Source organism: Grampus griseus (assembly GCF_964374135.1).
Source record: "Grampus griseus genome assembly, chromosome: 10".
Lineage (NCBI taxonomy): Eukaryota > Metazoa > Chordata > Mammalia > Artiodactyla > Delphinidae > Grampus > Grampus griseus.
Genome location: NC_139004.1, coordinates 939,098 through 1,010,632, shown reverse-complemented (window position 1 = coordinate 1,010,632; position 71,535 = coordinate 939,098).

Sequence of the window (71,535 nt, the reverse complement as noted above, 5' to 3'; positions counted from 1 at the left end):
GGGCGGCCACGGGGCCCTCGGCCGGGACCGCCGGCACCTGGCTCCGTCCCGCCTGCCTCCCGGGTCCTCGCGTGCCTCTGCACCTGGGAGCGCGTCCCGGTGGCCCCCGCAGGCTTCCCGCCTCGCCCCCGTGAGAGCCGGGAGGGGAAGCAGGGGAGCCGCAGGGCCACCCCCGAGGCTGGAACTCCGGGCTCCGGGGCGCACGTCCCCGGCCAACCCGAGCACCGCGGTGGGCTCCGGCCCCGGCCAGCCCTGCACGCGCCCCGAGCGCCCCCTGCCGTCTGCGGCCTCCTGTGTGCGACCCGACGCCCCACCTCCGGCCGGTCCAGCCCCTCCGAGCGGCGCCCGGGAGGGGGCTCTTGAGGAAGGGGACCCGGGGGAGGCCTCGCCGCCGGAGGGCCCCGCCTGGCTCCTGGCTTTCGCACCCTGCAACCTAGCCAGCTCCCCGGAGGGAAGAGTCCGGTCGGGAGGCCCCTTGGAGGCACCGGCTCGGACACCCAGGCACGGGCCTGGGCGCTTTTGTTCCCGGGACCCTAGGTGACCTAGGAGGCTTGCAGTCACCGGCCACATTCCTTCCTAGCGGCCCCTTTAATTGATGTGCATGTTACAGAAAAAGCAGGGCCTCCTCCTCAAGTAAATTACATTCTGGGAGATGCCAAGGACTGTATTTACTGGCAGCCAGGTTTGCCAATAAAAGCTGCAAATTAAGACGCTGGTTTCCAGGAAAAAGTACTTCTGTTTTTTAACCGCTCCTTAGTCTTAATTATGAAAAACGGAACCTCCAAAGAACCGGTTTGGAGAACGGGGCGGGGGAGGCGGGGCTGGCGGCTGCGGATCGGTCCTCATCCCCACCACGCGCGTCTCCATTCCAAGCGCCGCACGACGCGCGACGCACCGGACTGACCTCCGCGGAGCATCGTCGGCAGCACCGCGAGCCGCTGGCGCGGGAGCAGGGTGTGCTCGGGTCAGCGCTATTTAGTTTGGAAACGAAGATATAAGAAAAGATAAACTATGGCGAATAGGGAGGCAAATTTCCTCAGAATAAGTAGGAATAAATGTATGAAAGGGAAGGAGCCACGTGCATAGCGTTCACTGTGGTCGCTCCCATATTTTTTAAGGCCAATAGTGGAGTTGGGTTAAACTCTAAATTAAGGGCGAGAGACAAACAAACCCGGAGCTTACTTTTCCCGAGGTCCCCTTTGGTTGGGGTCACAGAGAACATCTCTCCATGCCCCAGAGCTGGCCTCTTCACACAGACCCGTGCTCGGGGCAGCGCGCGGACCCTGGTGAAGGTGAGCTTGTTGGTGGGACAGCTCTCGGGTCTTCACCGCAGGCCCTCAGACGGCAGTGGCTTCACTGGTCGTCCTGCCCAGCGTTGAGAGTAATCCTTTCATTTAACCCTGGCGTGGACGCTGTCATGTGCATCTTACACAGGAGGAAGCTGGGCTTAGAGAGAGTGAGGGACTTGCCCGAGGTCACACACCATCCCTCACGATTTTACTCTGCTGTGTCCTTGTCCCTAAGATGCCCTTTATGATAAGGTACATCGTTTATGTGCCAAGAGAAGAAAACGTTAAACTACTAAACCTTGTCAGTGGTAAGTCTGATCTCAATGTCAGATGTTCAAATGTGTATTTCAGATCATGGTACGGGGACTAATCCACTTAATCGACAAATGGATAGCGGTTTCCTTGTTCAGCATTATCCCAGCAGCGGGATGCGTCGCCCTGGGCGGGAGGTAAACACTGGTGACTGCGGGGAGGATGTCCGTCCTCCTCAGTGCCCGAGTCTGCTGTGTGTGCAAATACACTTGTGCTGGGCTGGCGGGGCCACGCACGTGCTCTAGAGACGCTGTACTAGAGGCCCTGCTGGCGCGTTTGCCCCTGAGTGTGAGCCGGGCTCCTCTCCCGGATTTCCCTTCCATCCCGTTGCCCCCAGGACGATTCTCCTGGAAACAAGCGAAGGAAGGATGACCTGAGCTTTAACGCCCGCCCACCTTCATGGCCTGTCCTTATAGGCTCAGGGAGACCAGCCAGGCAGGGCCTTGCAGGCCAGGAGAGCTCAGGACCCTGCTGGAACCATCGGCACTTAGCTCTGCCCTCACGAGACTAGGGAGGGGGGAGGGGGGAGGGGGAGGGGGGAGGGGAGGGGGAGGGGGGAGGGGAGGGGAGGGGGAGAGACAGGGCAGCGGATGTCAGGTTTCAAGCCTGACTGACCTCCAGGAGCCCGTGGGGTGGGGTGCACTGCCTGGCTGTCATGCCACAGAGACGGACACTGAGGCTCAGACCACCCACTGCTGAAAGTGGACGATACCCAACCCCCACCCAGCGCGTCACCCTGGCTCGTAAGCCTCAGTCCCACCCGCCCCGGTGTCCAAGGCAAGGAGGCCGTTGGTCGAATCAGGTTGGGGTGGGGAAGGCGAGAGGTGGGTGGGAGCGAGGATGAACAGAGGGGCAGGGCTTTTCCCTTTGCGGGAAAGAGTCCTTCCTCTGCCCACCTGGGACTCGGTCTGGGCCTGGAAGATTGACCCAAAGGCCAGTAGTGCGGTAGGAAGAGCCAGGGGCGGAGCCAGAGGAGGCACCACCACTTCAGCCAGGCCTGTGGGGCGGGGGCGGACCCTTTCCAGAGCAGGGGCTCTGCTCTCCCGGGGAGCAGGGCAGTGAGGTGTGCTGGACCCCACCCAGGGGCCCCCCAGGCCAGGAATTCCTCTATCTTCCCAGAAAGAGCCTGGAGTCCTGGCCCTGGCGGGTGCGTCCCCTCTGCTGGCAGCCACAGTAGGCGGTGGGCACCTTGGGCCAGACTCCCCGGGGACCCCGGCCCCCGCCGGCCCGCTGTGGCGACAGCCTGGGACTGTCCCTGCTTCTCTTCAGGAGCAGCCAGCGTGGGCGTCTGGCCCCCCTGCCTGTCCCCGCTGCGTGCGGAGGAAGGTCCTTTCAGAGGCCGGGCTGTGCTGTCCACACAGGCACACGCGAAATCCCGCACCGGGGCCTGTGTTTAGTCTGTCTTGCTGACGTCCTTCCTGAACAGATGGGAAGAGGAAACGCTTCTCTCGGCCATTTTTGCTTCGCTGTACCCGACTCATCCATCATTTTCTCACCTACCTTCCCGGACGACCCAGTCTGCACCGAGGGCCTCGCAGCGGCAGCGGCCGCGTCCCAGGAGAGGCTGCCACTGCCCACCCACCGGCCTGGGCCTCTCCTGCGCCCTTTCTCACAAAGGTTTACATTATTGGCCATCCCTGTGATGAAACAGGCTCCAGATTAGATAAGGTTAAATTACACTTTTATAAGGTGCCAGTATCGTCTTAGGAGACATTCTCTTTTTATTGGAGTGTGCGCTTGTAATAGTAGTTTGTTTTTATACTTATCTCTGCTCTAAAGCAGACAGTATATGTACGCACCGTGACTCATTAGAGAGAGGACCGCTCGCTGCCCAAAGCGGGGACATCAGTTACTCGCCAAGAAAGAGCCAGTCGCTCACAGTTGCTGCCTCCTGGGAGCCGCCCGGTTAGCCAGGAGGAGCTGCCCTGCTTTGCGCGGTAATTCCGCGTGGTACCTGCTGCCTTCCTAAGAAGCACCCCGTAGTAGTTTTCATGGTTTGCCGTTATGAGTCCTTGCTATCGAAGATGATTTGGTTGGTGTATTTGTTTTCGTAAGGAACCCGTCCAAAGGCAGGCAGACATGTCACCGGGAAAACGTTTTGGCAGGAGCCTGGCAGGGGTTTTACATAATAGGAAAACAAACGGGCCCACCCTCCTCGCATCAAGGCGAATACAGCCGCACATTTTCTCTAGTACCAGTCACGGTGTCCACTGTCTGCGGGAAGTGGGTTCGTTTTCTAGAAAGCATCACTGTTCCTTCTGGACTGGGCTCAGACCCACCCAGGTTGTGATGCCTGGTCCACGTTAGCTTGTCTTTGGATATTTTAAGAGAGGGCTAGTGCGTTGCAATCACACTTCCTTTTACTTTTAAATGAATTTCGAAAAATCTGTGTTTCATATTTCTCCTTAGTTTGGCAGAGTTTGAATTTTCCTCAATTATGCACTAAATGAAGTGATCAAGTTTTCCTCACTCTCTTTTTCCTCCTCTCACTGTTGGTATGTCAGCTTTCCTGATGATATCGCTGTACCTTTGCTGATTTCAGGGAGGTTCAGTTATCAGATGGTGTTGACAGCCCGTTGTGGATCTCATGAAAGAGCTGTGTTACTCGCCGCCAAACATTTTCTAAGTAGGTAACCAGAAAGCATCCCCTAGCAGGTCAGAGTCATGTTAAATACAGGTCAAGTGCTGGATTCGAAGTTCTTGGTCATGTCCCTTGAAAAACAAATTTCTCTGATGTGTCTGGATCTGGTTTTCCAATATCTGCATAACTTTCAGTTTTATCCACCAGACAAACAACTATTGCAAGTGTCTACATTAGGCGGAGAAAGACGAGGGTGGGTGCGCGATTTGTTCTTCGTCTTTCAGGAAAAGTTTGAATTGTGAACAGTTCACTCGAATATATGTCTTGGTAGATCCAATTCATCCTCCTCCACTGTGCCCCACTTCTGGCCATTTTATATTGTATTTAAAATTGAAGATTAGCTGGGGTGGGGGAATGGCAGGAGAGAATGGAGGTGAGCTCAGAAAAGAAATCAAACCGGGGACCAACATTTTGAAGAAGAGGTTGATGGGTCTTTCGTGGATATCACCTTCTGTTAAAAAGCAGAATGACTGTGGTTATGTGACTCAGTCTGTGCCCGAGACGCGGGGTGGGCCCTCTGTGCGCTGGCTGGACTTTTTTTCTTTTCGGGAGGGCGTAGGGTATTTTTGTTCAAGGATGCCTCCTCTTTTTTCTTTTTTAAAAGATACATGAACTCTAACACTTCAGTGCAACTTGCTTCTATAGCATCCATTTTCCTCTGTGCCCTGGGGAGGGTCAGGGATCTGGGGGGCAGTGGTGATGGAAGGGCTCCCCCTTGCGCCTTCCTACGGCAGGTCCGGTCTGAGGCAGCAAGATCAGAGCCCTGGCAGCTGACATCCTGGAACTGAGTGTCTGGGGAGCTGAGTGCAGCAAGAACCCAGGCTCTTGTCGGGAGACTCTGGGGGGGACGAGGGCTCCCCACCCAGTCACCTCAGAGCAAATACTTACGCCCGGCAGAAGGCGGTGTTTGTACCAAAGTCGGGAACCTTCTGGGGCCTTCCTGCCGGGGGAAAGGTCGTGCCACCTGCTGCGGGGCAGGGGCCTTCAGCCCACCAGGCGGACGGGGTCCACCTAGAGCAGGCACTGGGCAGGGGTCACCCCCAGGCGCTGTGTCTGCGGGGCCCGCACCCTCCCCTGCATCAAGTGTGGTGTTCTCTGCGAATAGTTTCCATCTCTATGGAGTTAAACGTCTGCCTGGTCCAACTTCTGCCCGCGTTCGGTGTGCACCATGGAAGCCTCCAAAATAAGACACATGATGAAGTGCAGGCCTGTGGAAAGAAGGAGCTTCTCCCAATTACTTCAGTGGAACGAACGGCTGAGCCCTGCAAGCAACATCTGACAGAGGAGTGAACCTTCCCCTCTTCAAGTTGAGGCATCGGCCGCAGAGGGGAGCCCAGGGGACCCTGTTGGCAGGACCACCAGATCACCGGCCACGTGCCTCGAGCCCCAGCAGCTCCAGGCGGGCAGGCAGGTGGCCAGCACCAGTGCTGAGCTGTGCCTCGGTTTACTTTGTTTTTAAAGGAGAGAATAGTATGTCTCTTTTAACTTAAAAGAGAGTTTTATAAAATGATCTCAATGGAGAACCTTTGGAATGCCTTTGAGAAAGTCAACTGTAAATATAGGACACGAAAGAACGGTGATTATAAATAGGAAATGAAAGAGCGGGTTGCGTCTCTGAGCTTCCAGTTAAGGCCACTGGACTTTCAGGTTTCAGCTCCACCCAGCACACGCTGACGGGAGTTGTGTGTTCAAGTGTGATTCTGCAAATGAAGAGCCCGACCGGCCGCCTCTCAGAGAGGACTGTCACAGCAGAGGGGTCTGCACGTCAGTGCTGGTGATGGAGTATGTATGAGCCATCTCACTGAGCTCTAGAGGAAACAGAGAGAGCTACGAAATCTAGGGGAAAAGCCCTTTATATATTGCAGTAGATATTCAAGTGTAAGTATCCATGAATGACACAGTCCACTGCAGTGTGAGTTGGGTTTAAACACAAGTGAGGTTTTTAACCATGCAAACTCTGAAGCAAAACCTTCGGGAGGAAACTAGATGCCCGTGGATGAGAACATCAACCTAACAGGGTTACGACACATCATAGTTAGAAGCGCCGTGCAGATATGAAATGGCGAAGCCACGGATGGTTCCTCCGGACAAGGAATGTCAAAGAAAATGCAAAATGGAAATGGTGGTTAGGGTAGCGGGTGATGCTTCCTTCCATCTAAACCTTTCTTTGATGTCTGACGATACAGGCTTTAAATTATGAAGTGGGAAAATGGAATCTAGAAAAGCACTGTTTGCGATTTCAGATCAATATAATCACATCAAGAGGAGCTTCTCCGGAAGCTGCTGGCGGCCGGGCCCGGAAATTCCCCGGGAGCAAGTATGGGGCAGGCAGAGGGCCTCCCCGGGGGGTGTGGGAAGAGGGGGAAGTGGGTGTCGTGAGAGGTGTAAATGGCCCGAAGTAATTTGGTGAGAGGAAGAGATAAACAAGGGGCCCAACGCCCTGGGAAGGCGGGAAGGAGCCTCAGCTGCTCGCAGCACCATGGGCATTGAGTTTCAGTAAAGCCCTTTATCTCCCTCTGCTCCGATGTTATCTCACCTTTAAAGCGCTAAATCGTTTATAAAACGTTTGCTGATTCCTGAAATGAAGGGGCTGCAAGTTAACGCGAAGACAAGTGGGGGCAGCGGAGAAAAGCTTGGGGGTATTGATTTCCCGCTGGTTCTGCCTGAATCTAATCTCTGAGCTTGTGGGGGGCCTGTGAGAAAGGGGGTGCTGAGGGGAGGACTGACCGCTCCTGGGCTGGGGTGTGTGTGTGTGTGTGTGTGTGTGTGTGTGTGTGTGTGTGTGTGTGTGTCCCTGCCTGGGAGGCTCCAGGGCAAAGGGCTCTGGCTTCCCAGGGAGAGCAGGGTTTGGGGGGGTGGGGGGGACGGACGCCTGGCTCCGGGCAGGCGGGCTGTTGAGCCTCCCCCAGAGCTGTTTCCCGGGAAGAAGAACCCAGGTTCTTGTGTGATGTCAGCCTAAGACAGAAGAGAGGTTCTGAGGACAGCAGAGGCTGAGGACCTGGAAGTTTGCCGCAAGACAGCCAGTACAGTTCTGCTGCCCTTCCAGCATTCAGGGAAGAGAGGTCATTAAGAAGTCCAGGACCAGCTTGTTTTAGACACACCCAGTGCAATAACTGATGCTAGAGCTGGAGTTAAGAATTAAAGGTAGGGTCCATATTTTGTGTTTATTTTTTTGCAAATTTAGTTGTTACGGGTTTTTGTGTATTGATGCCAAGTGTTGTCTCGTAGCTCCATAAACTCAGTTTGGAAGCTGGGAACCCAAGGGTCTTAACCCCTTCCTGGCTGCAGAGGGACGCATTCCCGGCGGGGCTTCCGACGTTCCTGACGCGGCCGCGGGGCCGGGTGGAGCTCTGGCGCCATCGCGCGGCAGGCGGGGAGACTGCAGGCAGGACTCACCGCCCGGCTGAGTTTGGGTTTAAGGCTGAATATTTGTGGGTCAAGGGCCTCCCGAAGGGTTGCGGAAGCCAGTAGTCCCCTCGTTAGGGAGAATCAGCCACTGAATTTCAAGTCACACTGGGGTCTGTTTTGGTGGGTCTGTTTCCGTAGGGTGGGCAGAAAAGCCGTAAGTGAGCTGGAATCCCCTTGCTTTCTACTTTGCTCCTTCCACCTGCAAATCCAAGAGTACCTGCGAGAGGCAGCCGCGGCCGGACAGGTTCGAAGTGTGCGCCGTGCCGCGCAGCGCTGCCTCCTGCTCTTCTGCTCCCCTTCTCCTGGACCGGCTTTGAGAACACGACAGCCCCTCCTTAAAGCCGCCCCTAAAGCCGGCTGTTCCTGCGTCGTGGGGGAGGAGTGTGGCGAGTGGGAGCCTGTGGGCCGGTCCAGGCAGACTTGTGTTAGAGGAGGGGTGAGTGTGCTCCCCAAACCCCTCCATCCCCAGGCACCCGCTGCCAAGTATTTGCCTGGGGGCCAGCGCTCACCGCACCGGCTGTCCGGGGGCATCTGAGGGGCACGTTGCCGTCCTCCTCTCGCCCAATGCCGCACTGCTTTCTGAATTCGGGGCGGACCTGGGGCACCAGGGAATGACCCAGTGGGGGCCCTTTACCCTGGCAGGGGTTGCTCCCTGGGGATCCCCCCGATCCAGCCATCTGGGCAGCTGAGGAGTCGGACATGTCACCTACCTAAAATTCCAGCCCTGGGTGGGGCCATGGGTGGCCAGGTTAGTTAATTCAAATAATGATTTTAATATGATGATTAGTATTTTATGATAATTAATAGTATTGCTATATTAATATGAGTAACCATGAAATTAAATAACGCAGGTGTTCATAGCCGTCTGGAAGGATTCCTGGAATTCCGTGAGGCGCTCCCTCACCTCTGCGTCCACGAGTCCCTCTTACCCGGATGCTGGCTGGTTCAGGGCATTCTCAATGATGCTTCTCGGCTCGCTGCCCTCCTCCGCCGGTCCTTCCTTGCCTCCTCCACTCTGCCCAGTGCAGGGGCTCTGCTGGGGGACTGTCTGCCTCGTGGGGTGGCCCGGGTGTTGGTGGGGAGCACGGCTGCCTGGACCGAGAGGAGGATGGAGTCGCTAATCGAACGCCTCCCAAGAGAAGGGGGGCTTCTGCCAAAGACTTTCAGGGCGCACATTCTGAATTTTCACTTCTAAGTCCCAGGACGTGCTTTGGTATCAGCGGTGGCAAGGACGTGGGTGTGGTGGCCTAGACGATCATGACTGCGGAGGCACGCGTGGGTCACGACCATTCAGGAAGCATCTCCTGGGTCCTTGGCCCGCTCGGGCAGCCCTCACCGTGTCCCAGGTGTGGGGGTGCCCGGCCATCTGTCCTTCCCTCCGTCCACGGCCCCGATGCGCCCCCCGCGGGCGCGAAGGCTGGATTCGCAGTGGGGACAAGCCCGGTGGCCCCGGCAGGTGGAGACGCCCGTGGGTGCCGGGAGCTGGGTGAACCGCCTCCAAGGGCATCTGGCACCCCGGGGCCGCGGTTACCTCCCGGCAGGCGCTCCGTGCCCGGGCACTGCCCGAGCGAGGTTGCATAAAAAGCTTTTATGAGCCAGGGAAAGTGTGTAATTTGTTCTGGAAGAACATAAAGCTCATTGTTTTCCCTCGGCTGCGGGTTGCTCTAGCCCCGTCCATCTCCTGGGAACGCTCGCTCCTGCTGTCACTTCCGCGGGCTTCGGGAGGAAGCTTCCAGACCACGGAACTCTCGTCCTTCAGAAACGAAAGGGAAAATAGGGCTTTCCTTCTTTCCTGTGAATTTCAAAAAGGACTTTTATGAAGGACTAACTCTTGACGAGTTTCCTTGGCATAGCGGCTCGTGTAGAATTCATAACACACATAGTTTTTACTCGGAAGCCTTGGGTCACGTTCAGGCGGGGCCCTAAGTGCAGGCCCCGCCTCGTCCCCATCCTCTTGGGCTCACGGCCCTGAGGCTGGCTGGGGAGCCGGGGGCACAAGCAGCCGGCATCTCGCCGGTGGGGGTTCCCAGCAGGCCCTTCTCATGGGCAGGGCGCTCGGGGCACAGGTTGGGCCGCCGCGAGAAGGCTCGTAGCTGGTCAGCCTGCCCCGCCGCGCGCTCTTTCGTGGACTGACAGTCATCTTTGGTGCCTTCATGTGGCTCTTTGCTTTTTTCGAAGACGGCAAAACAGAAACATTAAAAAAATCGTGGGCTTCCCTGGTGGCGCGTGCAGTGATTGAGAGTCCGCCTGCCGATGCAGGGGACACGGGTTCGTGCCCCGGTCCGGGAAGATCCCACATGCCGCGGAGCGGCTGGGCCCGTGAGCCATGGCCACTGAGCCTGCGCGTCCGGAGCCTGTGCTCCGCAGCGGGAGAGGCCACGACAGTGAGAGGCCCGCGTACTGCAAAAAAAAAAAAAAATCGTATCTCACACACACACACAAACACACGCACACGCGCACACACACACACACCCCTGGATTCGCCTGTGGCAGCCACACGTACTTCGTGGTCCTCGGCTACCAAGCAGGTTCAGGGCACGGCAGAATGAAGGCCTGTCAAGTCGGGAGATGCCTCTTCCTACCGCGGGATCGCAGGACCCCGGGGATCTGCCTCTGTCGAAGCTGCAAAGGAAGCGAGCGAGCCGTCCGCTGCCCCCTCACTGCTTCTCCCCCCCGAGCAAGGCCTTTTCATTTTCTCGGTCACGCCTCCCCCTTCGCCTCCGGAGCAGCAGTGTGTGTGGCGGTGGGACCACAGGCTGGTGAAGGGACCTACCGACCGGGGCTTCCTCCGCAGGAAGCAGGACACAGGGCCGGCTCCTTGGGACGAATGCCCCGGCAGCCTGGGCGTCCTTTGGCTTGGGACCGAGGTGCACGCTGACACGGAGCCTGGCTCTCTGGGCTTCCAGAAAATTCGTGCGAGGCGGAAAACTCCTCCTGAGGCCGATGAGGTTGAGGACGCGAATCTGGGCCTCCCTCGAGCCCCTTGTGTGTTTGCCAAGCCGAGCGGAAGCCCTCCTGAATCACTTCGATCCTGCAGACCCTGAGCCCGGCTCCCAAAGCCGCCCAAGGGGCGTTCCATCAGTTCGAAGGAGAAATGTGCTATTTCAGACTCAGAACATATCTCTTTGTAGCTGTAGAATCATCGCCCCATGGAAGAAGCACGCGGTACCTCGGGGCTGGGGGTGCCTGACCGTAAAGGGCTTTTCTGGGTAGGATTTTCCACTGAACGTAATTTAAATCAGGCTTCTTTGACTATAAACTTCTATTCGTGGGCTGAGTCTAGAAGCATGTAGTTTTTAAAAGACTGAGCAAAATGAATCTTGCTGAGTGTTGGTGTGTGTGTGTTGTGCCTGTGTGTTGTGCATGTGTGTTGGTGTGTGTGTTGGTGTGTGCGCGTGTGTGTGCGTGTGTTGGTGTGTGTGTGTTGGTGTGTGTGTTGTGCGTGTGTGTTGGTGTGTATGTTGGTGTGTGTGCGTGTGTTGGTGTGTGTGTTGTGCGTGTGTGTTGGTGTGTATGTTGGTGTGTTGTTGTTGTGTGTGTTGGTGTGTGTTGTGCGTGTGTGTTGGTGTGTTGTTCGGCTGTGTGTGTGTTGGTGTGTGTGTTGGTGTGCGTGTTGGTGTGTGTGTTGGTGTGCGTGTGTGTGTTGGTGTGTGTGTGTGTTGGTGTGTGCGTGTTGGTGTGTGTGTTGGTGTGTGCGTGTTGGTGTGTGTGTTGGTGTGTTGTTGGTGTGTATGTTGGTGTGTGTTGTGCGTGTGTGTTGGTGTGTAGGTGTGTTGTTCGGGTGTGTGTGTGTTGGTGTGTGTGTGTGTTGGGGTGCGTATGTTGGTGTGTGTGTGTGTTGGTGTGTGTGTTGTGTGTGTGTTGTGCGTGTGTTGGTGTGTTGTTGGGTGTGTGTGTGTTGGTGTGTGCATGTTGGTGTGTGTGTTGTTGCGGTGTGTGTGTTGGTGTGTGTGTTGGTGTGTTGGTGTGTGTGTGTGTGTTGGTGTGTGTGTTGTGCGTGTGTTGGTGTGTATGTTGGTGTGTTGTTGGGTGTGTGAGTGTTGGTGTGTGTGTGTGTTGGTGTGTGTGTTGTGCGTGTGTTGGTGTGTTGTTGGGTGTGTGTGTGTTGGTGTGTGAGTGTTGGTGTGTGTGGGGAGAGAGGGCACTGGGGCTAGAAGGAAGCAGGAGGAGAGACTAGAACTTTTCTTCCTTCAGAACCAAGCCTGGCCCACGTGGTGGCCTCAGCAGCTCTTCCCGTGACCGAATGGCTCCTCTAGGTCAGCGGGCGCTCGGTGCAGTTAGGGCAGCCGCGCCGGCTGCAGACATAGTGACACGGCCCCATCAAGCGACGACCTCCTGGATGCTCCTTTAGAGAAGAGGGCGAGGTTACAATGTCTGAAAACCAGTCTGATGACATCATCAGCTCTTCTCAGGCTGTTTGAAGCCACAGTTGCCCCTGATCATCATGATGTTTCAGAGTCAGTGGATCTCGACTTAAAATGAGCCAGACAGGAACGACAGTTTCGAGCAGCAGACCTGAGATGTGCGTGAAGTGTTGCCTTTTAGGGCTTCTGCCAGCAGTCAAGAGAAGGCTCTGAAGGAACGAGGGAGTCTCGCTTGGGGCTGAGTCAGCAGGCTGGCCACGGACGCCCTCAGACGGCGCTGCCCTGCGTCCTCTGCCGCCCAGGACCAGAGGGCACCAGCGGCTGACCATCCAGGCTCACCACCAGGCTGGAGGTGGGCTCCTGGCAGCGCGCTCACCTTCGGAAGTAAATCCTGCTCAACCTCTGAGACCTTTTCTTGAAGGAAACTTTTCTCCCTGCTCCCCAAATATGTCAGAGTCCTTCTCATCATCGGTGATATTCAGCTCTGGAACGTTGCCGCCATGGACTCTGAACTAGAGACACTGACCAGGGCTCCTGGGGAAACACAGGGTCAGGTTTCTGTGAGCCTCTGGTCACAACATTTTCATCAACTGATAAACACAGGACCTTGTGTTACATGAGCTTCTGTTCAGAGACACCTTATTTAATAGTCATTGCTGATTCTTTAACGCTGAGCTCACGGCCCACAGCACCGTGACTCAGACCTGGATGAAGTTCATCCAATACACGCAGCTGAGGAACGTCACGGCCTTCTTGCCCTTAGGAGGACGAGACGGCATTCACCCTGCTTGGGGACCACCATAAGCAGCACAGAAAAGTGGAAATGGGCCACTACCAAGGCCACGAAAAGACACCGCAAGTTCTTTACTGCCCTATGCATGTCCATGAATGGCAGTGGAAACACTGAGAGTATTGATTTGGGGTCACAAATAAACTTTAGTGAGTAGGAGAATTCGCAGATATGGACATGAGGGTCGACTGTATATTGGTAAAACCAACGGGCATTTTTAAGAGCTGTGGATTCTGGGTAATGACTATGATCTAGTCATTTAATTTTTGGTCTTATCAAAGCAAAGATAATTCACATTTTAAAAATTATCTGCATTTATGTAATGTTTTCTTAATAAAGATGCCAGACTTTGAAAACAGCTCTTTCCCCTTCTCTCCCTTGAAGCAGCAATCTCTCTTCTGTCTCGTCTTCGTACCGCTGTCAGGAAAGTTGCTTGTCAAGGCCCCCACGTTTCTGGCTACGACTGGCACCGGCGTCAACCTCCCCTGCTGTCACCAGTGGCAGTGTGTTGGCATGTACTGAAGAACGAAGGTTGTCAGCGTTCAGCTGTCGAACGTGAGGGTCTTCAGTGTCCTAGAAGCAGTGAGTTATTTCACTTGGAGATGGTGTTTTTGGCCTTTGGAGCCATGTTGGGAGAAAACACTTCAAGTAAGGGATCCCTTTCTGGTGTCCTTTGCACACTTTCATGACAAGGACGGCTTGTCCTGCACTTCTCCAGAGTGAGATGATGAAACTCTTCCCATTGGGCACCGTCCCTAAAGTGAGTTCCACAGATCACTAGTCACCTGCATCGTGTGGTTGGGTCGACTTGGGAAATTCTGTGCAGAGTCAAGCTTGTTTCTCCTCCGCAGGCCTTCTCAGAACCTTTAGCTGCTAAAGCACATTTTGAAATCCCATGAAGTGCGTGTGTGCCCCACACAGGCTGACCGTGGAATTATCTCCCAGACCACTGTTCTCTGGGTTCCCTCTTGGGAAACACTTCTGTAGAGGCTGGACAGGGCCCAGACTACACGGGGTGCATCTGGGGTGGATATGGGGCAGCCGGTGCGTGGGCTCTGGTTCCACGTGGAAAGAGGCCGCCCACGATAGGACCAGAGCCCTCTTTCCTGTCGTCTGTCTGTTCTGTTGGGGGATGGTTTCCTGGTGTTTAGGTGCCGACATGGACGTGCTGTGCCCTGTGATTTTGCAAGAAGCGTTTGTCAAGCCCTGACTGTGAACGGGCACTGAGAGTGGGCAATGCAAAGAAGAATGGGGCCTAGAGTTGCCAAAAGACAGAGAAACTCCGGGGGCTCCTTTGACCTTGCTTTGCACCCAGCATTGATAATCGTCTCAACCTCAGTTACCAAACACAGGTACTTCAGGCTCTCTGAACCCGCTGAGCACAGTGGAATTTGCCGTCCGTTAGTTACTGTGGTTGAAATACTGTGGCTTTTCTCTGCCCTGTGCATTTCTCATGAGACAGTGTCACCTGCACAGGTGGATAACGACCGTGACTCTGAAACAGTGCCCCCAAGTGGGCTTTCGAGGGAGGGGCGGCCTCTCTTGGACTTGGTGTGACTCGAGGCTTGGTACGGGCCATCTCCACGCAGAAGGAAAGCACGAAAACGTCATTATTCGACATGTAACCTGTGCCAGCTGCTGTGCCAGCCGCAAGGCGACAGCATAAGTGTGACGAGCTTCTGTCCCTATTGACAGAGGCTCCTGCACTTACGAGGAAATGGCGATAGTTCAGCCCCCAGGTCTCAGATGTGCCCGCAGAGCCCAGTTCGCCCTGACCGGTGGCTGGGATTGCTGGCAATGTTCGGGACAGAGGGGTTCTGAATGGAGTTGACTGCAATTCAGCTGTAATTCAGTTGTTGGGAATTACATGAAAGTGGTGATAAAGCCCATGGGACGGTGTCTGGCTTGAGGCAGGAGCGTAGGACAGGTGGCCCGTGTCACCCATTGTCATCGTCACAGGGCAGGTCCGGCCTGTGGTCGCCTGTCCTCAGAGCCTGGCCGTAAGGAAGTGGCAGGTGACTCTTCGGCAGACAGTAGGTAGCTCACACGTGTAGCTTAGTTTTTGGAAGCATTTTTGTTTTCGATCATTCGGGGAACGAACGACACGTGCAGGTTGAGGTGGGGAATTCCGACCGTTCGTCAGCTCCGTCGAGTGGCACGTGTGTCCGCGCTTTATCCAGGTGATTCGGGCACGTGTGCTTCGGGGGGCACATGTCTGGAAAGGGCCTCACTTCTCCACTTCACGTTGTGCATTGGCAGCTGCTCCGGAACGTTACACACCTGTCCTCTGAACTTAATGACGAAACATGCTCTGTGTGTCAGTTTCTCACAGGAAGGATTATCAGGGTGTTCTGAGCACAGAAGGTTCTCTACAGAGGAGGTAGCTCTAGGGTATGTGTGTGGATTTTTCTGTGAAGTCTACAGCACGTGCTGTTTCCGGAAAGGTGGCTTTACACTAGCTCACAAATCCCTTCCTGGGACGTAACCCTGCGGCCAGGTGAGTCGAGCGCTGTCGCCGGGGACGCAGAGACTGCGTCCGGCGCCCGCGGGAGCAGAGGCTGGCCACCACGAGGCCAGGCGACGGGCTCAGCCACTTGACTTCCTTGCTCCTGACTTCCTGCCAGATGCTTTGGGGCGGAAACCTCTTGTCTGGTGCTGGGCCATGTCTGCCCAAAGGTAAAAATCTGGGGGAGTTTCTGCCAGAGCTATTAAGCCTTTCGTGAGTCAATGAAAAAAGAAATTCTTCGTTTGAATTGCTTGGCTTCAGTTCACCAGTGATTCAGCACGTGACCCCGCCACCCAAGAGGTGCTCTGTCTCCGTCTCTGACCCCCACACATGCTCACACACACACCACACACGTGCTCACCCCCTGCTCAGCACACTCACTCTCACACACACACACACCACCCACTGACACACGCGGCACGCACACCCTCACCCTCAGTCTGGCTGATGCAAACCCTGAACCAGGGCGTCACCAGAGACTCTCTCGCTTTATGTGTCAGGAAAGGAAGGGAAACAGGGGCAGACGTGTCGGAACTCGGTAATTCTGAAGCACAGGCTCGCGTGGCTGCTACCTCAAATTTAGGAATATGAGCTAGGAATCAGAAGGGGGCCACAGCAGGAAGGAGGATGATGGGGAGACGTGCACACCCCTGGGTCCCCAAGGTTTGCTCTTTTATCAAGAATGCTCCGGGCTTCCCTGGTGGCGCAGTGGTTGAGAGTCCGCCTGCCGATGCAGGGGACACGGGTTCATGCCCCGGTCCGGGAAGATCCCACATGCCGCGGAGCGGCTGGGCCCGTGAGCCATGGCTGCTGGGCCTGCGCGTCCGGAGCCTGTGCTCCGCGACGGGAGGGGCCACAGCAGTGAGAGGCCCGCGTACCGCAAAAAAAAAAAAAGAATGCTCTGAGTGGGGTCTCTCCCTGGTCCTGACCTTGTCATCCTCCTCTGGTCACAAAGAGCTGTATTTATATGTCCTGGGAGAGAGTGGTCGCTCCGGGACGCCCGGGGAGGGCGCAGACGCTGTGGCCTGAGCCACGGCCCGGAGCTGAGCTCACCCACCCATCTGCTTCCGTGGGTTTGGTGCTGCCGGTCGTTAGCTAGAGCCAGCAGCACTGTTCTCTCCGGTTCTCTGGGAAAACAGTCCAGGGCCTTGGTGGATCAGGTGAGCAGAGGTCAGGAGGGCGCTGGGCTGGGAGGCCCCCTACAGCCTGCAGTTCTCTCCAGAGGGGCTCTGAGTGATGAGCTGACACGGACATTACCCTACTTGGGAAAACCCCAAATCTCTAATTTTCTGTATTTAAATATCGTATTGCCCTGTGTAATTTTATTGTGTAAAATGAAAACAGAAAGAGCTGAAGTTGTCGGGGGTGGAGAAAGGCCGAGGATTTAGGAAGATAACTCGAGGCGGCTTTGTCCCTGGGGGCGCCAGGCTGTGACGGCGGCTGTCACCCCCAGCTGGCCTGGCCCTGGGTAGGTGAGTCGGGCGCTGGGGACACAGGGCACTCATCGGGCGCTGGGCCTGTCCTGCTGGCCTGAGCAGAGGCCCAGGTCGACTGTCGGGGAGACCCGAGAGCTTTCCTGACGGCTCTAAACCCCGGGCCGTCCCCCTGCAGTGGCCCACGAAATGCATCGCCTCCCTCGCCCGGACCTTCGGGCTGCGTAGGCTTTTAGTGAGTGCTGTTCTCTTCCGAGCTGACTTTACCGCAGGGGAGCCGCCGAGGGGTGTCAGGATGGGGGTGCTGCCTGAGCCTCTGTCCCCGTCGCCTCCTGGGCAGCCCAGGGACGTCCTCCCGACAGGCAGCTACGCTCTGCAAAATATTCTGTCTTCACCCTGAGCAGGTGGCTTCTGGGAGAGGGTCGGGCTTTCCGGTGGGCCCGCGCTCCACGCACGTAGCACAGGCCCTTCACATTCTCTGGCTTTTCTCTCTTACGAAGAGACTGGAACGGACAGAATCAGCACGTGTGGGCTCCTGGCATCCGGGTGGCTCAGTAGGGTGGCGACGTGTTTCGCGCTGGTGTCTTGGACGAGACCACGAGGGGCAGCGGCTCCCCGCCCTCCCTGATCTTGCTCTTTGATTGTCTCGCCTCCATATTTGTTTAGGAATTATCTGGAAAGGACCGAGGCCCCTGGGCGAAGCCGGGCTGTATCTATACAAGCAGAGCCTGGGGGAGAGCTGATGGAGAGTTTGGGGCAAATGCCACGCTTCTAGTCACCGAGGGAAGGGGTTTTCTTGCTCTGGATTGTCGAGGTTATTTCTGCACAGGGACCCGGCTCACCAGCTGAGCAGCGGGCTCCCTATTTGGCACAATTTAAAGGAGGTGACCGAGGTCACAGAGGCGGTCAGGGGTCAAGGTGTTGGCCAGACGACTCATAGAGGAATCTTCACGTTGTCTTGCCAACACTTAGGAAATCCTTGTCTAGAATTCAGAAGTTCTTTATGTCTTTCTTTTTCTTTTGAATTTTATTGTTGGAATAGGTGATCCATGCACATGGTTTACGTAGAAAAGATGTAAAAAGGCAGACGTTGAGACGTCTTCCTCCCGCCTGGTCACTGGCCTCCCGTTCCCAAAGCCCAGCTGTAGTGCAGCTCCTTTGATTAGGTTTGTGTGTGTATCTGGGGGAGGATGTGCATGCCATGTCCTTCTGGTATGTCACTGTGGAAATATAAACACATAAAAATATGTTCTTATTTTCTTCCTTTTTAACCCCCAAACACCTTAGTTTTCCCCTAATACTGTATCCTGCAGATCTCTGCTTAGTGCCCAGGGAGCTTCTTCTCCAGAGGCGCCTGCTCTTCTGTGGGTGGACGTGCTGAGGTCATTTAACCCCGCATGGAGGGATGCTTGTGGTGCTGTCAGCCTTTTACTAGAACAAACAATGATTCAGTGGATCGATTTGGAATCTGTCATGTGTGTGTGAGGACCATCACAGGCTAAATCCCCAGACGTCAGGTGGTCAGGCCCAAAGTAGGCACATCTGTAATTTTGATGGGTGTGGAATTCCCACCCCTGCCCTCCCAGCCTCCGTGGTGTCGGTCTTGGGGGTTTTTGAGGAAGGCGAACGCTTGTCTATGATATGAGTTATGAATAGTTTTTCCCAGTTTGTCTTTTGACTTTGTTTATGGTGTACCTTTTTTCAGCTTTTTATTATGAATAAATAAATCACCTATTTATTTACCTATGATCACCTATGTATCCACCCTCTAAATTCAACAACTGATAGCAGGTACCACCTTTGCCCTAGCTGTGTGTGTGTGTGAGCACAGATGTGTGTGAGCCTGTGCATACACACAGAAGGTGCAGACAGCATGTCAGCATGCCACTCCCGAAAGGAAGACGTTTTCTTACATAATCATCACGTCGTTACCACATCCAAGAAAATTAATAGTAATTCCCTCATTTTTCTTCTCAGAATTTTCTTGGTTCTCTTTCCTTTTTTTCATATGGACTTTAGAATTGCTTGTCTAGTTCCAGAAAAATGCCCTTTAAAAAACTGAGATGGTGTCCATATTTAATTAAATGAATGTAGAGAGAGTTGGCACCTTTTGATGTTGAGTCTTCCTGTCAAGAACATGGTATGCTCTTCAATGTAAAAACTCCACCTTTGTATCCTTCAGGAGCATTTCGAAGTTTTATTCTGAAGGTTTACACGTTTCCTGTTAGTTTTTCCTAGATGTTTCTTCTCTTGCCGATCTTGTAACCGTGTTGCATTCCCCATCTTTTGAAGGAGAGTTGTTTGTCTGTGTGAAGCTGTTGATTTCTACGTGTTCATTTTCTGTCTTACTGCCGAGAGTGTGCATCTGTGTACCTTGTCGTTGCACAAGGCCTCCAGCTGAGGGGGGCGCGGGGCTGGAGCTCAGCTTGCCCTTTCCTGGCCAGGCAGCATGCTCATGGGGCTATGACCCCATGACCAGAAAGAGGTGCCCTTTCTACTGGGATGGGACACATTTTCCTAAGCTGAGCAAAGGCATGGCAGAGGCTAATGTTGACCTTGCTTCGACCTTCCTCTTGTAGAAGTCTTGTTTATAGTAGTAGTTTTGGTTAATTCTCTTATGGTTTCCTGGTTGTAGTAATACCATGAATCAACAGTCAGAGGTTCACCGCCTCTCAATGTTTATGCATCTAATTTCTTTGTCATACCTAACTGTTCGGGCTAGCATCACCAGTACTGTGTTAATGGTTGTGATGATGGTGGACATCCTACTGATGTCAGCAAGGATACCTCTGGGGTTTCCCCAGGTTCACTTTTTAAAAAACTATCTTAACCCTTTTAAAATTGCAGTTAAACTACACATAACATAAAATGTACCACTTTAACAATTGTTAAGTGTACAGCTCGGTAACATTAAGCATGTCCACACTGTTGCGCAACCATCCCACCATCCACCTCTAGAGCATTTTCACGTTGCAAAACTGGAATCTGTGCTCGTTACATGCGTGCCTCTCATACTTTCCCTCCCCAGCCCCTGGCACCCATCATTCTACACTGTCTCTGTGAAGTTGGCTGCTCTGGGTGCCTCATATAAGTGGAATCCGACCCTATTTGTCCCTTTTGCGACTGGCTTATTTCACTGAGCATCGCGCCCTCAAGGTTCAGCCATGTTGTAGCAGGTGTCAGCATTTCCTTCCTTTTCAAGACTGAATAATATTCCACTGTCTGGACAGAACACATTCTGTTTATCCGTTCATCCATTCATGCTCTGCCATGGTTAACCTGGGGTCTCTGAGACCCCAGCCCCACGAGCTGCCTGAGCTGCACCTCCTCAGGGCCCTCTGGGTCCTGGGCCCTTTGTCTCCTCCACTGTCTCGTAGGACATTGGCCTTTATCCGCCTGGGCCTGGATTCCTCCGGTGGCCCCTCCAGCTTTACCCAACTGCTCCTGTGACACAGGGTGAGCAGGGGGTCCTGTGGAACCTCACACCGCAGCTGCAGAGCCTGCAAGATGGGGTGCAGGTGGCAGGAGGAGGCCTGGGCTCCGGGGGTCCTGGGGAAGCCGCAGAACAGCTGGAAGGAGGCAGAGAAGTAGAAGCAGCTCCGACCCCAAGTCGGCACTGAATTCTGGCCGCACGGCTTGCCTTTCCGTCCACCCGTCCACACTCCATGTCTGGGGGTCAGCAGACATTCCGTCCTGTGTCCTTACATCACAGACAACCGCCGCTCATAGGATCACAGGTGGACCCGGAACCCTGACCAAATCTGAACTATAGGATGGTTGTCACGTTTATGAGGTTTCTTTCTAAGGAAGGAGAGTGGACACGGGTTAGGAAGACCCTGGTAGAACCTTAGCTTCCCAGGGGTGAGGGGCCTGTAATGGCAAAGCTTCCAGGGCTGCCCCCCAGGCCAGGTGGAGCCGCGCACCTGTCCATCCAGGTGGGCTGGCTAACGGTGCTCTCCATGCTGGTTTCCTTGCTTGTCCTCAGTCAACACAGGATTGTTAATAAAAGGAAGGAAAAGACTCGGGAGAGCTTCTCCTGAAGCATGAGTAATTCATCTGTAAATTGCCCCAGGTAATGGCCACGTTAGTGCACCTAAAAGCCATGTGTTTTCAGATCACTGATTTCAAACACAGAAGATGAAGTAACTCTCCCACATCTTCCTGCCTCTGGGTTTTTAAAAAATTAAATTTAGGGTAAGAGGTTGTGCATTTGAGGGAAAGACAGGCTCAGGCTGCGTAAGTCGAAGAGGACAGACCCAGGATTCCAGAAGACTGCATCCTTGACCTCTGACCCACACTGCGGTGCGAGATGCAGGCTGGGCGGCAGGTGGGCAGGACCGAGGCGGTGCAGCGGCCTCCACGGTCTCTCCCGTGACCCTGGCGGTGTGCTGGCTGCGCGTCTTTGCAGACCCTGTGGTCTTGGAGGCTGGTCTGCAGGGTCACGGAGGCCTCAAGGGCGGTCTGTTGTAACATCTCATTACTCCCCGGACTGAAGCAGCGAATGGAACGGGAGGCCAGCGAGCGGGCGTCACTGTGGCGGCGGGAGGGGGAAGGGAGGGAAGGAGAGCGAGGGGAAGGGCTGGGTGGGAGGAGGGGACAGAGGCGAGAGCGCCGGTGCGTGCCTTGCACCGACCCGGACACCACTCTGCCTGGCTGGTCACCCTCCGTGGGACCGTGTCTCTGGCAGCCGACAGCTAATCCCCGTCCCTCAGGCCAGCAGCCGCGGCCCCCAGATCTGCAGGTTATAACTATGTTGTGGGCTCTCTGGCTGAGAGCCCAGGTGTGGTCTGCAGCTGCCCGGCCCCAGTTCTGGGGAGAAGGGGAACCTTCACGGGGGTCCTGGTGATTATTTGCGGGTTGTGCTGGTGCCGGTGGGCTCAGAGCCGCCGTGCTGACCTGGGGTTCCGTGCGGCTGACCCTCTCCTGTCACGCTGCCCTTTGCAGCCTGTAACTCACTTGGCGGCTCCTTCCTGGAAGCCTTCCAGTGTCCCGATGTTCCTCTGAACTTGGGGCGCTCCAAAGCGTCTGCGGTCTCCTTAGAGGCTGAAGGAAGCATTGGGATCCACGGAATAAAGACAGCCTTGTTAGGCAGTGTTTGGCCTCTTTGTGTTCACCCAGTGTAGCGTAAGGCTTTTTAAAAACCCCTTTGTGACTATGTGACATCATTTATTTATAAGGACTTCACTGTTCAGTGATACACCTGGACCTTTCCTGGAACCTTTGCTTTCCCCACGTCATCTTCCCATTGTTTCTCTGTACCTGTCACAAGAGCAGAAATTAACTAATGATAACGTGGCCTCTCTCCCCTCCTCTCCCCTTGAATGTGGTGATAAGGTGCCTTCCTCCCAGGTGAAGACATGCCTAACACGGGGCTCTTTGCAGCTGGGGGAATGACGCACTTCAGGCCAAGTTCTCTTTGCCCACCAGGGCTGCGAGATTCAGGCTGCAGCATCTCTCTGGGAGCTAGAAAGGCTGAGCTCTGATCTCAAAGCAAAGAGGGATCCCTCTTCCCTGGGGTTAAGGCAGGTAGAGCTGGCAGCTATCGCCCCCAGCAACAACTTCTCTTCCAACTTCTTTGCCCATTTCTTCCAAGGTATTATCTGATCTTTATTCCCTGCCTCCTGCAAATTAAAGACAAAATCATGGAGGCTTAGGTCAGGAAACCTACAGGGCCTAATTTAGGGACCAGGCATCTGAGCCCGGAAGGGTAGTGGCTCAGCCACAGCCGTGGGCGGTCGCTGGTGCGCTGGCCCAGAACCGAGGAAGGCTGAGCTTTCCCAGCCATTCGTCCAAAGAGCTGTTACACGACCTGGGCATCTGGGGGTAAGCGAGAACTCGCTGGGCATCCTCCGCACGTCTCATCCTCAATTTATGAAGAAGGAATCTGTAGGATTTTCCCGTGCAGGCCTCTAGGCTTAAATTCATCGTGGCTCACCTCGCCTTTGTGGAAAGAAATGTGGTCAAAATCTGACTAGTTCATCCATGGATTTGTGGTCTGTTCAAAGCCCACATAGAAATGGAAAGCACTGTGCCTGCTCAGTGACAGCAGCAGGATTTACCTGGTACGAGATGGTTACCACAGAGGGGCCCTTCATAGACGGATATGAGGTTTTGGGAGCGGTGGGCTTTGGACGCGTGGCCGTATTGTTTTTGGAGAGGTGGCGGAATACCCCGCTCAGTTATCTGTTGTGCTTGGACGAGTGATAAATTCCAACGTAGAGATGCAGGAAACACTGTAGGTTTTCTTCTTGAAAACCTAGGGTTTTCAATCCTCTGCCCCTCACAGCTCACCCATTTCCTCTTGTGGTTCCCCCTGTGAGCTGTCCAGAACCAGGAATTTCTGCATAAAATAGTAAAACATAAATGAAAACATAAGTCCCACTGATGGCTTTTAAAGTCGGGTTGCTCTGTGCCACGTGCCAGCTTCACTTCTAAAGGTCACTGTCACTGGGAAGTGTGGGCATCCAGACCCCCAGGCCCAAGTCTCCCTGTGCTAATTCCTGCATTTGCCCTTAGGACTCCCTGCTTGTTCTTCCAGGGACATCTTGACACAGACGGTACCGGGCCTCTCTGTCCTTCCCTGGGCCCTTCGGGCGCTTTTTGGACAACACCTTAAGGACCACAGCTTGGGAAATGATGTCAGGGTTGGGGGCCTTTCCAAGTGCTTTGACCCCAAAACTCAACGCCACACGCATTTATTCCTTTTCCTTCGGTGCCCGTTTGCAGATGTTCTTCCTTATTTGGGACTTGGGACCCGTCCTTGGATCCTGCAAACGCTGCACAGGGAGGAACGTTCTGGACCCCAGAGAGGGGTGACTGTGCACGGCTGCTCCGGGCGGGGCCGGGGGCTGGGAGCCCCTGGCTGTCACCCCCAGAGGTGTCTTGGTAGCCTGTGATTGCTGGCAGCGACCAGCCAGGGGACTCGCCTTTGCTTCCAGGGCACAGATTCCACACCACAGATCTTCCCCAAAGTTGGCCCTTGGTGGGCTGGGCTCCTGCTTCCCAGGAGCAGACGAATTGGCCCTCTGAGATCACACACTGTCCCCATTCAGGGTCCTGGCTGCAGGTCTGGGGCTCCCGGGAGGCAGTGTCCTGGAAGGAGGACCAGTGCCCTTCGTCCCTCAGGACCTGTTGAGTGGCCCCAAGTCTGCAGAAGCAGGTAGGGCGGCTGGCCTGGAGCAGCGACAGAGGGGGACCTCGGCTGCAGGGGGCGACACAGAAGCCCCTCTGAGTGCGGCCCGGCCAGCCTGTGCTGCCCTCCCGTGGGACCACATTTGCTATTTGCCTAATTTATTTGTCAAGCACAGCTAAGAGTGTGTTGTAAAGAACTTTTCTAATGGGGATCTAAAGCCTATTTAAAGTTTTGCATCTTAATTGCTCTGGGGCAGGTGTGGAGAGTGTGTTCCATTTGCTCCAGCACAGGAGTCTGAGACCCAGGAACTTGGGATGTGACAGGCAGAGCCACGCAGCTGACCCGGGGCTGTCACTCACAGCCCCACAGGCGGGCACCCCGCCGTATCACGTGATCTGGCCGCAAAGAAGGGCAGCGGGGAGCCGAGATTTGTAACAGTGATGTCTTCACTTGTGTATGTTGGCAGCTAATTCAACTCTTCTTTTTCTTTTTTTCTCATTTTTTATAACAAAATATACATAATATAAAAATTACCATCTTAACTATTTTTAACTGTTCGGTAGTGTTAAGTCTACTTAACAGGAGATCTCCAGAGCTCCTTGTCTTGTAAGACTGCAAATCTGTCCCCATTAAACACTAACCCCTTCCCCAGTCCCTGCAGCCCTGGGAAACTCCCATTCTGCTGCCTGTCTCTATGAACCCGATGACTCAACTTTAAAGAAAAGAAAAGCCCTGAGCATCTAACAAGACCCTTTGGGATCTGGTAGCTTTCCTGCGGTCGCCAGTTTTTCTCTGGAATCCCCCAGTGGTGCCAGTGAGAGACACGAGCTGTTCGTTCTTGAAGAGCTTTGCCTTCTTAAGTTACTGGTGGTTAAGGTATCCACGGAGCAATGATTGATTCTGAGCCTGGCTCTCTCTCTCCAACTTCCCCCCTTTCGATTATTGCCAGGACTGGTTGGTCTACACATCATTTCAGACTGGCCTCAAAGAAATACAGTCAAGGCGCCAGGCTTACTCCTCAAATGATGGCGTGGGGAGAGCTGAGAGATGAGGGCCCATCAAGTCCAAGTGGGAAAGCCCTGTAGAAATCATTAGGTAGCCTGCAGACTGAAGTATTGCTATAAACTCACAACTTTGGGGGTGTGAACGGGGTTGTCCTAACTGTACGATGCCACTGGCATAGAATAATATATCACCGTCCCAGATTGTGCCTTTGGGCTTGTGTCCTGGAAGGGATCGTAGGCTGGCAGACCAGCCTTGAACGTAGCATTTCAGGTCTTTTTCACGGCTTGGTTTTCTAAATCCCAGGCTGTAACCCTTCAGCATGTGGACCATAACTGAACATTAAAAATGAAGTTTCGGGCTTTCCTGGTGTCGAAGTGGTTGAGAGTCCGCCTGCCGATGCAGGGGACACGGGTTCGAGCCCTGGTCCGGGAAGATCCCACATGCCGCGGAGCGGCTGGGCCCGTGAGCCACAACTGCTGAGCCTGCGCGTCCGGAGCCTGTGCTCCGCAACAAGAGAGGCCGCGATAGTGAGAGGCCCACGCTTGCCACAACTAGGGAAAGCCCTCGCACAGAAACGAAGACCAAACACAGAAAAAATAAATAAATAAACTCCTACCCCCAACATCTTCTAAAAAAAAAAAAAAATGAAGTTTCAATATCCTTTCCCCACTGGGGCCAGAAGTTCAGAGAAAACAAGACTGGCAGAGGGCTCCCTGGCAGCCTCCTTTGACCCCGCCCAGAAATGCCTGCTCCGAACCCCTGGAAACGCACACGTTCCTCATCAACACCTTCGCTCCTCACGCAGGTGGGGAGCACTGCCCGCTTCCCAGCAGAGCCCGGCCGGCACCCCCAGCCCGCGCTGGATGGGGAAGGCTGAGCTCCAGGTGTGAAGAAAGTTTTCGGAATAAGGCATCTGGGCTTGCTGTTTTTGGAAAGACAACACTTTGTGTTCCTGGAATCCTTTCCTTTCTGCAGGCGAGCACGTGCGGACTGAAGCTCTGAGACCCTGGCCTCTCGGGCCTGCGGGGGAGTCGGTGTTAGGGCAGGGCGGCTACCAGGGTCCGGATGCTTTGGGGCTTTGTCTGTCTTCCCGATGGAACAGAAGTGCTGCCCACCCCCCAGTTTCCCAGGTAGAAACGCGGTCCCCTGTGAGAGCATCAGTCAGGGGCTCTTTCCCCTCCGCTGAGCTGCCCGCGGCCCCTGACTGGCTGTGGTCACCAGCTCATCAGGAGAGGGCCTGGGTCACCCTCCAGGGCTACCGGTTGTGCTGCTCGACCCACCGCGTGTGAGGCCTGTCGTGTGTCTACTGGGAGGGGGCAACTTGCGCAGTGGTGGGTTCAGGGGAAACAGTCCGATGAGGATTATGCAAAGCCTCCCTGTTCCAGGCCGTCACATCAGGCCCAGGCCTGAGGTGGGCAGGAATTGGGACCAGGGCTCAGTTAGCGCAAGCTTGCTTTACTCTGCTTCACTCTTGCAGGGGAGAATAAGCTGTGAAAAGAACAGGAACTTGGCGGAGGCAGACGGCGACAGCTCTGCCGGCCCCTGCGGGTCGCCTGGCGAGTTCCCGGCATGGACAGACTCTCGCGTGGGCTGTCTGCCAGCCCGGAGGAACGATCACCTGGGTGCTCACTGCCATCTCTGTTTCCAGCCCATCAGCGCCAGGGACGGCAGACAGGACCACAGGAAGTGACAGTTCAGCTCCTCAGGGAGCACATCCCCCACGCCTGGACGAGGGGCGCTGGGGTGAGCCGTGGGGTGCCGGGCCCAGCAGCCCACTCCGTCTGCGAGGGGCTTCCTAAGAGCAGGCCTGGCCGTGGCCACACGCCGTAAGGACAACTGCCTTGTCACCCGGAGGTTGCAACCTGTCACCGCAGCTCAGATGCGTTCTGCAGGTATGTTTTGTTGGATTCACATGCTGTTTCCCAACATGCTAAGTCATTCTTTTGAAAAATCAGGAAGTTAAAAATTAAAACTTGAATTTCTGGCTTTTCCTCCGAAGAGGCAGCAGATATGGTGACGCACCTGCATGCCGCGTGACAGGCGGGGCGGGGAGCCCCTCTCGCCCGAGGGAAGGTAGCAGCACAGAAGTCAGAAGGGGGCAGTCCTTGGCGGTGACTGGAAGTGCCCGTTCCGCTCAGGTCGCCTTTGCCTCCGTGTGGAGCCGGGTCCGCCAGCCTGTCCAAATCTAATCCCCATGAAATACCACTTGTTGATCCTTCGGCCACCAGACAGCTCCTGAGCCTGGTCCTCTCCAGCGTCCACACCACACTATCTAGAACGAGGGTGGCCGTGATGCTCTCACTGTACTTCCGTCCAAAAACTGCCTGTAAAGAGACTGAATTAGTAATTTAAAAAATTCCCACAAACGGAACTTCCCTGATGGAGCAGTAGATAAGACTCCACATTCCCAATGCAGGGGTTCGATCCCTGGTCAGGGAACTAGATCCCACATGCATGTCGCAACTAAGAGTCATGTGCCACAACTAAGGAGCCATCGAGCCTCAACTAAGGAGCCCACGGGCTGCAACTAAGACCCGGCGCAACCAAATAAATAAATAAATATAAAAAAAATTTCCCACAATGAAAAGCCCAGGTCCAGAAGGCTTTACTTTTGAACTCTCTAAAACTGGATTTAAAACAAATTTTAAAAAAAAGAAAAAAACAAAGGCACACTTAACAACTCATTCTATGAGGTCAGTATTATCCTGATACCAAAACCAAAGACATAACAAGAAAACTACAATCCAATATTTCCTATGAATATAGATGCAAAAATCCTTAACAAAAATCCTTACAAACTGAATCCAGCTACATATAAAGGAGGATTGTACACCATAGCTAAGTGGGATTTGTCCCAGAATTTTTGGTTTAACATAAAAAAAATTAATGTAGTACAGTATATCAAAGGAATGAAGGGCAAAAGCCACATCATCCTCTCAATCAGTTCAGAAAAAGTATTCGACAAAAGTCAATACCCTTTCATGATGGAAACACTCAAAAATTAGGCATTGAAGGGAATTTTCTCAATCTGATGAAGGACATCTGTGAAGAGCGCACAGCTAAGCGCACCATACTTAGTGTAAAAGACTGAGTGCTTTCCACCTAAGATCAGAAACAAGGCAGAGATATTTGCTGTTGCCAGTTCTGTCTGACCTTATACTGGGAATTTAGCCAGGGAAATTAAGCAAGAAGAAAGATCAAAGGCGTCCATATTGAAAATGAAGAATGAAGCTATGTCTGTTTGTAGATGGCATGATTTTATATATAGAAAATCCTAGGGACTGCACTAAAAACCTATTAGAACTAATAAGCAAGTTCAGCTAAGTTGCAGAATACAAGATCAATATACAAAGTTAATTGCATTTCTATATGCTAGAAGCAATCAAAATGAAATTCAGAGAACAATTCCATTTACAGTAGCCTCAAAAAGAATACTTACGAATAAATATAACAAAAGAAGTGAAAAACTTATACAGTGTGCTGAAACTCCAAAACGTTGTTGAAATACGTTTTAAAAGAACTGACATCCGATGTTTATGAATTGGAAGACATGGTTAAAATGACAATATCCACCAAACTGACACATAGACTCAAAGCAGTTTGTATCATAATCCCGGCTGCATTGTTTCAAGAAATTGGCAACCTGATCTCAAATTCATATGCAAACTTGAAGGACCCAGAATAACCAAAGCATTCCTGGAAAAGAACAGTGTTAGAGGACTCACACTTCAGAACTCACCTCAATGCTACAGTAATCAAGACAGCGAGTGGCCGTCGTCATTTCCAGTGCTCATTATTCCCTACTGCAGTTCCATGTTTCCATCTATGATAAATTTCCTTCAACCCAAAGAACTTCCTTTAGTATTCCTTAGAGTGCCAGTATGCTTGTGATTAATTCCCTCAGCCTTTGTCTGTAAAGTGTCTTTATTTTAACTTTCAAAGAACAGTTTTACTGAGTATAAAATTCTAGGTTGGTTTTCAGCACTTTGAAGACATCATTCTATTGTGTTCTGGTTTCCATAGTTTCTGTTGAAGTTAGCCCATCAGTTTTACTGTTGCTTCTTTGGAGATAACGTGTCTTTTGTACTGTGGCTAGTTATCTGAGTTTCACTTTTCTCAGGTTTTTCAGGACTTTGACTCTGATTTGCCTAGGTATGGTTTTCTTTGATTTACCCCGCTGGGGTTCCTGAGATTTTCAGATCTGTGGTTTGATGTCTTTTCACCAATTTTGGAACTTTCCTGGCTGTTATGTCTTCTGCTTCATGTATTGCTTCTGCTCCAATCTCTCTTTCCTCTCCTTCTAGGACTTCGATCTCATGATATTATGTTTTTTGACTATGTACCCCATGTGTCTCTTTATAGTATTATTTTTCCTCTCTGTGTTTCAGTTAATATATTTCTCTATTTACTTGTCTTCAATTTCACTTCTCTTGTTTCCAGCTTACCGTTATCCCCACCCAGTGGGTTCTTAATTTTAGGTATTGTGCGTTTTAGTTTTAGAATGTCCCTTTGATTGTTTTGTATATATTCTAACTCTAATTGTCGAATTAACCATTTTTCATTGATTTCCATCCATCGTTTACACTGATTTCTTTAATATTTTAATATTCTTCTCTGCTCTCTCCAAAACCTGGATGTTCCGTCGTCTGCTTTTATTGTTTATATTCTCTTGGTTGTTGGTCACATCTTCCTGGCTCTTTGTTGTGTGCCTGAACGTGTATGAAAGAACCTCAGTCATGCCGTATAATACCTTTCATCAGCAAACGTCTTTATTTTTTTCCATGTAGCATGAAGAATAAAGGGGTGATTCCTTCAATGAAAGCAGAGATTGAGCTGGGTTGAGGCTGGGTTGGTTTCCAAGGTTTCTGGAAAACTTGGTTCAGCTCTGGTTTATCCTTGTCCTTTGAGTGTGGCCTTTCTCAGCTTTGAATTCTAACTGTTTTGCCGTGTAGAAGTTGTATCTTAGTTCTTCCCCCTGTTGCTACCTGCAGCTTCAAAATTTGACAAATGTCTTGAGCTGGAGACCTGTTTGTTTTAGACTCCTTCTTTCTAGTGGGGCGTTATCCTCAAAGCACTCTGAGACTGTTGGAGATTTTGATCTGTTCTTCTGGCCAAGGCGCTCAACCTGCTACACCATCCCATCACTCAGCCAATGACTAGTGGGAAAAGCCGGCCTATATGATATATTCCAATGGCTTTTGTTTTTTAATTGCAGCACTCTTGGTTTTTTCTGTGCATTGCTTGAGCATGAGAAGGAACTTGAAGATGAAGCCTGCACATCACTCAGAGATCCTAGATTTGGAGCAGGAGTGAGTATACTTCATGTAGGCATGAGCATCTTAAATCAGGGCAAGAGGCGTGCATAGGGATGTTGGGAAGCTAAAGGGGTGGACTGTTGCTGACACTGCTGGTTCTCTACCCAAGATCTATTTCCTCCTTCTTTCCTTGTAGCTGGACTTTAAATTCATTCAGACATCCACCTTCCCATGTGCAGCCTGTGCCTCAGGGAGGGTTACTTTCATCCTCAGCTCCAGGGAGTGGATCTGAGTGGTCTAAGGATCGTCTCATCTCTACTGCCAAGCATTTGGTTAAGGAAGATGTAGGTGGTTTCATAATTTGGGCTGATGGGTCCTTGGTATTGCCTTTGCACGGGAGAGGCTCATAGCTGGGAAAGTTGGAAAATGACAAAGTTGAGAGGTTTTCTAATTTAGTTTCCTAAGCAGTATCAGAAGCTGAGAGTGTATTTTTTCCCTCAAATAGCATCAATTATCAGGTTTTTAAAGTAGCTTGGTGATCTTGATGTTGGCTTCTAACATGTGGCATCATATGTCCCAGTAGCCACTTAGGGGCAAAGTGTATTTGCTTATGCTCTGGCCCAGTTTTGATCATTCCCATGAAAGTGAGTAAGACCTCATGATGATGTGGGGTATTAGACCCCTTGGCAACTCATGGCCTTAAATCAGAGCTCTGTGGTTGACTTGGCCTTCAATTTCACCCATGGTAACAGTTGACAGTCTGTCCTCAGGACCGAACTAGATACACAGCTAAAGTCAACCTGGGGAATGGTGGCTTTTCTCTGGCATTATGTTTTCATTTCCCCTGTGATTCATTGGAACAGGAATTTCTGTGGCTGCAGCCACGAAATATCAGTCTATTCACATTTTTAAATGCTCCTGGAGAACTCTGTATCTTTACTAATTGGGCCCCAGTGATGCTTTGGTTTTATGCCCACCAGCATTTCATGCTTGGATGAATGAAACATTTCACATTTTTATGTCTTCCTTCACTAAACACCGATTGAGCACTTAATATTTCAGGCACTGTGCTGTAGGATTTGGGATATGGAGATAGGACACCCCCCGCCCCGCCCCCCACCCCTGCCGGAAATGCTAACATGTGAACAGATGTCCCCAGCTGGCCACTGGAGCACAGTTTGTAGTAACAAAAGTTTGGAGCCAACCCAGCCGCCCCTCAGTAGGGAAATAGCTAAGTGGATTTTAATTCATTTGTACAATGGAATACTACACAGCAATTAAAGTGAATGAGAAGAGGTACGTATTACACCATGGACAAATCTCAAAAGCATAAAATTTAGTTTAAAAAAGGCAACTAGCAAAAGAATACATACAGCCTGATACTCTGTATGTAAACCTTAAAGACCCAATATGTGCAATGGTATATCTTGACTAGGAATTCGTATTTATGAAATAAAAGTACAAAAATATGCTTTAAGGCGGACATTTCCTGTGGGAAGGAGCAAAGGGATGACGTATAAGGGTAGGCTTTATCTAGGTCAGTAATATTATATTTTTTAAAAGAGAGAAGGATGAAGCCAATTAGATAAAATATTAATACTTGCCCAATTTTGGTAGAGGGTAAATAAGTAACAGTTTATATATATAGAAACTGTTTATATTTACGTATAATATTTCCTGCACTTTAATGTGTGGAATGTTTTATAATTAAAACAACTTTAAATAAAGACACAGAGGCATTATCTGTAGGTAGCTCACAGTTTAGTGGTTTGATAAGTGCTGATCACTCAAGAGACAGCGGGTACACAGAGGAGCTACTGGTAATTCAGCCTGGGGGTTTGGGAGCACCTCCTGGGAAGGCAGTGGGCGACTGGAGCTTGGAAAGGGATGTAGGTCAGCAGACAGAGCGGGAAAGGACCCGGCAGAGGGCAGAGCCATGCTTGAGAGCTGCGGAGCGCTAGAGCAGTAACAGCCATGATTAGAAACTTAGGGTGTGCTTGATGCTCTATATGTGCCACTCTTTCTAATCTTTACAACAGCTTTTGAAGGAAGGTGTTATTGTTCCAAATGAAATAACCAAGGGGTAACTATTGGGCTCAAGGTCACATAACTCGTAGGGGACGTGGCTCTTCCGCGAGGTCTGTTGGGCTCTAAGGTTTGTACGTGCTCTTTCCTTTAGACCACATGAGGACCTTACGTATCCTCCCCACCAAAGAATTTCCCAGAAAAAATCCTCGTCCGCAGTAGCTGTACACTGTGTAGATTGAGGTCATGGTATAGATTTGCTCTTTTGGAGAGGAAGGAAAAAGCATACCGTTGACCAATCTCAGAAGAGGCAATGCTGAATCTCAGAAAGGATCTAAAACGAACTACCAATTACACAAATTTCAGGGGACATTTAAATGACACCGCAGTATGCAATCAGCAAACTCAGAACACAGACAGTGCTGTAAGGCAAATGACCTGGTTTCTTCAACAAATACATTTCAAGGAAAAAGAGAGGGAAGCTAGAGATGAAAAAGGACCTGAGAGACGTATCAGCCGGGTACAATGTGTGGACTTCAGACCCTGCTGAACAGACCATGAAAAGAAATCATGAAATGATTAGAGAAATGTGAACGCTGACTGGGTATCAGATGATGCTAGAGAATTACTGTCATATTGTTTCAGTTGTGATAATTATAGTGCAGTTATTTTTCCCCCCAAAAGAGTAGTTATATTTTAGAAATGCCTACGGAAATATTTTTAGGTGAAATGATATACCTTGTATTTACTTCAAAGTAATTGAAGGAACTGAGTATTGGGTGGGTTTTATATAAATATTTATATAAATAAGGTATGCATTGATAATTGTTGAACTGAGTGAGGATACTTTCTGTGTATATTTAATATATTTCCAATAAAAATCAGGAAAAATAGGGAGGCAATAGAGATGACCTCATCTGATTTTCTTGCTGATGCTTGAAACCTCTTCGTGTGTAATGTCAGCTACAAAAAAAAATGTGAATTCATCCATTCTTTTTAACCTAGTTTTTCTTCAGTGTTCAGTGCTTTTTTTTTTTTTGTAAATACTTATGATGAAGAAGGGAAAGTTTAATTTCCTTGGTGGTCCTGTCTTGCCTGGGAAATCTCTTTAATATACGGCATTGTAGAGCTCAGATCTTTCAAGTGTAAATTAAATAGCTCCATTCTTTCTTTTTTTTTTACTTACAGGGAAGCTTAAATATTTTATGACACATTTAGACTTAACTTGACCTGCAATAAATGCTGAAATGTGTTTGATTAGGGGTCAAGTTGATATACAGTCTTAATTTATAAGTGAATTGCAGGGGTCTTTAGAGGAGATGCACTGTAGGAAAGTCTCAAGCGTGAGCTGAGTGTTAAAGCCTCGTATTTCGCATGTTGGTATTATTTGGCTTTGGGATCATCACTCTGAGTTCGCGTTTCAGAGTTCTGACTGCATTAGGCCTGAGGAAAGGGAAATGCGGCCGGTTAATAAGCAGAAGCCGGCGCTAAGGGCAGCCATGTGATGGCTGAGCACGGGGGGCCGGCACCGGAGACCTGGGCTGGTCCTGGGCTGCTTTACCTTGGGCAGGTTGATTGTCCCTGAGCCTCTGTGTGGTCAGCAGGACACGGGGGTGATGAGCGGCCCCGCCTCCCAGAGGCAGCGTGAGAGGCCCACGTGATAACGCGGACCTGGCTCGCAGGGCGAGCCCTGCAGCTACCACCAGCTCTTGTGGTTAATTCCTGGGATCGCACTGTGGAGAGCAAAGGTCACGTAGGCACCGGGCACGGGGAAGGGGACGATCGTCACTCTGGTTTGTCACCTGGTTGAGGAGGAGTGATTCCTGCATGTGCTGCTGTGTCTTGTCTCCTGCGCGGAGAGCGAGAAACTCAAGTCCATGCGTTCTCAGCACCCAACACCGACCCCAAGCCTGAAAGCCCATCAGAGGAGACTTTGTTTACAATGATATTCCACATGTTTCAGGGCAGGAAATTAAACGTTGTCTAAATGATGAAAAGAAGGGATTCCAAACGTGTATGTGCTTGCACATTTTTCAGAGCAATTACGACACTTTTGGTAACACATGTTGGTGTTTGTTACCAAATTTTAGTTTTAATAAAGTGGTCTACAGTTTTTAAAAAAGAGGATGCAGGGCTTCCCTGGTGGCGCAGTGGTTGAGAGTCCGCCTGCCGATGCAGGGAACGCGGGTTCGTGCCCCGGTCCGGGAGGATCCCACATGCCGCGGAGCGGCTGGGCCCGTGAGCCATGGCCGCTGAGCCTGCGCGTCCGGAGCCTGTGCTCCACAACGGGAGAGGCCACAACAGTAAGAGGCCCGCGTACCGCAAAAAAAAAAAAAAAAAAAAAAATTCTTTTGGCCGCACTGTGTGGCTTGCAGGATCTTAGTTCCCCGACAGGGATTGAACCCGAACCCTTGGCAGTGAAAGTGCTGAGTCCTAACCACTGGACTGTGGAACTCCCTGCCCCCTTTCTTTCTTAAAGATGAAGCTGCGGAAGGAGTGGAAGCTAGGAGTTTTCCAGGCGCCCGCCCACCCTTTGTTTCTACCACATCTTGAAAGAGCAGGTGCCTCGGGACGGCCGGTTCCTGCGATGTGCCGAGTTATGAGGCTCATCGGCTTGCCCCTGTCGTGGGGGCCTTTTCCTTGGGAGTTACCAGGCCAAGGTGCTCGAGCGCCTTTCTGCTTCTCAGTGATGATCACATGACAGGTGGAAAATAATAAAAGTGCTTAGAATGCTCAAAAACGCATTTTTGTAACTTTTGGAAATGTTTATATGTTTTAAATATCTGGTTGATCCTGGTGAGACAAGCATTTCATACACCTGTGAACGAAAAGACAGGTACTGCAATCCACTCACTGAAGGAAAGAATAATTAAAGGAGCTACAGACCGGCGTCCTGAGCAAGCAGGACAACCTTCCAGTTAAGGAATCTCTACAGTTAAGTTTTAGCTCCAAATCCCAGGTATGGGTTCAGCGACACTTCACGCGGTAACTTCTTGAGTTAGAGAACGTGTCGGCTTTATTATTTAAAGAACAGACGCAAGAGGGAGGGGATATGGGGATATATGTATATGTATAACTGATTCACTTTGTTCTAAAGCAGAAACTAACACACCATTGTAAAGCAATTATACTCCAATAAAGATGAAAAAAAAAAAGTAAAGAACACTGAGCTTTGGAAACGACCCGTAAACACATAGGATTAACAAACAGCTCACTTTGCGTTTCTCCTTAGCACTGTAAAATATATCGAAATGTACATGATCGTTAATTGCCAGTTATCATCGCTTTTGATTTTCAAAACTGCTGGTACTGCTACCAAACCCTGACGAAGGGTCATGACACCACTCCGAGTGAGGCAACTACAGGTTAAAAGAAAAAAAGCAGAGACTTTGGGAATCACAGTTAAAGAGAAATACAATTTATGCATTTTAAATGGTTTCTGACAAATTAGTTGGAATGACCTCTCCTCATTTAGTCTTCCTTTGCAAGTTTCTCTTTACAGCTGCTGGCGAGTTTGCTTCTGCGTCCCTATCTGCCCCTGCTCTGGGCCAGGTGGAAAGTCTGCGGCTGAGAAATGGACAGAGACCCCCTGGGAAAGCAGAGGGCAGTGCTGTGGCTGGTGTGTGCCCGCCGGGAGCCGCCTGCCCCCCTCAGCACCCAGCACCTGCAGCTCAGAGAAGTCGCAGGCACACTGGAGGTAGCTCTGGGCTCCAGGGCCTCCTGAAAGGTGGAAATGCTTTGCTGACAGATTTGGACTTTTTTTTTGGAAAGAGTGCCGTCATTGGTGTGATTAACTTGCATCTAGTTTTGCTGCCAATTTCCCAGTGTTGTGGGAAGGAGAGAGATAAGGAAACGGAAAGAGGAATAGCTTGAAAGACTAGAGGAGTGAGTTTTCACATCTTTCACCATCCCAGCCTTCAACGCTAGCTTTTCTTTTAAGTCTTCATCTGCTCTGCTAAGGTCAAAGTACTTTTTACTTCATGTGAAAAATGCCTCCCAGGGGAAGTATTCTGACTCTGGTTCTGAAACTGATTAATGTTCTTGGAGTCCCCAGAGAGCCGTTACTAAGTGTCTAAGTTACAGTTTCAGAGGAAATGGGATGTGTTTCCGAACTCATCTAAAAGGGCTTCATGGAGGGTAAATCTCAAGTTGCATGTTTAAAAAGGGAAAAGCCTGTGGTTTGGCCAAGGAGGATGAATAATATGTTCTAGATCCACGTGTAGTGACTTGGTTTAGTGAAAAAAAGGATATGCAGGGAAAGGAACAGCAAAGGGCACATGGTGTATTGCCTGGATCCACTTGCAGACAACAGGATTCAATCTAGTTGAAGTGGAAGGGGATTTATTCCAGGATATTACATGCTTTACAGACTCTTTGGGGAGGCTGAAGAAACAGATTCCAGATTGATCTTTTAAGATCACTGCCCAAAGCCACCCTGTAGAACTAAAGAAGTGACTGGCTCTTCTCTGATTCAGCAGACCTCAACCATGCAGGGAGACGGCAGCCACAGCTGCAGACTCCAGAGCCATACCGCCTGCCACGATCGGGAAGCTACCCTGACAGGGAGTTGGCACCATCAGGAACCCCCCTGGGTAGGTCCTGCTCGTGCTGCTGGATCCAGAACCGTGCTGTGCCCAGTGCAATCTACACGGGCTAAATACTTGCCCTGGGCAGTGCTTTTCAATGTCCCACAGGCCAGTCAACGGGCACTGCTTACAGAGAGGTGACACCTCCACGATGGTGCTGTCAGCAGAAGTATTAGAAGCAGACTTTCCAAACTTGCATTAATGTTTCCAAATAGTGGGACCTAAAGTGCTATTGAGCCCTAGATGCAGAAGAACTGGGGAAATGCAGTGAAAACTCTGGTTTTCCAGCTCCCGAGATACGGGGCAGCACATAGGAAGGGTGTCAGCGGGGATGCTGGGTGACTCAGTTCACGTGCACAGCACGGTCCTCCGCTTTGGTCACTCACCTCTCATCATGCCCTTCTTCCCATATTTAGGCTTTTGAACATCAACAATTCATCATGCAGTAAAAAATAGAACTCGTTTTGGGTTCTCTTCCAAGATGGCGACAGAGGAGGCTCCTAAGATCTCCTCCCGCTGTGGACTCACTGCACAGCTATCCACAGAGCAACTCCATCTCTGTAGGTGGAAGAAGTTCAAAAACCAGCTGAGTGACTCCTACACATTGGGCGAATGAGGAAATACCCACCTTGAACTGGTAGGAAAGGCTGAGACACACTCACCGTAAACCCCACTCCTGGCACATCTCAGTCCAGTAGGGAGGAACAAAGAATTTGGACCCCACGGCAAGCACACCAACTTTTAAGACTCTCAAATGAGGGACAAGCCCCTCAAACATCCAGCTCTGGAAGCCAATGGGATTTGTGTCTAGGAAACCCACAAGCCTGTATACAGCAAACAAAGAAACAATTTTTAACAGTCTCTAGAGGGAGCACTTTGTGGCTTTCTGCCAGAGGCCCAGGAAACAGACGAAAAGCCCCACCTCCCGGTTTTTCCCTGAAAAGGGTCTATTTGCATATACACTACAAGCCTGAGGCCCAGGCTTCTACTCTAGCTCACATCCAGGGGCTAGAGGCCGCCTACTCTCCTCCCCCAAGACTAGGGAATCAGCGGATGCCTCCTCAGTAGCCTTCTAACCCACTCCAAATTGTCAGTATCTCCCTCAAGGGAGTGCGTACATACACCGGCACCCCAGCACTAGCAGCTGTCACCCCAGGGATGGGTCCCCGCATCTCCCGGCTCTGATAGCCCACAGGGCTTGCATTCATGAGTGCTGCGGGACTGTAGCAAACACAGAAACAGTTCTCAATAGGTGCAGGAGCACCCCCCCACTGCTACACACCCAGGCCAAGTATAGAGAGCAGGCAAAAATGCTCATCTCCCAGTTTTTCCCTAGAAGTGCCCTAACGATATATTTTCCTAGCTACTCTCTGACAGTCCAGCTTCCAATCAACCTGCATCTAGGTGCTGACTGTAGTGCTCCCCTTTGAGACACTGATGGGCCTTGGCACCCCCTCTACTACTGGGAAGCACCAGGAACAAAGAAGATGGCTTGGACAGTTACAGAGGTTTGAGAGACAAACAAGACCTCAGGCTGGGCTGACTGATGAGGTTCTCCTACCTGAGACCATTCCATCCAGACTGGAAGAGGTAGCTGTTTTATCAAATGTGCAGAAACCAACACAGAGAACCAAGAAAAATGAAGAAACAGGAATATATTCCAAACAAAAGAACAAGAAAAAACTCTAGGAACAGACCTTAATAAAATGGAAATAACTGACTTACCTGATAGACAGTTCAACATAACAGTCATGAAGATGCTCACTGAGGTCAGGAGAACAATGATGAACAAAATGAGAATTTCAACAAAGAGATAGAAAATATTAAAAAGCACCAAACAGAAATCACTGAGCTGGACACTGTAATACCTGCACTGAAAAATACAATAGAGTAATTCAACAGCAGACTAGGTCAGGTGTAGGAAAGAAACAGTGAACTCAAGGACAGGGCAGTGGAATTCGTCCAATAAAAGGAGCAAAAATTAAAAAAAAAAAATAACAAAAAAGAGTGAAGACAGCTTAAGGGACTTATGAGACACCATCAAACAGACCATTCATTACATGCACTATAGGGGTCCCAAAAGGAGGACAGAGAGAGTGGGGCAGAAAGCTTATTCAAAGAAATAATGGCTGAACACTTCCCTAACCTGGGGAAAGAAACAGGCATCCAGATCCAGGAATCCTAGGGGTCCAAACAAGATGAATCCAGAGAGACCCACACTGAGGCCCATCATAAGCAAATGGTCAAAAGTTAAAGACAACGAGAGAATCTTAAAAGCAGCAAGAGAAAAGCAACTTGATAGATACAAGGGAAACCCCATAAGACTATCAGCAGATTTTCTAGCAGAAACTTTGCAGGCCAGAAGTGAGTCTCGTGATATACTCAAAGTGCTGAAAGGAAAAAAAATAACCTGTCAATAGAGAACATTCTACATGACAAAGTTGTCCTTCAGAATTGAAGGAGAGGTAAAGAGTCTTCCAGATAAGGAAAAGCTGAAGGAGTTCATCACCACTAGAGCAGCCTTACAAGAAATGTTACAGGGACTTCTTCATGGTGAAATGAAAAGATGCTAATTAGTAAAATAAGACATATCAAAGAATAAAACTCACTGGTAAAGGTAAATATAGAGTTAAATTCAGAAAGCTCTGATGTTTTAATGGTGGTATGTAAATCACTTATATTTGTAGTATAAAGATAAAAAATATAAAATATTAAAATAACTATAACTATAATAATTTGTTAATGGATACACAATGTAAACAGATGTAAATTGTGACACCAAAAATGTAAAATGCATGGGAAGGAAAGTGTATACATACAGAGCTTCTGTATATGTTTGAAGTTAAGTTGTTAGCAGCTAAAAATTGTTACAAATGAAAGATGTTTTATAAAAGCCCCATGGTAACTACAAACAAAAACCTATAGTAGACACACAAAAGAGAAAAAGAAAGAAATCTAAGGATACCACTACAGAAAATTATCAAATCACAAAGGAAGAGAATGAGAGAGGAAGAAAGGAATCACAAAACAACCAGAAAACTATTGACAAATAGACAATTGTAAGTCCACACCTATCAATACTTGCTTTAAATGTAAGTGGACTAAATTCTCAAATCAAAAGACATAGTGTGGCTGAATGAAAGAAAAGACCCATTTATGTGATGCCTACAAGAGACTCATTTCAGCTTTAAGGACACAAACATACTGAAGGGGAAGGAATGGAAAAAGATATTGCATGCCTATGGAAACCAAAAGAAAGCAGTAGCTATACTTATGTGAGACAAAATGGACTTTAAGCCAAAGACTGTAACAAGAGACAAAGAAGGTCATTATATATGATAAAGGGTTAACTCATTAAGAGGATATAACATCTGTAAATATTTATGCACCCAACATAGAAGCACCTAAATGTATAATACAAGTATTAACAAGTATTAACAGACCTGAAGGGTGAAATAGACAGCAATACATTAATGGTTGGGGACTTCAATGCCCCACTTACAATAAGGGATAGATCATCCAAACAGAAAATCAATAAGGAAACAGGACATTAAACTACACATTAGACCAGATAGACCTAATAGATATTTACATAACATCCAAGAGCAGCAGAATACACATTCTTCACAAGCACACACGAAACATTCTCCAGGATAGATTATATGTTAGGCCACAAAACAAGTCAATAAACTTAAGAAGATTGAAGTCAAGCGAAGCATCTTTTCTGACTATAATGATATGAAACTAGAAATCAATTACAAGAAGAAACATGGAAATTTCAGAAATATGTGGAGATTAAACTATATGTTCCTGACCACCCAATGGGTCAGAAAAGAAATCAAGAGAGAAATTTGAAAATATCTGAGACAAATGAAAATGAAAATACAACACACCAAAACTTATGGGATGTAGAAAAAGCAGTTCTAAGCAGAAATTTTATAGCGATAAATGCCTGCATTAAGAAAAAAGGAAGATCTTACATAAAGAACCTAACTTTATACCTCATGGAATGAGAAAAAGAACAAACTAAGCTCAAAAGTAGCAGAAGGAAAAAATAACAAAGGTCAGAGAAGAAATAAATGAAATAGAGACTAAAAAGATAATAGAAAAAATCAATGAAACTAAGAGCTGGTTTTTTTTAAGATAAACAAAATGGACAAACTTTTAGCTAGACTTATCAAGAAAAAAAGAGGACTCAAATGAAATTAGAATGAAAGAGGAGAAATTACAACTGACACCACACAAATACAAAGGATCATAAGAGACTATGATGAATAATTATATGCCAACAAATTGGACAACCTAGAAAAAAATGGATAAATTCCTAAAACATATACCCTACCAAGACTAAATCATAAAGAAATAGAAAATAGGAGCAGACCAATGACTAGTAAGGCGATTGAATCAGTGATCAAAAACCTCCCAACAAATAAAACTCCAGGACCAGATGGCTTCACTGGTGAATTCTACCAAAACATACAAAGATGAATGAATAATCCTTCTCAAACTCTCCCAAAAAAATAAAAGGATGGAAGACTTCCAAACTAATTTTATGAGGCCAGCATTACTCTGATAGCAAAACCAGACAAGGCCAATTCAAGAAAAGAAAATTATAGGCCAATATCCCTGATGAATGTAGATGCAAAAATCTTCAACAAAATATTAGCAAGCTGAAATCAATGGCACAATAAAAGGACATACACCGTCATCAAGCAGGATTTGTTCCAGGGATGTAAGGATGGCTCAGCATCAGCAGTCAATCAACATGATACGCCACATTAACAAAATGAAGTCGAAAAATCGTACTATCTTCTCAACAGATGCAGATAAAGCATTCGGCAAAATGCAACATACGTTTATGATAAAAATCTCAACAAATTGTGTATACATACCTCAACATAATAAAGACTAAATATGACAAACCCACAGCTAACATCATACTCAGCCGTGAAAACCTGAAAGCTTTTTCTGTAATATTGGGAACAAAACAAGGATGCCCACTCTTGCCACTTTTATTCAACTTAGTACTGGAAGTCAGAGCAATTAAGCAAGAAAAATAAATAAAAGGCATCCAAGTCAGAAAGGAAGAGGTGAAATTATCTCTATTTGCAGATGACTTGATATTATATATAAAACCCTAAAAAGACTCCACCAAAAAACTGTTAGAACTAATCAATGAATTCAGTAAAGTTGCAGGTTACAAAATTAACATGCAAACATCAGTTGCATTTCTCTACACTAACAATGAACTGTCAGAAAGAGCAATTAAGAAAACAATCATATACAATAGCACCAAAAAAAAAAAAAAAGCTCCTAAGAGTAAATTTAACCAAAGAGGTGAAAGATTTGTATCTAAAAAGAGACTGCTGAAAGAAATTGAAGAAGACACAAATAAATGGAAAGATATTTTTTTGCTCATGGACTGGAAGAATTAATATTAAAATGTCTATGCTATCCAAAGTGATTTACAGATTAAATGTAATTCTGTCAAAATTCCAATGGCATTTTTCACAGAAATAGAAAAAACAATCCGAAAGTTAGTATGGAACCACAGAAGACCCCAGATAGCCAAAGCAATCTTAAAAAAGAAGAAGGAGGCATTCCCCCTGTCTGATTTCAAACTAAACTAAAAGCTACGGTAATCAGAAGAGTATGGCCTTGGAACAAACACAGACACATAGATCAGTGGAACCGAATAGAGAGACCAGAAATGAACCCATGTATATATGGTCAATTAAGTTATGACAAAGGAGCCAAGAATACACAAGGGGGAAAGGACAGTTGCTTCAATAAACGGTGTTGGGAAAACTTTATAGCCACATGCAAAAGAATGAAACTGGCCCCTCTATTACACCATACATAAAAATCAACACGAAATGGATGAAAGACTTGAACATAAGACTTGAAACTGTAGAACTCCTAGTAGAAAAGAGGGGGTAAGTTCCTTGATATCAGTCTTGGCAATGTTTTTTTTGTTTGTTTGTTTGTTTGTTTTGGATTTGACACCAAAAGCAAAAATAAACAAATGGAACTATATCAAATTAAAAAGATTCTGTACATCAAAGGAAATGATCAACAGAGTTAAAGGGCAACCTATGGAATGAGAAAAATATTTGCAAATCATATATCTAATAAGGGGTTATTATCCAGAATAATATAAAGAACTCCTACAGTTCAACAACAAAATAATGAGCAAAGGAGTTGAATAGATATTTCTTCAAAGAAGATGTACAAATGGCTAAATGAGCATATGAAAAGGTGCTCAACATTGCTAATTATCAGAGAAATGCAAGTCAAAACCACAATGAAGTATCACCTCAGGCCCATTAGGATGGCCACTATCAAAAAAATCCAGAAAATAACAAGTGCTGGTGAGGCTGTGGAGAAATTGGAACTCTTGTGCACTGTTGGTGGGAATATAAAAGGGTGCGGCCATCATGGACAACAGTATAGAAGCGCCTCAAAAAATTAAAAATAGAACTACCATTTGATCTAGTGATCCCACTTCTGGGCGTATATCCAAAGGAAATGAAAACAGGATCTCGGAGAGATTCTGCACTCCCACGTTTTTGGCAGCATTATTCACAATAGCCAAGATACGGAAACAACTTAAGTGTTCATCAGTGGATGAATGGATCAAAAGGACGTGGTGAATATGTATAAAATGGAACATTATTCAGCCACGAGCAAGAAGCACATCCTCCTGTTTGTGACAACATGAATGGCCTTGAGGGTGTTATGCTGAGTGAAATAAATCAGACAGAAAGACAAATACTGTATGATATCACTTATATATGGAATCTAAAAAGGCTGCACTCAGGGAAGCAGACTGGAATGGTGGTAACCAGGGGCTAGGGGGTGGAAGAAAACGGGAGATGTTGGTCAAAGATTACAGTCTTCCAGTTAGAAGCTGAATAAGTTCCTGGGATCTAAGGTACAGCATGGTGGTTGTACTTAACGACACTGTATTATATACTTGAATTGCTAGGAGAGTACCTGTTAAATGTTCTCCACACGAAAAGGAAATGGATTATGTGATGCAGGTGTTAGCTAATGCTATGGTTGGAATCATTTTGCAATATATAAGTGTATCTAATCAACATTGTACACCTTAACCTTATACAGTGTTATATGTCAATTTTATCTCAATAAAGCTAGAAAAGTAAAAGAACTCATTTTCCTCCCCAAAGGGGAAACCTAAGTCCCGTCAGCCACTGTATTCGTTTCTCGTGGAAGGTCGACATTCTCCTCTATGTCCTAGTCTAGTTCAGTCATAATCCTTTCTTGATACCTCATAACCATAGAACAAATTATAAAACACATCCTGTATGAAATATTAGGGGCTATAGGAGGAGAAAGAAAATGACTTGGATGTAATAGAGAAAAGAAGGAAAAATGTTATTACAGTCCTCGTTTTCTCAAGACTTTTGAGTCTGAAGTTGGACTCTTTAACAGACTTTCTTTAGCCTGATCACACGTTTTTCTCTCGCCCTCATCCTGTGCCTCTGCTGGGTAGAGCTCTTTGTCTGTTGGGGAGATCCAAGTCCTTATTCCCGAGAGCTCCTGTTTCTGTGTGGTCTTTCTTCTACTGAGATGCTGTCGTCTCCGTGATGCTAGCTTCTGTGACTGGACACCCAGCCTCAGCCGTGATTTCCTGGGCACCGTCAGTATACTGATCTGCAGAGACACTTCACAGAGACGCTGTCAGACCTGTCACAGCCCGAAGTGGTAGAGCTTCTCGCACGTGGCCCGAGTGAAGCCCTAGCCTCCTCTCAAAGTTGGCAGGCTAATGGGTGATTTGGGAAACGGGGCTGGCTGTGGCTCACGTGTAGTTCATATTAGTTTCTAAACAGAGTCCTGTCAAGTGCCGAGGCTGCTTGGTGGCAGCAGAGGTGCACGTGCTCTCTTGCCTCTGGCTTTGCGCAGGGAGAGATGCCCATCACCCCCCGGCCCTGGACACAGCAGTTCTGCTGAGGGAGCAGGTTGACTCTTGGGGGGCAACATCCACCCTCTGGCACACATCCAGGTGTCAGATGTACTTGTTTCTTCTCAGCAGGCTTGGGAAGAGTGAGAGCACCCAGGCGGGGGGCCTGCATGATGTCCTTGGGACGCGGAAGTGACCACGGTCCCCTGCAGGTGGAATCGAGAGAGAAGATGGGGCCTGGCACAGAGTCGGACTGGAGCTGCCCTGCTGTTCCTAGCAGGTAAAATGAGATTGCTTCTGGTGGTTTTACTGGGAAACAGAAAAAAGCGTTTCCCAAATTGATAGCTGCCTGTGGGGTGCCCGGGGCTGTGCTGCGTCGTTATAGTAACGAAACTACAGCAGAACAACAGGTGCACGTGGGGTCATCAGATGATGGAATTAACAGTGCACCTGTCACCCCCAGGACCCTCTGTAGTCCACGCTGGTCCAGCAGGGGAGTTAAGTGGGAGTCACGGAGCACCCTTACATCTTCGGTTCTTTGGCAGTTCACCCAGGGGCATGACATCGCTTTGGATGGACACTTCTGGTGGGGAGGTGGCCCAGGGTCTTCAGCTTGGTCCTTCTCACCTTAACAGTCCTGCCTCCTTAGGTGAGGAGGGGCGTGGGGTTCCGTATTGAGGGTCCTCTATTCCAACTCTGTGTTCAGCAGCTGGAAAAATAACCAGAGGGTAAGTTTATAGATCCACAGGGTTCGCAGTGAGAAGGACTTGAGCCCAAGCTCCATTTATCCCTTGGCCCCCGTGACCTTTACTGTATGACCGTCCTGCCACTTTGGCCACAGGGCGTCAGTGGCCTGTCTTCTGATGCTAATGGGATCTTTCCTGCTTAAAACTCAACTACGTCAGATAACTTAGTGGTCTGCATGCGTTTTCCTCATAGACTCCCCAAAGGAATTTAATTAGTTAATTGATTGATTGATTGATTAATTAATGAATTTATGGCTACGTTGGGTCTCCATTGCCGCGCACAGGCCCTCTCTAGTTGCGGCGATCGGGGGCTACCGCTGTGCACAGGCCTCTCTTCTCATTGTGGTGGCTTTTCTTGTTGCGGAGCACGGGCTCCAGGCGTGTGGGCTTCAATAGTTGTGGCACGCAGGCTCAGTAGTTGTGGCGCGCAAGCTCTAGAGCACAGGCTCAGCAGTTGTGGCGCGTGGGCTTAGTTGCTCTGCGGCGTGTGGGATCCCCCGGACCAGGGCTCGAACCCGAGTCCCCTGCACCGGCAGGCGGACTCCCAACCACTGCGCAACCAGGGAAGCCCTTCCCAAAGGAATTTTGAAAAACAGTTTACATCTCACACGTTTAACTTGACAGCTCACACTTTTCTGATAGGTGTAGATAGTTAAAACGGATCACAGACCACTATAAATTTTAAAATGCTCTGTCTCTCTGTCTCTCATGATAACATCCAAGAAAGGTGACATTTTTGTTGACATATGTTCAGAGTTAAAAGAAAACCCCAAATTTTCAAATGTCCAAGAAGAGGCATTTGAAAATATTTTTAAAGTGAATAGCATGCTGGCCACACCCCAGGAGCAAGAAGACACGCATGTGAAGACACTGGGATCTTAGGATGTGTTGTCACCACAGGAGAACCTGGCTTGTCCTCACTGATGCACTTGGTCCACTGGCTTTAATCCTCCGAGCCTCAGTTTGATCCGCTGTGAATGGTGATAATAACATCTTCCACACGGCCTCGCTGGGACAGCTAAAGGAGACGACGTTCCTTGCAGGTCTCACATTCTCCGCGGGACACCTAGCTGACAGCACGGCGCACTCCAGAAACAGAGTTTTCTTCGTGGCCACAGCATTAAGGGTTTAAGATCATAAAGTCTCAGATCTAAAGATAAAGAGGCAGAGCTAGAGATGCCAAGAGCTCCTTGGGACTTGGGGCTGTGATTTCCCAAGGCTCCGTCGGAGGTGAATTCTGTGTCATCTTGAGAAAGGTTTGGCAGGTGCTTCTTCCTTTGCCCCCCAGCCCCCCTATTTGTAATTCCTGGCGAAGCAGGTGTGGACGTTCCCTGCAGCAAGAGGCAGCAACGCAGGCTACTTCCCCACGGATGCGTGAAGAGTGCTGGAAGGCCCGCGTGCGTCCTCCCTGGCAGCTGCGAACTCGGGGCTGCGCTGAGATGCTGGGACGCAAGGTGGTGGCTGGTGCCCGATGGCTGCGGCGAGCAGAAGGCCCTCCCGTGGACCAGCTGTGGGCAAGGTGGGAGCCAAAGGCCAGCCTTTGCTGTCGGAAGCCTGGAGACTTGGGGCTGCTCCCCTGCAGCGTGACTTAGTGTAACCTGACCACTCCCACTGGGAGTGAAGCAGGGTGGCCACGATAGGTGCTGGGCGTCAGGACCCCAGGTTTCCGGTGTTACTGGCAAACCGAGGCTGGTTTTCTCTGAGCCTTAATTTCCTCATCAGTAAATGAAGGAAACTGAACTAGACTTTCTCTCAGTCGTTTTATGAGTCCATTAGTGTCTCTCTCTCTCTGTGTCTCTCTGTCTCTCTTTTATCTCGTACCCATCTATCATTTATCCATCTATTATCTACCTATTTATCTGTAACTGTCCATCTGTCCGTCCTTAGTCTAGAGACTAAGGTGAATGACTAAGTAAACCGTAATATTTTTGCTATGGTCTGAATGTTTATGTCCACCAAATTTCATATGTTGGAAACCTCATTCCCAGTATGATGGTGGTAGGAAGTGATGCCTTTGGGGATGATTAGGTCCGAGGATGGAGCCCTCATGAAAGGGATTAGTGCTCTTACAAAAGAGGCCCCACAGAGCTCCCTCACCCCTTCCGCCTCGTGAGGACCCAGGGAGAAGCCACCCGTCTGCATCTCAGATGGGGCCCTCACCCGACCGTACTGGCACCCTTCCAGCCTCCAGAACTGCGAGGAAGAAACATCTGCTGCTTCTAAGCTGCTTAGTCTGTGGCATTTTGTTAGAGCATCTCAAAAGGACTACAACAATTTTCACAAAATTCAAATCTTAAATTCCACTCACCATTCTGTGTGAAAGCAAGCTTAAAAGAAGGAAGCAAACCTTGTCACGGACTTTCCCTTAGACGCCGTTACTTCTGAGATGAAGAAGAGTTATGCATTTTTGCTTTGAACAAGACTTTTGTTTCTTGGGAGGGCCTTGCAGACAGAGAGAATTCAAAAAGGAGCTCTTGAATTTCACAGCTGGAAAAGGCATCTAAGCAAACACACCCTAATCAAAATAGCTTTGCCCCTCTTCTTACATCAATTCACTGAAGCAAAAAGAAACTCCCTCTTACTGGAAACTCAATTCCTGACAGATGGAGAAAAAGGGGTAGGCACCTGACGAAAATAACACAACGAAGTGACATGGCAACCTTGTGGTGAGAGGCGCCATGCAAAAGGGAGACACCTGCAAGAAAACGAGAAGATTTTCAGGAGAAATTTCCATTGTGAAAGCAACGCTTGGTGAAAAGTCCTGTTGTGTGATTCTGTAAGGGATCTGGCAAGGGAAACATGACTCCCGTCCTGAGGAAAGGAGAAAGGGCCGCAGGCTAAGATTCTGGGGTGAGGAGGAACCCTTAGGTGCAAAGGGAATTTTGCCATTGGTTATCAGGTCAACTCCTGCACCAGAAGCATCAATAAACTCTCCCAAGTAGTTTCTCTCTTTTCTTTGGTTAAGATTTGGTTCCACTGCATGTAAAGGAAAACCTCAAAGAGCAGTGACTTGCACATATAGGAGTTTACTCTGTGATGGAAAGCAGGTCCACGCCTAGGCATTCCTGGGTAATGCAGCAGCACAGTGGCACCAGGGACCCAGGCCTCTTCCGACTCTCTGTTCCCAGGTGCATTTTCAGGGAAACCTCATGGTCCAAAATAATCAATGGGCCTCCTGCCATCACATCTGTATTCCAGAGCAGGAAAAAAAGAGCCATGAATGGGCAAAATGGGCTCACTACCCAACAGAGTTATCTCATGAAGAGATCTGCCCAGAACTCCCGCCACACTGTGAACGTGGTCACCCGCTGATACTTGTCAGGAAGGCTGGGCAGTGCAGCCTGTCAGGTGGGCATGTGGCCCCTCCCAAGGGAAAACAGGGCTCTGGGACTAAATCGGGGAGAAGGGAAATTGTGAGGTGACTAACAGCTTCTGCCACGTTATTTTTCCAACTTTTGTCTGTGAGACAGTTATTGGGATCAGTTATAGATTCAGAAATAATACAGCATACGAACCTATCCGTTGAGAAAACGGTGCCTTGGCCCTAAATCCTGAAATTTCTCATACAGCTTAGTTGAGGAACAGGTTCTTCAGGAGCTGTTTGCAGGCTGGTGTTTCCCAAATGTGTTCTCGCAGCTAGTCATGGGCCATCCAGGGCTGTCACAGATGCAACCTGAAAAACGCTTTCAGCAGCAAATACATTTGAAACTGATTGCTCCCAGGACTTTAACACACTAAAGTGCTCTGTGACTCTCAGAAACAGTGGCTCCCCAAAGCATCTGACTGCAGTCTTTCCCCTGAGCAGTCCCTAGATGACTGCTCCAGGGACCGCACTTTCTGAGCTGCCTTGTAGGTTACAACGCCCTGGGCTGGGAGCGTCTCATTTAACTGGGTGATTTGTGACCATCTAACTGAAGACCCAGAAATAGAGAATTGTTTCCTCATTATCAAAGATAGATTGGATCCTCTGTGCTTTAAAATGTAGGTATTATTATTATTATGCAGATAGGTAAAGCCAACAGATGAGCAGAGGACTGCCATCGGGAAGACAGTTTATCAGTACAAGTTCCAAGAGGAGGGGTGTGCCGCGCCAGGGAGGCCCGCGCAGGGAAACAGCAGGGTCCGTCAGAAGGCAGAAGGTGTGAGAAGCGGCCAGAGCTTTTCCTGTGGTTTCCACGTGAAGGAATAGACAAGGCAGGGGAAGCAGGTCTAGGACGGGCTATTTTGGGTATTGCCATGTGCTCTGGGGCATGGGGCCTGTCCCTGCCTTGAGGGAAAGTGGACCAGAGCATGGGGGCCCGTCAGAAGGTGGGGCTGTGGGCTGGCGACTGGTGGGCAGGCAGGCTGGCAGGTGAGCCCTTCGCCATCTCTACGAGTTGGCTATGCCGGGAGGAGCAGTCTCTCACCTCAAGGGGCCCCAGATGCCAGAGCTTTGGGAACTTGGAAAGTAGGGGTCGATGCACCAGGGGAGGGAGCAGGGTTCCCCCAATGTCCCTCCCCCCGCCTCGCCTCGGGCTTACCTGTGCTCCAGCTGCCCTGGTCCCGGTGCATCTGGGGAGTTGCCCCACAGGACTCTCCTCCGCCGATGCCTCCCATGACGGTAGCTGAAAATGTAAGAAGTGAAGCTACTAGAAAAGTCATCGCCCTCCTTCATCACACATCTGCACGCAGGACCCTCCGACACGGGCCCAGGCCCTCGTCTGTCTGGGCAGCTTTCCCCGTCCTCAGGCAGGGAATGAGCTGGACGGCCCTGCACCTGTTTCATCCTTAGCGAGGCCCCGCGTGGCTCCCGGGGTCATGGGGGAGGGGAGGAGGACATCGTCTTCTGTGAACCCTCAGCTCGGTGTGTTCTTGGAGCAGGTGCTCACAGGTGAGAGGTGAGGGTGTGGACGGGCGTCCCTCCTGGTCCCCGCATCCACAGGCGTTTCTTGCTTCTCCTGGGTCACTGCGGAGCATATGACCTCCCAACGTCTCCCCTGCCCCCTACCCCCGGGGGGCCCGCTGGGGAAGCCGGTTAGCGAGTCAGCTGGCCGGGGACAACGGGGCACAGAGGGATTCGTGCTGAGCCAAGAGACCATCCCGCCTCTGGGACTCATTTTGAAATGTTTTCAGGTGCTGCGCTGGTCACATTAAACCCACCCCTGTAGACTGGCCGGGGGGACCTTGAGTTGATGGCCTTCTAGTGTACGTGGGTTATTTTATTTTCTTAACACCCTTGAAGAGGTGGCATTACCACCATGGCCCTTTGACGAAGCAGGTTCGGGGGGGCATTTGGGAGCTGGGCAGAGCGGAGGCTCCAGGGCCCGCGCCCAGCAAGCGTCTGACGAGCGGCCTGCCCTCCTGACTTCAGTCTTGTCTCCAAAATGCTGTGGGACCTGCCGTAGGAAAAGGACAAGAGAAATGGAGACAACGTGGCTGCAAAGGGTGGAAGTACTGCGCAAGCAGAGCCGCGGCACAGTTCTCGGAACTTAGCAGGTCTTCAACAGATAGTGCCCGAAACTCTGAAACAAGCCGTAAGTTCCGTTTTTTTCAACACCATATGCTCAGTACAGCGGACCGCCTGGAAGCTGAGGGTGCGCTGGGCTGGCAGAGCTTAAACCTCGCACCGGGACGTCGGGGGATGGCGCCGGCAGGGAGGCCGGCCGCAGGGAGGCGGAGGGAATGCCTGGGGTCCCGCAGGGCCCGGAACGCTCCGCCCCCGCGAGGCCCGCGGCCGTGGAGCTGCGGCTCTCACTCCAGTGCGATGAGCGCGGCGGGTCCTCCCCTCCCTTCTCAGCAGCCGAGCTGTGGGACGGATGGGTCCGCGCCCGGATCGCCCTGCGAGCACACGCGCGTCGGCGGCTGCGCACGGCGACGAGGCCATGTGTTACCCAGGTGTCTGGAGCTCTTCAGGCCTTGGAGATGGTTCCAGTTTGGGGAGTGAGAAGAACCAGAGCAGGCCTGCTTTCCCCGCCGGCTGGTCAGAGCTCTCACCGGCCGTCTGTCTGATTGGACAGCCGTCAGCCAGGAGCTGAGGCCCGGCGGGCTGCCGGCGACCCCTCGACCTCACTTAAGGAAAGACGGTCTGGTCTCCTCGCCTGTCCTGGTTGGAGCCCGGCCTCCCCTCTGGAAGAACGGCCCCGACGGCCTTCGGGCTCACTGGTTCTGAGCCCTGGCTCTGGCGAGGATCTTGTCCCGGGGCCCGGAAAGAACGAGGACGGGGTTTTGAGCATAAGCAAAAACGTCCCCAGGCCGCCCAGACCCCACGCATCTACGCGACCGACCCACCGCGAAGGGTCTCTGAAGGTCACGCACTTGAAAGCAGTCTCGAGGGGCCTCAGAGCTGCGCCTGCGGGACCAAGGCTGGAGGCTGGGAGACCATCCCGGGCCTTTGCTTTAAAGCGTTGCACCAACAACGGGAACCTCGGCTAGGAAATTAGTTGCCGCCATCTGCTGAGGTCCTGCTGCGAGCTGCCCTCTGTCAGGGGACTGAGGCCGCAGGTGAGGCCAGGTCAGCAGTGAGGACAGGCAGGCAGGACGTCGAGGCGAGGGTGGGCACGAGGGGCACTCTGCACACTCTCCACCTCCGCCCGTGCGTTCCCGCTGCTTTTTGTCTATTTTATTGCTTTTGCAAATCAAAGGCATTGCTAAGGTCTATTATTTATCTATTTTTGGTTTAAAAATGATTCTTCCCGATTACTGAGTAGACACAAAGAAAGGAGTTCCCCAAAGCCAGGACCGCTGAGGATAGAGTGAAACCCAAACACCAGCACAAAAGCAGACCTGGCAGAGATCAGCCGATTATTTGGATCCATTAGACGACAAATAGATTTTATCCAAATGAGCAGTCTCGCAACTACACACTAATCAAGCAAGACAGAGAAATGCCAAAACTACTCTGTGCTTTTGCAGACAGTGGGAAAATTTATAACTTCTGCTATAAAATGGATCCAAAAATACTTCCTTGCTTTACATTAAAACTCCATGAGCTTCTTCAGAGGATACTTGAATTCCCCAAGAACGTGGCCTCGTTTGAATGCAACCCCTGTCACCTTGTGACCCCTAATAATGTTCCCGAATGGGATCCCCTTGGGCGAAGTACCTCCTCCCACAGTTTCCCTAGGGTCGTGTTCCTCCGCTCACGGGATGCTGACCACCCGGGTGCCTGGGATCCTGCCTCTGCGGCCAGGGGAGTGGACCCTGGAGGATTTTGAGGTCTCTGTTGCTTTTACAAATGGAACCGTTGTTACTGAGAGCAGAGGCGAATCATTTTATTCCTTCCTTTCTTTGGGCAAAACCTTCATTCCCTTCGGACCACGGAAAGCCGTTCTTTAAAAGAGCGTTATTTATTTGGCAGTATCTGTTATATCGTGGTTTGTTTATTTTTAATTGGTGTGTGAGTGGCTCATGTAGGCCAACCTCCCCTACCTGGAAGGTCTGGGCTCTCTAGATCATAAGGTGGCTCTGGAATTCGATCTTGACATCACTGTGCTTGAAACAATAGAGGACAGGATGGATTCAAGGTGTCCTTGGGGAGCCGGGGCTGGGCCAGGGAATGAACACACCTGCAGGAAGGAAGCCTGCGAGCCCCTCCTTCCGGTTTGTTTGCCCCGGGGTGGCTGAGGGAGGGAAGATGCTTCCCTGGAAGCATCTGAGAACTCAGGTGCGCTTCCGACAGCTGTAACGATGGTTGTGATTGCACTTGGCCGATGCTTCATAGCTTTCGGAGCAGCGTTCGGGGCGTGTGCCAGTTTCTGGCGCGTGTCAACCGCGTCAGCGCTGGAGCATCTTGGAAACGCGGGGCGGCGGTAGAAACGAGAGGTGTGAGGGCTGATGGGGCCCCTGGTCCCAGCCGCTCTCAAGTTTCCTGAGTAGTGTTGCTTTTTATTTTTAGAGGAGTCTTAGATCACGGGGTGAGCAGTGAGAAGAATGAAAACAGAAAATACTGGCCATGTGGGGAAATGTCTGAGTCCGATACTGAGTAAGGCTTTTTAAAAAAAATTAAAAAATAAGTAATAATAATAACAGGGCAGGGTGATCTCACACTTTTTACCTGTGTGCATCTATTGATCGCCAACAGATTGTGTTTCTGGAATAATTAAACAGGCCAAAATTCCAATAGAATAGGATTCGTCGAAGTCCTGCAACTGCCTGTGGATACCATGATGTCGTTTATTTTAAATGATAGTTTTAAAAGATTAAGATGTGTTTATTGACAAATATTTGCAAAAAACAAACAAAAAATCACCCATAATCGACCATCCAGGTATAACTACTGTTAATGTTTTTGTGTTTTTCCTTTCTAGTCTTTTCTTTTTTCATACATTTATACGTATGTATTACAAAATCCATTAGGAGAACAAGGGACCCTGACAGAGGGCTTTTTGTCCAGGATGGCAGGGTTGGCTCACTAATTAGAAATTGATGATATACAATATACTGACAGAACACAAGAGAAAAATAATCCAGTCATTCCACAGTGTCTAAAAAGGTACTTATAAAAGGGCACCATTCGTTTTTTTAAGCTTTGTTTAAAAAAATGCAAGAGTAGACAGAATGGTCTAATGAACCCCCATGTCCCCACCACACAGCTTCACCTATGAGCGCTGTTTTCTTTTTTTCAAGTTTTATTGAGGTATAATTGACAAAATCGTCTATATTTAATGTGTACCAACTATGGCTACTCTTGTTACATCTGTACCCCAAGCACTTCCCTCTCTCTTATGTTATTTTGAACCAACCCCCAGACGTTATATCATTTCATCCATTCGTAGTTAGTACTTATCCCTTAGAGGTGAGGATTCATAAACAGCCCTGATGCCATTATCACACCAAAAACCGAGCGATACTCCCTCAATGCCATCAAACGTCCAGTAAGTGCTGCAATTTCTCGTCGTCTCACGAATGTCATAATCTTTTCGTAGCTGTTTATCTGGACCAGGATCCAGGTGAATCCCACCCACTGGAACTGGTAGATGTCTTTTAAGCCTCTTTTCACCTAGAAGCATCTCCCTCCCCCTCAACCTTTCTCTCCTGGAGAGAAGCCGGAACGTGTGTGCCGGTGCATGGCCTTTGAGGACAAAACAGCTGTGTAGGGTGTGCTTACATTTGGGGGCAGGTGTTGAGGAAAGGGGATGATGCTGGCGGGACCTGAGAGCCCGCAGGAGGATCCGGCCCCGGGGAGGGAGCAGGTGTCAGCACAGAAACCCCCGTGACCCAGGAAAGGGAGGGAGATGCTGCCCGATCTCCTCTCTCCCTGGAGATGACTTCTTTGCTCCCAGCTCAGTCTCAGGAGAGACGGAAGTGTGTGACTTGCACTGGAAAGTCAGTGTACAGGCCATTCACATGATCTCAGCTCCCTTTTCCCCCTCAGGCCTTGTTTGCATTCTTTGCTTTGAAGCGGAATCTAGAGAAAGTGGATGAAGGTGTAGCTGTGGGCTGTTTTAAAAATGCATGAAGTTCAAGGGAAGCAAAAACTTTACTAATCATCAAAGAAATGGAAATTAAAATAACATTTTGAGTTTATCTTCTTTTTTTAGCTACTAAGTCAGCAAAAACTAATTTAATTCCTGGCAAGGTTGCAGTAAAAAAAAAACACCAAAATGCTCACTTTAGTTGTGGTAAGTTGTTAAAAGCTTTTCCGAAAGCAAGTTGGAAAATGGTTATACCAGTGGGCAGGCTCGCGTCACTCATGGAAATTCATCTCAGGGAAATAATTCCGTGGGAGAAACAAGCTGCGTTTGAGTGTCCAGTGATGGGAATGAACCCCATGCACCCTCTGAACGGGACGGGGGCAGAGCAGGAGGGTCATGATGGTGCGGACTCATCACCGGTGGAGGCGGCTTTGAACAATATATTAGGTGAAAATACTGGCTGCCCCTTGAAGCATTCATACAGCCAGGATTGGAAAATATCAACACACGAAAATCACGGGGTTGACAAAGCCGTACTGTGAGTTACACACGATGCTAAATTGTTTTACAGTGAAAACAAAGATTGAAAAGCTGTGTTTTAGGAAATACAGCCCGTGGTGTCCTGGAGAAGCTAAGGGACTGGCCCGTCAACCAGAGGCCCGTGTCCAGCATAGGTCACGTGGCGAGAACTGATCTGCCTCCTCCTGGGCTCCGGGCGGGTGCCTTCTCCAGCAGAGAGAATGCGGCCGTGTCCTCTCCTCACTAGGTCCCCTAATTGGAGTGGCCATCAGACAAGAGATCTGGGGGGAAGCAATGGCATTTCTTCCAAGCTGAGGAGATGGGTGGGGAGGGAGTGCAGAGAGCTGGGGACTCCTGGACTTCACTGGCGGTCTGAATGATGGCTTTGCAGGCGAGACCAGCAGTCTCTGATCATAAATATGGGGGTGCTGACAGACGGGCTGCACCCTGGGACCCGGGGTCACAGTTCACGGGTCACGTGGGCCGCCTGGGCCGCAGGGCTGGGCCGCGAGCTGAGCGTGGGCTTCTGAGGACGCGGGGCTGGCCCGCCTTCCGGGAAAGGCCCCGTTTTCTCAGGTTTCCCTGGAGGAGGCGCCTGGGGAGGGGCCCGGGGAAAGAATGGTCCCTTTCAACGCGGCAGATGCCGTCTGGCCCAGAGCCAGCGGCGTACAAACCCCAAGGGGCCCACTACCTTGAAAAATCTGCACACATTCAAAGTGTGCAGACTTTGCACATGCACAAGGGTGCACCATAAACGTGAGGGTTTTTGCATCCTGTGACCGTGGAGGGCCTGCGCCCCCTGAGCCTGGGCCGTGGGCACAGATGAACGCGTGTGCGCGCCCCGGGCACAGGTCCACGCATGCGTGTGCGCGTGCTGCTGGGGCGCACGGTCCCGAGGGTGGCGAGCCTGTGGCCCTGGGCTTGGCGGCGGCTGGAGGTGGCCCTTGGAACGGCTGCCCAGACTGGTCCTGAGCAGGCGACGGGCTCGCGTCCTGAGAAGAGGAAATGTGCTCTCATCCTGGGGGTGGATGGACGCGGCCCCGGGGCTAAGCTCGGGCCCAGCCCCCGGGTCCTGAGGCCTTTACCGCCGCTCCGCTCACCGGCTCCCAGCATCCACGTGCTTCTCACCAGTGGGGAAGATGGCCTGGGCTGGCCCCAGCACAGGGACGGCCTGGAGGGCCCGGAGGACGGCCGGCCCTCACGTGCCCCGTCCCGTGGCCCAGAAGGTGGCCGAGTGCGGGGCTGGGTGGAGCTCGGGGGCCAAAGGCCTGGAGGACAGTGGAACCCCCAAGAGCCCCTGCACCCCGTCTGTGCCCACGTGTTCCCCTGCGGTTGGGCAGGGACGTTCGGAATCAGCCCCTTCACGTTTCTCAGCCGTGGCAGATACAAACACCATTCGCCGTCGTAGCCGTTCTTTATGCCAGCTCAGTGGTTTGAGCACGTTCACAGGTCGTGCGGCCACAGCTCCACCCAGCTCAGAGCTCCTTTCGTCCTCCCAAACCGAACCTGTCCCCTAAATGCGAGCCCCACCCTCCCGTAACGTCTGCTGTGCTTCCCGTCTGTGGGTTTGGCGACCGGAGACCTCCTGTGAGTGGCGTCGCCAGCACCTGTCCTTCTGTGAACGGCTGGTGTCACTGAGTGCCATGACTTCAAGGCCCACCCCTGATGCAGCCGGGGCCCCATTCGAGTGTGAGCTGCACACGTGCTGAAGGCCTTCTCTTTTTTCCGCAGTGCCCGGGCTCAGTTTTCACAGCAGCAGTGGGCTTGCTGGGCCGGGGTCTCTGCGTGGGGCGGCTGGGGTACCCCGGCGCGGGGCTCCTGGAGTCTTTGATCTGGGGAGGGGTCGGCCCTACGCCTGCCCTCGGCTTTCCTGCTTTACTGGATTCACACAGGAAGGAGACCTTGGAATCGGGGCCGGTGAAGGGAGCGCGCTCGAGGGTGGGGACGCCCACACCCTCCTGAACGATTCAGAGAGCTGGTGTGGCTTTCGGCCTATTTTCTGGGTTTAACATGACTTAACACTGCATCCTTTAGAGAAAATAGTTCTGTGCTCACTTAGTGGCAGGCCTTACAGGGCATGTCTGCTGGACTTCCCTGTGGACCCCAGCACTGTTCCAGCCCAGCGCAGACAGCATCCGCGAAGGGGCTGCAGGTGACCCCCGGTGTGCGCCGTCTGTGCTGTCTCCCTGCTCTGTAATGACGAGAATGGGGGTGACCACAGCTGCCGTGGACGCCATGGGCAGAAGAGGCGGCGGCACCCTCAGCCTGGGTCTGACCCCTGCAAACGGGGGCACCCGCCTGGAACCATTACGTGAGAGAGCGGGAAGTTCCTCTGTTCTTTAAGCTCCTGGATTTTGTAACTGTTCCAGCAGTTTACTCTGCTTGTCTCTATTACCATGTTTTGAATGTTTGGAGAAGTTAAGATATTCAAGGTCACAGAGCTGGGATCTAAATACTGTTCATCTAATTCCAAGACCTTGACCCACTCATTGCCTCAGACCAAGCAAGACTGAGAAAGAGACTGTGGCTCGGGGACATACGGTCTGCGGTTCAAAGCCAGCCTGGTGGTCAGGGAGCACAGTGACCAGGAGATCTGCCACTTGGCAGCGGTAACTGAAGAGTGCGTGGTCTGTACACCTGCGTCCCAGAGAAGCTGCAGGTCTTGCCGGTCCTGGGGGCGGGGGCAGAGTGGGGGTGGTTCCCTCCAAGGGCCGCGACACCGAGCTCTCTCACCTCCCATCTGAGCGGTGTCTTAAAATGCACGTCCAGAAACGTCCCCCAACCAGACGTGGGTGATGGGAGTGAGGGCCCTCTTCAGCAGGTTGCATCATGTATCCCTGACTCTCTCTGCTTATCCAGCTGACGGAGGGCTGGAGGTCATGGTACTCTGAGACAGGTGACTGACGCGGTCCTCTTGTTCTTGAAACCAAACTTCGTTATCACACCCCTGTTGGCCCATCTTGTCCCCAGAAGACAGTGGAGGTAAAATCCCACGGTTCCTGGTTTTCCTGATGAATCAGCTTCCACCTTCGCAACCCCGCTCCCTGCCGCCGTCCATCACCGGGCCGGCCCCCGCCGTGCCGTCCCCCTTCTTGCCCTGCGCGTGTCTCCTGCTGGAAGCGCTGGTGTCACCGTGGAGCAGTGACCCCGCCTGGAGCTCAGTAAATCCCGGGCCCTCAAGCTGGCCCTGGGGGCATTGCTGTCCCCCTGGTGAAACTCCTACTTAGTTCATGGACGGCACAGTGTGATCGGGGGCCTCCGCTCTGGCCAAAGCCCCAGACCTGAGCGCTTCAATGTGGTTCTGCTGACCCTGTGCAGGAGGCTGCGGGGAGCGGGGTCCTGGCCGAGCAGAGGGGCCGCCCCTGGGGTCGTGCTCGGCGGGCAGAGCCCCTCCTTCCTGTCAATCCCAGAAGGCCGCGGGGCTCACGTGGGGGCGGGGCATGGGGTGCTGGTTCTCATTGTTGCCCCTTAGTCTGCCTGTGATACTTACAGTCTTGATTCTTGTTTGGTCCGTCTTAGAAAAGTCATACTCTTCTGATTTGAAGGGTAGCTGCCATTTAGTGAATGATGACTGTGTCGGCACTTATGCTATGCTATCTCATTTAATCCCTAGAGCAGTCCTGGGAGGAAAGTCCTATTACCGTCTTTATTTCGTAGATAAGAAAACTGACGTTTTGGGAGATTGTCACTCATTCAGGGACCTTAGTTAGTAAGAGGCAGAGACAGTTCTAGAATGACACGTTTCTCTGACGAAGAATCTGTACTCTTGACACCTTACAACCCCTAAGAAATAATGACACAGACACAGTAAATATAGAATATAGTTACTTTTTAGAAACTAAGTCATATTAGAAATGGCCTGAGATGCATGTGAACATATGTGAGAGGCACCCAGTGTAGTAAAAGCACAGTTGTGTAGATAAATAGAGGCTGAATCAACTTTTCAGAAGTAAGCTCAAGGGAGAATTGTCAGAGTAACTGCATGCGTCAAAAACAGAAACAAAACCCAACAAAAATCAGTCAAACGAAAAGACGTGCCCAGTGGTTACAGCCCTTCCTGCGCAGCCAGAGCTCAGCCCTCAGGAGCCTCCGAGGGGCTCGTTTTTGGCAAATCACGTTGAAATCATTTAAAAATAGAGAACAAAAAATCTGTCTTTGATGGGGAATGGCCAGGTCAGCGGTCCTTTAACAATGGACTATTTAACGTGTCCTCTGCTTCAGCGGAGCTTCGAGCAAAGGGGAATCTGACGTTTACATCCTAATCATCTGAGTGAAAAAGAACAGCTTCTAACTTTTCCGGTGATAGTTTAATTAGTGATAGTACTACTAGTGATCGCATTGCTAGCGATAGTATTTCTAGTGTAGGATTGACATTACTAGTATAGTATGACTAGTGATAGCATTGCTAGTGATAACATTACTAATGATAGTACTTCTAGTGATAGTGTTGATATTGCTAGTATAGTGTTACTAGTGATAGGAATACTAGCCATAACATTACTAGTGACAGTATTTCTAGTGATAGTACTGCTAGTGATAGCCTTACTAGTGATAGTACTTCTAGTGATAGGATTGATATGACTAGTATAGCATTACCAGTGATAGCATTACCAGGGATAGCATTACCAGGGATAGCATTACTAGCGATATTATTAAACAATAACAGTGCATGTCAACGGCTTCAGATGAGTACTGTTGAGCATCCGTCATAAGGAGACACTAAGTGATTACAATTTGTAAAGGAAGAAACACAGGAGGTCAGTACAGGGACACGTGGTGATTAGAGGTGGGTGTGGGGCTAGAGAGGGACCAGCCACTCGCTGCTCAGTCAAGTGACGAGGATCTCTGTATCGCCTCGGAACACACGGTGGGTCACGTTTCCAGTCAACACGATAAAGCCGTGAACCAGTTTAAATGAAGAGTTTATATGATCTGATGCACAAAGAGAGGGGCTTCTCCTGGATGACCCGTCGGGTCCTTTCTAGCTGTGAGGACCTTCAGGACATTTTAAGTTGCCTTCTTCTTCCTGGAAGATGCAGCCTATACAGCAGAAAGAACACGGGCTTCAGCGTCACACGTACCTGGATTCTGAGCCTGGTCACGTGACACTGAAATTGCCCCCCCCCCCGAGCCTCATCTCCTCACCTTGCGAATGGGCGGGTGTTCCGTACCTTCGGGATGGCAGTGAGCCTTAGCTGAGCTCACACACAAGGAACACTTCTGCGGTTCAGCTGATGCCTGTGACGCGGAATGTAGTTCCCAACGACTCTTTTAAAGATACGATGGACATGTTCATACCTAACCCCCCCCATCTCCTGGGACAGAGGCAGAACAGCTCTCACCCACCTCCCCCCTCTGACAGGGGGACACCCAGGTCAGCACGACAGAAGGCAGGAGTAACTCCGTCCAGGAGTAGCGCTGCCGTTTGGGGGAGACACGTGGCCGCAGCTCTGGCGCTCCATCCGGCTTGCAGGGCAGTTGGGTGGGGTCCAGCGTAACCCCGAGGAAGCCAGGTTAAAGGATTCAAGCAAGGAAGGAAACCATCTGAGGGATGTCAGAGGCTGCACGGGCGTGGAGACGAGCTTCACAGCCAAGTCACTCACCAAGCGAACAAACTACTCAATTCACAAGAAAATCGAGCCCCCGAATGGGGGTCAATGTCCAGAGTTACTATACTACACTGTGCAAACCCAGTTTTCAACAGAATGTCCTGAGCCACGCAGAGAAACAGGAAAGTGTGGCCAGTACACAGGGAAAACAGTCCATAGAGACGATCTTGGGGGCCCAGACGTCGGGTCAGGAAGGTGCACACTTCAAAGCAGGTTCTACCGTGTGTCCAAAGAGCGAAGGCAACCATGCCTAAAGAATTACAAGAGGGTACGGTGAAATGACTCGTAAATACAGAACATCACCGAAGAGATAGAAACTATAAAACAAGACCCAAAGGGGTGTTCTGGCGTCGAAAAGCTCAGAAACAAAAGTGAAAAGTGAAAAGTTCACTAACGGGTCAACAGCAGGGCTGAGTTGGCAGCAGAAAGGATCAGCAAATTCTGAAGGCAGGTGGAAATTACGCGACCGGAAGAGCAGAAAGAAAAGGAATAAGAGAAGCGAAGTGCACCTCAGAGCAGGTCGGGACACGCGAGCAGGGTGCATGTGACGCGGCCCAGAGGTTGTCTCTGGGGAGGACCTTCCTCTGCAGAGCTGTTAAAACAGCATCATTTTAGCCACTCTGGGCATGTTATCTGTGACGGGTGTTTCAAGGTCTTTCGACTGAGAGCTATGATAAGTGACACATCTTACGACGCTGTGGTAACTGAGCGCGTAAGTGCACACGTGCACTAGAAACGAGTTTCATGAGGTAATACTTATCCTTATCGTACACAATTGACTCTACTTTAAGAACTTCTATTTCTTTCATCTTTTTAATATGGATGGTCATGGCCCCCCGGACCGATCCCATGACCCTCGGATGGGTAGCCTGCTGGGTGAGAAAACCCCTCCCCCGCCCCCAGGACACAGAGCGCCCGGGGGCACCGGTGGGTCCTCAGCGCCAGCGCCTCCGCCCCTCTGACCTTCTGCCTGAGATGCACGGTCCTTGCAATGTTCATCCATCCCGCCAGGGAGTGAAGGAATCAGTGACTTGTTGAGCGCCAGCTGTATACCAGGCGTGGGCTAGGCTCTGGGGAGACACCCCTGAGTAACCTGAACAAAGTGCGGCCCTACGGGTCCTCCTGTTCTGGGCACGGGAAGCAGGTGCTAAACGAGAGAGATGAGTGGAATGCACAGCCTGGCGGAGCGCAGTAAGTGCTATGAAGTAAAATACAGGCAGGGGGTGGGGCTCTGAGCCGAGACCTGAGAGAGGCAAGGGCCAGGCCACGGAAACACGGGGGAAGGGCAAGTGCAAAGGCCCTGTGGTGGTCGCGCCCTGAAGGCTCGAGGAGCAGCAAGAAGGACGGAATGGCTGGAGCAGGTTGAGCAAGAGGCACAGTAATTAGAGCACAGGTCGGATTGCACAGGGTTGTACACATATGTGTGCGTTGCACAGGGTTGTACACGTATGTGTGCGTTGTACAGGGTTGTACACGTATGTGTGCGTTGCACAGGGTTGTACACGTATGTGTGCGTTGTACAGGGTTTTACACGTATGTGTGCATTGCACAGGGTTGTACACGTATGTGTGCGTTGCACAGGGTTGTACACGTATGTGTGCGTTGTACAGGGTTTTACACGTATGTGTGCGTTGCACAGGGTTGTACACGTATGTGTGCGTTGTACAGGGTTTTACACGTATGTGTGCGTTGCACAGGGTTGTACACGTATGTGTGCGTTGCACAGGGTTGTACACGTATGTGTGCATTGTACAGGGTTTTACACATATGTGTGCGTTGCACAGGGTTGTACACGTATGTGTGCATTGTACAGGGTTTTACACATGTGTGCGTTGCACAGGGTTGTACACGTATGTGTGCGTTGCACAGGGTTGTACACATATGTGTGCGTTGCACAGGGTTGTACACGTATGTGTGCGTTGCACAGGGTTGTACACGTATGTGTGCATTGCACAGGGTTTTACACCTATGTGTGCATTGTACAGGGTTGTACACATATGTGTGCGTTGCACAGCGTTGTACACGTATGTGTGTGTGTTGCACAGGGCCTTGTAAGGGCTTGGTTCTCACTGAGTGATATGAGAAGCCCTTGGACGTGTCCGGCAGTGGGTGCCCTGGGCTGGCACACGTGTAGCAGGATGGCTCTGGCTGCTCTGGGGAGATTAGACTGAAGGGGGCGAGGAAGGATCGGGAGACCGATGGGGAAGCTTTAGTGGTGGTTCAGCTGAGAGAAGACGGTGGCCAGATCTCGGCAGCAGCAGTGGAACCCGGAGCTGGGGCTGCTCTGGGGTCTGATTTGAAGGTGGAACCGGCAGGGTTGCTGATGGAATGGGTGCGGGAGCGAGAAACTGGAGACAGGATGGGACTGGCCTCACACTCAGGCGCCCAGCTGTGTCCCATCCATCAGATTCCACTGCTGTGGGCGGAGGGACACAGGGACACCGAAACAGCCTCTGAAAACCAGGAGTCCAGATCGATTCAGAAAAATTAAAAACAAAGAGAAGGAAAAGCTCTGACTGGGGTTGGAGTAGGGCTTGGGGCAGGGCCCCTGTCCCAGGGCCTCCTCTGGCCCTAAATCTCACTGGACTGACCGCTGATGGGGTCGGTGTGTGACCCTGGACAGCTGAGCGGCCGCGTATGTCCAGGGTGACTGCCGTGTCCAGTTTTCCTCTTTGTTCAGTCTGAGCAAAAGCAAACTGCTCTGGGCAGTGGGGTGTGTCCCCTCCGTCCCTTTGGGGATGCTGTCCCCACTTTTAGTGGGTCTGTCTCTCCCTCAGCAGGTGGTGGTCTGTCCACCAATGTATGCCAACATCGCCCCCTGCTATCCACTGCTGCGTGGACCTGTGCCCCAGGTCTGATCGTAGGGGCCCAAGGAACGTCCCTTCTTCCCGTGCAGCAGGGCTGGACGTCTGGGGGATGAGATGAAGTTAGTGCCCCGTTTTCCCATTTCTGACAGTCCATTCCATTGGTGTTATTTTTGACCAACACCATGCGCTTGTCCTCTGAAGGGACCGTCCTTCTACAGCTAGCAGAACTGAACGAATCCTTCCAGGGATGCAAATATGGGTGACTCATTTAAGAGCTTCTCCACAACATGCTTCAACACCATCCCCTTTCAATGGGTGACACCACCTTCCTTCGTGCTTTTCCCCAGTGACCCCAGGCACTTTGTCTGCACGTGGAGGAGGGCGTGGTGACAGGGACTCTGGCTCAGAGCGACTCTCTCTTTTAAGGCTCAGTGACACACCCAGCAGGGACACTTCTGCGGAGTAGAAAGCTGAGGATTCAGCGGTGGAAAGACTGGTAAAGGAGACCCTGTGTCAGAAGTCTGGGAGGCCGTCCTTGTGTCTGGCGTGGCCACGCCGCCGTGTCAAGGCCACATCTGTCAGCAGGACGGGGGGGACGGCGTGGGCTCCCAGCATCGTCCCAGCCCTGCGCTCTTGTGGCCCCATACAGGGGTCTCCTCTCTGCTTCACTGTGTTTTGGTTGGAGCAGCTCTTTATTGGTGGATCCTTTGAGCAAATCGTCCTTTAGCAGATGGCTTGGCGCGCGTTCAGTGAGATCATTCTTGCTGGATCAAGGGCATTCCGAATAACCCTTTCCGTGTGGACTTCCTCTCTCCGCATCTCAGCGAGATGCTGACGTGCATTATGCGTCAACGACCTGCATTTACATGAAGAGGGACAAGATGAAAGGTCTTTCCTGCTGGGGGGCCCCAGACACAGGCTTCACACAGGGCCTCTGCGGTCAGCATCCGTGTCCTGAGCTGGGAAAGGGACATAAGGACCCGCCAGAAAAGATGTCCGGAGCCAAAGAGCCAGGCTTTTTGTTTAAAGTTGACTTTGCTGATTTTGGCAAAACTCTTCCACTAGTAACACTCAGTGCATTTACAAATAATAGAATGAATTGGGACAGGAGGGCAAGTGTTTCCTGACGATACAGTCAGGTTTCATTGTTGAAGACATCACCACAGTAAGAGACCATCCAATGTTTTGCACACTGTGCTTTGTTTTGACATGTTTTTGCCGAGTGAATCAGTAGCACCTGGGGGGTGGGTGCTACATGGGGGTGGGTCTGTGCTTTATAAATGCTTCATTAGTTGACACGGTTTGCAGACTAAACTGGACCGTTTGAAAATGGTTAGAAAGGAAGTGGTGAAGGGCTGAGAATACTTTGACGTAGATATTAAAAATCAAGTATACAAAATTATTTTATTGGAGTAATAGAAAGTAAATTTAAAATAATAAAATAAAAAGGTAGACTCGGGCTTCCCTGGTGGCGCAGCGGTTGAGAGTCCGCCTGCCGATGCAGGGGACACGGGTTCGTGCCCCGGTCCGGGAGGATCCCACGTGCCGCGGAGCGGCTGGGCCCGTGAGCCATGGCCGCTGAGCCTGCGCGTCCGGAGCCTGTGCTCCGCAACGGGAGAGGCCACAGCAGTGAGAGGCCCGTGTACCGCAAATAAATAAAAAAATAAATAAATAAATAAAAAGGTCGCCTCATGTGGTTTTGGAGCCACTGAAGCTATTCTGCTTGCTTTTACACACTTATGTGTGGAGTCCAGGCTCCTCCTAGAGAGGCAGGTCTAAATGGGGTGATCTGTTATGTTTAGGTGCAGAAAAACTTGCAGAAACAAAGTGTCAAAATATTTTGAAGACTCTCCACTGATGTGGATGTGATGTTACCTCATCTAAGCTTGTCACGTGAACCCAAACAAAGAAAACCCATTAGAAAATAGTTACGAGCAATTCGGACTCTGAAACCTGCTTTGAGGATTCAGAGGGTCTTAATTAACTAGAGTTTTATTTAGTGGTTCTTTGCATTTGAACAGAAACTGCTCATTTTGAAATAATTTTAGACTTAGAGAAAAGTTGTTGAAAAACAAAAAGTAGAGAGAATGCCTGTGTACCATTCATCCAGCTTCCACTAATGTTCCCATCGGACACATCTGCATTTCAATGCTCAAAAGCAGGGAATTGACGTCGGTCCAGTGCTGTCAACTGAAGTACAGACCTTATTTGTTTTTCCATTAATGTCCGTTTTCCTTTTCGTTCTGGAATGCAACTGGGGTCCCATATTGCTGGGTTTTTTTTTTTTTTTTCTGGTACGCAGACCTCTCACTGTTGTGGCCTCTCCCGTTGCGGAGCACAGGCTCCAGACGCGCAGGCTCAGCGGCCATGGCTCACGGGCCCAGCCGCTCCGCGACATGTGGGATCCTCCCAGACCGGGGCATGAACCCTTGTCCCCTGCATCGGCAGGCGGACTCTCAACCACTGTGCCACCAGGGAAGCCCCGTGCTGTTTTCATTTCTCCTTCGATTATAACATCAGTAACAGCGGCAGAGGTGATCTTTACATTCCCAGGGTGCTTCACAATCCTTCGTCCCAGGCAGGTGGGACTCCGTCATGTCGGAAGCCAAAGCTCGGGCATGAAGCTCTCTGATAATCTCCCCTCATTAGTGAGACTTGCTGATAATGGAGGGAGCGGGACTTCTCCAACCTGTGAGGTTATTCAATATCAGAAGAGCGCTAAATGCGTCATTCTGTATGCGTCTTCATGCCGAGATTAGAGGATAAACCAACACACCAACAAGCAGCTCCTGCCGTTGACTGGGAATGCCAGGAAACACGCATCTGCTTTATTCTTCAGTTTCCTCCTTTTCCAAATGTTACTGTCTTTTCTGTTTGGTCTTTTTCGATAGCCCTGTCCAGTTGCTAATCTCTGAAACAAAGATAATTCGAGAGGGTGACAGGTTAACTTTCTGCAGCTGTGGTTTCTGGCCCTGGCCTTGGACATCACTGTTACAGTGATGATGGTGGAAGCTGGTACTTTGCTTCCTGGAGCTCACAGGTTCCCATGTCTCTTCCCGTGTTCATTCTAAGAGTGACCCCTGGGAGTCAGAAAGCTGAGCCCTGCCGTCCAGCAGGACATGACTTTGTCACCCCAGGTGGATTTGCGCCGACTCTGACCCTACACCCCCCCACCCTGTCTTTGCAGCTGCTTTTCTTCTCCGCTCTTTAGGGCAGAAGAAGTTAATTTGTCTCTGTCTTGGTCTGTTCTGCCAGCACCTCTTCTTGTATTTCAGTCTTAAGCCCATTTCACTCTATCTAAAACTCTGCCCCTTTGCAAGTGTATCCACTCCCGCGACTTATGTTTTCATTTAAAGGGCAGTCGCTCCAGGTTCCAAGGGGGCAGTGATCATGTCTGTTCACTAATGTGTGTCTAGGATGTAATGTACAGCGCCTGGCACGTGGGAGGAGGGCGGGAGTTATCTGCCCAGCGAGCGCATCACTCAGGTTTCCAGTCCCGACCTCGCTCCTGAGCTCCGGGCCCGTGTCTCACGCAGCTCACTCAACATCTCTGAGTGGACATCTTGCAGAAACTTCAACTTGACGTCCCTCACAGGGGCCTCTCGTTCCCCAGGCCAACGTCCTTCCTCTGCTGATTCCCTCTTGTAGAAAATGGTCCCACCGTACAGGCCATTCTTCAGCCGGCATCCTGGAAGGCAGACAGGACTCATCACCTCACTTTGCACGTTTAATCGTGGTTTCTCTTCCCTGAATATTTCTCGGGTTTGTCTCCATCCCTGCTGGTACCGCCCAGGCCCAAGGCAACCTGACATCTCGTTCGGCCCCATGCTCAGTCCTCACCAGCCACTTTCTTCTCTGCGACCAGGAGGGACTCTGGAATGTAATCTGGTCCTGTCATTGGGACTGAAAGGCCTTCAGTGGTTTCCCAGTACACAGACGACGAGCAATCTTTTCCACGCTTTTTGACCACGATGAGCGGTAAGAAATACTTGTTACATCTATAGACCAATCACCACACACGCTCATGCACACGTGCATGTACACACACACACACGCTTTAATGGTTATGATGCTAAGATGGACAATAAAGATAACGCGGTGAAGTTAAGTGAGGTGGAGAATGAAGGCCCACATCTGTACGTGGCTTCTGAGGCCCGGGATCCGGCTCTGGCCCCGCCTCCCCGCCTGCATGCATCTCTTCCCATCTCTTGTGCCCTTCACCCACCCCGGCCTCAGCTACTGCAGGTCTGCAGGGTTTTCAGGTCCTTGAATCCGGTGTGCAATTCCATGACGAGCGCATGGTTGCCTCTGCCTGGGCCAGCACCTGTGCCCCCTGCCCACCCACCTCGAGGCTCAGCCCAAGTGTCCCTTCTCCAGGGCGGCCTTGCCCGCACGCCTTCTCCCTGGCCTCCGCCTGGGCTGCGCTGCGCCCCAGCCACCTTCAGAGTCTGTGCCACTAATATGACGAAACGTGATTTCTTCACTCTGGGAGGGCAGGGGCCATATTTGTCTTTCTCACTGCTGTATTCGGAGTGCCAGCAAAAGACAGTAATAAGTACTTGTTAAATGACCAGATTGATTAGCCAGACCTGTTTTGTGTAATGGTCAGGCTTGTTAACTTAAATCGGTGAAGATAAAATCTTTGCTTCTTGATTGGGAAATAAGGATGAAACGAGGCTTGACCTTCTCAGCTTGGCTAGCAGGAGAACTACGTCATATGCAGCACAAGAGGATGTTTATAGAATTATAAATTCATGTGCACTTAACGTTCACTGCTTAAACAGTCTCACAGTAACTTCAGTTCATCATAAATGTCTGTGTTAAATAGCCCTTGGGTTCCTAAGATAGAAAATGGTAGATGAGATTTTACGATCAAATTAAAAATTAAATACAGAACTATACAATATGTACATGCTGGCAGTACTATTTTTACCTTAGCTGAAAGTGTATTTTGCTCATATGGGTAAATGCATGTAGAGACCCAACATGACTGTGTTTTTAGCGCTATTATTGATCCATTGCTTTTAGCCAGATATATATTCCACACCAAAACATTAAAAACTGCTGAGAAACTTGTTTACAATGTATTAGTTACAACCATGTTAGAATGACACGATGACCCAGGTTTTCGTTCAAAGAAACCTAATGTTCTTATTTAGCTTCTTATTGTTTTATCTTTGCAAAGCTCTGCTCTCCATTCTGTTTGCTAAAATCACTCAAAACTTCTTAGAAATCCTGTCCATTGTACCCGGCGCCCTCTGAGACTCCTCCCCAGGTGACTGTCCAGCCTGGCCCCCTCACTCAGGCCAGCCCCAGGCCACTGGAAGCAGAGCATGTCCATCCGAGCAGCTGGAAGGACTAGAATGTTCTTACATAGGTTGAGTTGGAACCTGCCCCCCTCCTGCCCAGAGCTTTTGTCTGTTTATCTCTGTCTGATTTCTGAGTCTAGCCGAGCAGGTCCAAGCCCATCTCCATGGCCAGTGCATCAGGGACTCAAAGGCAGCAGGTCACACTGGCAACACTTCCTTCCCTGCCCTTGATTCCACACAACTGTCCCTCATGTGGCATGATTTCTACATCCTCAGCTGGCTTGGTCTCCCTCCTCTGGGTCTAGAAAGCCAATGCTGTTTTTCCAGGGAAAATGATAGCCACTTGGGCAATGCATCAGCCAGGATCCAATCAGGAGGCAGAAACCACGGAGTAAATTGAAGGGGGAAAGTTTAATGTAAAGAATTCTTAACTAAGAGGGGGTTGGAGTCTTGACAGGTTGGCTGGTTAGAAGTGAAGTGAACTCTATGGAGTGGCCCCTCCTGGCTGAGACACAGAGCCCAAGAGAGGGGTCCTGGTCCCTGACCTGGGGGCCGGCCTTGTTGGGAAGGTCGCAGACAGGGCTCCCTGAATGTGAAAGCCACACGCCTACAACAGCCAGAGGAAGCTCCTCCCAGGAGGCCTCGCACCGGTGTCGCTCTGCTGAGGGGCTGGAAGGACTCCACCTGCTGCCGTAGAAATGCCAAGTGTGCCGGGGGCTGACGGGAGAGCCCGCTGGGGCAGGAAGGAGCCCTTCCTTCCGCAGTGTCTCTGCAGGGCCCGCTCCTGACGAAGCCTGACACTGTGCTGCTAGCAGAGGAAACGTGTGTAGCAGCTGCTCGTCACGGCCGGCTCACGGGGGAGAGCTTGGAGCCCTGGAGGCGTTGCCAAGGGGCCCAGGTGATTCGCAGGTGCCTAGGTGTCCTGCCCTGCTTTCTGCTGAGGCTGTGTCACGGAGGGGAAGGGCTGTGAGTGCCTGGGCCCTTGTGTGTGTGTGTGGGGGGGGGGGGCGGATTCCCGCCACGAAGGAGCCTGAGGCTCAGCTGCCCGGATGGGCTGTGAGGGCCGCGCCGGCCACCCCACGTCCAGCTCAGTGGCCTTGGAGCAGCCAAACACGTGATTGCGTAAACTGAGGCGCGCTCTGTTCTGCCAAGTCCCAGGGACCCGTGGGGCCAAGTGAGAGCGCGAGGGCGCGGTGCGGGGTCGTCACCACTCCCAGGGTGAACCGGGGTGTGCTTGCTCCGGCCCGCTCCCGGGGGGCACGGCCCGGGCACAGGAGAGCCCCTCAGGCGGATGCTGCCCAGCTGGGAGGGGTGGCCCCGGCGCCCGGTCCTAGTGGCGGCCGAGTATCCTGGCCCCGAGGTGGGACCAGCGGCCGGAGGACCCGAGGCCCGGACGCGGCCCGGAGCTGAGGGCGGGGCCGGCGAGCTCACTGCCAGTCGCAGGGTTGCGCAGCGAAGGGCGGCCCGTCCCCGCGTGAGCGGCCCCTCCCACGAAGGGGGTACCAATGGGCGGGGGGCGCCGGGAGGGCCCGGGCAGCGGAGCAGAGCTGAGGCTGCGCTTCGGTTCTGCCGGGGAACCACGCCTCCCCGGGGGAGGCCCGCCGGCGCCCCGGCCCCGGGCCCGCGCCACATCGTGCGGCCCAGCAGCTGCCCCCTGCGCACACCCGCACGCGGGCTCCGGGTGCAGGCGCACGTCTGCATGCGAGCCCAGGCCCTGGAGGGGTGGGGGGCTGGGGGCCGGCCTGTGCCCGCCCACCTGCGCGGCACCTGCACAGGTCGGGGCGCAGACTGGGGCCCTACGTCCAGTCCCGGGGACGGCCCAGCGAGACCCTTGGTGTCGGTGCCTGGAAAGCTGGTGGGCTCGGCTCTCCCCCGACGAAGGCAGCCGCGGAGGAGCCTGGGGTCGCCGAGGACCCGAGCCTACTGGGCCCCGAGGCTTCTCTGGTCTCACCCTCACGTCCCGGGAGGCACGCCCTGCTCTCCCCGTGCACGAAAAGTCCGAGGGGTTCGGGGGCAGAACGTGCTCTGTGTTTGTGGTTGAAAGAGGGACAGGAACTGGATTCCAGGCAGGCTCTGCCGCCTGGTCCCCTCTGGCTCTGGAGGCCCCGTGTGCACAAGAGGACAAGCCGTCCCTGCCACCGCCAGAATGTCTGGGTGCTGTACACAGCATGGGGGCCAAAGTGAGGCCCAGAACAAGCAGTCGGGATGACCCAGTGCCCTTTAGGCTGCCAGGCTGGGCTGGGGAGATGCCGAGCGGGGGCGGTGGCCTCTGAGTAAGGACGGGGGTGACGATTCATCTCGCTGGGTGGTGCTGACTAATTCGTCCTCCTTAGAACAATCACTGAGCCCCTGGGGGGCCCTCAGGTGGGCCGAGCAACTCCGACAGGAGCTCTGTACACCTGGGGAAGCCCTGACGTGGAGCGACAGAGCTGCTGGCCCAGCGCTGGGTGGACCCTGGGCCCTGGTGTCGCCAGCTGGTCCCT